The sequence below is a fragment of the Schistocerca gregaria genome, unplaced genomic scaffold (genome assembly GCF_023897955.1).
Source record: "Schistocerca gregaria isolate iqSchGreg1 unplaced genomic scaffold, iqSchGreg1.2 ptg000317l, whole genome shotgun sequence".
NCBI lineage: Eukaryota > Metazoa > Arthropoda > Insecta > Orthoptera > Acrididae > Schistocerca > Schistocerca gregaria.
The window spans coordinates 3,174,878-3,246,966 of record NW_026061795.1 but is presented as its reverse complement, the minus strand read 5'-3'; positions in this window follow the sequence as shown (position 1 = coordinate 3,246,966).

Here is a 72,089-nt window from a genome sequence, read left to right as displayed (position 1 = left end):
TTTACAATTTCTTGTGTTGTAATAGTCCGATTTGCACTACATTTTTTGTCACTGCCTTCGTAAACGTACGTGAAAAGTATGTGGACAATGTTATACGCATTGGCTATTTGCTCTATTATCAGCTGTCAAAAAGGATACATGTGTTTTGGTAGCATCAACGATTATTTGTTTTGTGTAAAAACAGATTAGAGAATCTTTCTTACATAAAGAGTATGGAATTTTAGAAAAGTTAAATATTCCTTTTGGCGAGCCTGTTACGAGTAAAACTGGAGTTTTTTGTTTCACGACAATTTGTAGTTTCCGTAATGTCGGCACTATTTTTTGGTTTAGGTAAAAGTCGTCCATCGTTTGTGGAAGGATCGATTTTATGAAATTGTCTACGACGACGGGTTTCCTCCCAAAATTACTAGTTTTCCTTCGTGGCGATCCCTGTAAACCACGCGTTCCTTAGGCGTGACAGACGTTTGCATAAATTGGAGCCCTTTGCTTGGAACGGGTAACAGTTCTTTTCGTGTCACCTCCTTAACACACGCTGTAACGTAACAGACGATCGAACGCTCGTTACATCTACATCTACATCCATTATCTGCAAGCTACCTGACGGTGTGTGGCGGAGGGTACCTTGAGAATCTCTATCAGTTGTCCCTTCTATTCCAGTCTCGTATTGTTCGTGGAAAGAAGGATTGTCGGTATGCCTCTGTGTGACCTCTAATCTCTCTGATTTTATCCTCATGTCTCTTCGCGAGACATACGTAGGAGGGAGCAATATACTGCTTGACTCCTCGGTGAAGGTATGTTCTCGAAACTTCAACAGAAGCCCATACAGAGCTACTGAGCGTCTCTCCTGCAGAGTCTTCGAGTTTATCTGTCATCTCTGTAACGCTTTCGCGATTACTAAATCGTCCTGTAACGAAGCGCGCGGCTCTCCGTTGGATCATCTCTATCTCTTCTATGAACCCTATCTGGTGCGGATCCCACACTGCTGAGCAGTATTGAAGCAGTGGGCGAAAAAGGGTACTGTAACCTACTTCCTTTGTTGTCGGATTGCATTTCCTTAGGATTCTTCCAATGAATCTCAGTCTGGCATCTGCTTTACCGACGATCAACTTCATATGATCATTCCATTTTAAATCACTCCTAATGCGTTCTCCCAGTTGCTGACCTGCTATATTGTAGCTAAATGATAAGGGATTTATCTTTCTATGTATTCGCAGCACATTACACTTGTCCACATTGAGATTCAATTGCCATTCCCTGCACCATGCGTCAATTCGTTGCAGATCCTCCTGCATTTCGGTACAATTTTCCATTGTTAAAACCTCTGGATATACTACAGCGTCATCCGCAAAAAGCCTCAGTGATCTTCCGATGATATCCACAAGGTCATTTATGTATATTGTCAATAGCAACGGTCCTATTACACTCCCCTGCGGCACACCTGAAATCACTCTTACTTCGGAAGACTTCTCTCCATTGAGAATGACATGCTGCGTTCTGTCATGTATGAACTCTTCAATCCAATCACACAATTGGTCTGCTAGTCCGTATGCTCTTACTTTGTTCATTAAACGATTGTGGGGAACTGTATCGAAAGCCTTGCGGAAGTCAAGAAACACGGCATCTACCTGTGAACCCGTGTCTATGCCCTTCTGAGTCTCATGGACGAATAGCGAGAGCTGGGTATCACACGACCGTCTTTTCCGAAACCCGTGCTGATTCCTACAGAGTAGATTTCTAGTCTCCAGAAAAGTCATTATACTCGAACATAATACGTGTTCCAAAATTCTACAACTGATTGACGTTAGAGATATAGGTCTATAGTTCTGCACATTTGTTTGAAGTCCCTTCTTGAAAACGTGGATGACCTGTGCCCTTTTCCAATCGTTCGGAACGCTACACCGCTTCAAGAAGGGGGCAAGTTCCTTCGCGTACTCTGTGTAAAATCGAACTGGTATCCCATAAGGTCCAGCGGCCTTTCCTCTTTTGAGCGATTTTAATTGTTTCTCTATCCCTCAGCCGTCTCTTGCGACATCTACTATTTTGTCATATGTGCGACAGTGTAGAGAAGGAACTACAGTGCAGTCTTCCTCTGTGAATTAGCCATTTAGTAGTTCGGCCTTCAGTCTGTTTCAGTACCATTTTGGTCACAGAGTGTCTGAACATTTCGTTTTGCTCCACCTACTGCTTTGACATAAGACCAAAATTTCTTAGGGTTTTCTGCCAATCAGTACATAGAGCTTTACTTTTGAATTCATTGAATGCCTCTCGCATAGCCCTCCTCACATTACATTTCGCTTCGCGTAATTTTTGTTTGTCTGCAAGGCTTTGGCTATGTTCATGTTTGCTGTGAAGTTCCCTTTGCTTCCGCAGCAGTTTTCAAACTCGGTTGTTGTACCACGGTGGCTCTTTTCCATTTCTTACGATCTTGCTTGGCACATACTCATCTAACGCATATTGTACGATGGTTTTGAACTTTGTCCACTGATCCTCAACACTATCTGTACTTGAGACAAAACTTTTGTGTTGAGCCGTCAGGTACACTGTAATCTGCTTTTTGTCACTTTTGCTAAACAGAAAAATCTTCCTACCTTCTTTAATATTTCTACTTATGGCTGAAATCAGTGATGCAGTAACCGCTTTATGATCGCTGATTCCGTGTTCTGCGTTAACTGTTTCGGGTCTGTTTGTCGCCAGAAGGTCCAATATGTTATCGCCACGAGTCGGTTCTCTGTTTAACTGCTCAAGGTAGTTTTTCAGATAAAGCACTTTAAAAAAATTTCACTGGATTCTTTGTCCCTGCCACCCGTTATAAACGTTTGAGTCTCCCAGTCTAACGGGTGATCAAAAAGTCAGTATAAATTGGAAAAAGTGATAAACCATGGAATAATGTAGATAGAGAGGTAAAAATTGAGACACATGCTTGGAATGACATGGGGATTTATTAGAAAAAACAAATTCACAAAATGTCTGACAGATCTCTTATGCGCGTCGTTTGGTGATGATCGTGTGCTCAGCCGCCACTTTCGTCACGCTTGGCCTCCTAGGTCCCCAGACCTCAGTCCGTGCTATTATTGGCCTTGGGGTTACCTGAAGTCGCAAGTGTATCGTGATCGAGCGACATCTCTAGGGATGCTGAAAGACAACATCCAACGCCAATGCCTCACCACATACTCCGGACATGCTTTACAGTTCTTTTCACAACATTATTCCTCGATTACAATTACTGTTGAGGAATGATGGTGGACATATTGAGCATTTCCTGTAAAGAACATCATTTTTGCTTTGTCATGCTATTCTGATCTGATGAAGCGCCACCTGTCGGACATTTTTTGAGCTTTTGTATTTTTTTTTTTTTTGTTCTAATCAAATCCCATGTCATTCCAAGCATGTGTGTCAATTTGTACCTTCCTATCTACATTATTCCGTGATTTATTCAGTTTTCACATTTATACTGACTTCTTGGTCACCTGGTGTATCTGGCAACTTAAAATATCCACCCAAAACTAGAACATGGTGGGGAAATGTACTCCGCAAATAGCTCCTCTTCGTCTTCTGCAATTTTCTTGCAATGCGACGCTGTTATCCAGCACTTCCAGATACCGAAGTATGTCAGTGACTGATGCTGGCAACAAGGATCTCACGAACAGAAACGACGTATTGTACACCACTGCACGCCGATCTACGCCGCTAGACAAGTAACAGGCAACTGATTTTGGGTGCCCCTGTAGGCCAGTGGCAGGGTTCTCCCGGAAAAGGCCGCTTCCACCACCAAAAGCGCTGCTCGCTCTTGAGTTTACAGACAGACTATACCTTGAAACCAACACCAACTGAAAGCCAGTATGGTGTATGGCGAGTCTGTACTGAAGAAAGATGGCGTGCATAAGGCGTACAAGGCGTTCTTCCATCTCTTTGGTCAATGTTCGAACACACTTTCAGAATATCTGTCTTGCTTGATATTGCGCTGCACGTTTGGAAAGACTCCCCAGCGTGCGTTTTCCATGCTATGACGATATAAACTCGGCCTTCTCAAAGCTCTACGTTCGAATGAACAGTCCGGGTGCCGATGGCATAACCGACACGTGCCCTTAGCGCCAGGATGTCACCCAGAACAAGTCCGGCCCAAAGCGCCTCCCCTAAACAGCCGCCAGTTCCGCAAACTGGAAGCTGTATCAAAGTTGTTACCGTATCGTCACAGTCCAACACATGTTAGACTGTGTTGAAATTCAAGTTTTTCTGGATATTAATATAATATGAATGTGCTTGAAGGTCTCTCGGGCATGCAGCTGTAGGCAGTATCTATCTTACCCCTGGTGAGACAAGACTCTACATCCTTACATTTGTCCTCTATCCATCCCTGCTTAGCCATTTTGTACTTCCTGTCGATTTCATTTTTGAGACGTTTGTATTCCTTTTTGCCTGCTTCACTTACTGTATTTTCATATTTTCTCCTTTCTTCAGTTAGATTCAATATCTCTTCTGTTACCCAAGGATTTCTACTAGCCCTCGTCTTTTTACCTACTTGATCCTCTGCTGCCTTCACTATTTCATCTCTGAAAGCTACCCATTCTTCTTCTACTGTATTTCTTTCCCCCATTACTGTCAATTGTTCCTTTATGCTCTCACTGAAACTCTGTACAACCTCTTGTTCTTTCTCTTTATCGAGGTCCATCTCCTTAATTTCCCACCTGTTTGCAGTTTTAATCTACAGGACATAACCAATAGATTGTGGTCAGAGTCCACATTTGCCCCTGGAAATGTCTTACAATTTAAAACCTGGTTCCTTAATCTCTGCCTTACCATTATATAATCTATCTGATACCTTTTAGTATCTCCAGGGTTCTTCCATGTATACAACCTCCTTTCATGATTCTGAAACCAAGTGTTAGCTACGATTAAGTTGTGCTGTGTGCAAAATTCTACCAGGCAGCTTCCTCTTTCATTTCTTAACCCCAATCCATTTTCACCTACTACGTTTCCTTCTCTTCCTTTTCCCACTATCGTGTTCCAGTCACGGCGTAGCGTGCCATCATCATCAGATTACTCCTGTTGACTGACGTCCTATGCCGGCGGGCGGTGTGGTATATATACCTGTCGCCTCTCCCCTCCAACGACTCCGCGTATGGACCGAGGGATGTGCAAGCCGCGGTGGTCTTTCAAATTTCAACGCTTTTTTCATCAAAAGTGCAACAATGCTATTTGCTATTAAAGGTTTGAAAGCTACTGGAGTATGGCCCACGGACCAGTCCGTATTCACCGATGCAGATTTCCTGCCGGAAGACAAAACTGACATCGGAATTGAGAGGCCGTCAGATAAAGAGGTTATGGTATCTGGAGCTGAACAGGTAAAAAAGACGACGCCAGCAGGTTGGGTGATCAAGCTGGCAGGTTTCAGCGAATTGTAACTATGAACTGCCGCCCAAGAATGACGAAGTTATTGAGGCTAATTGTTCTAGTCCTGCAACTGTTAGATCGTACATTTATGGGTGCACTTAAGACTCACTACAGCGAGAATATTTGGCAGTGGATGCTCCATGAAAGCAAACTTGTTGGATCCTATGATATAGTGTGTTTCTTTGGCAAGGGAAGGAAATACAGTAGAAGGATGAAGTAGTGAAGGCAGCAGAGGATCAAATAGGTAAAAAGACGAGGGCTATTAGAAATCCTTGGATAACAGAAGAGATATTGAATTTAATTGATGAAGGGAGAAAATATAAAAATGCAATAAATGAAGCAGCCAACAAGGTACACAGACGTCTCAAAAATGAGATCGACAGGAAGCGCAAAATGGCTAAGCAGACATGGATGGCTAGAGGACAAATGTAAGGATGTAGAAGCTTATCTCACTAGGGGGTCTTTGGCAAAGTTCTTTTCCTCTCTTTTCTTTAATAATGACTTCTAACTCTTTTTTGTACAGCAAATCAGTTGAAACAATGGTCTTTCCCCTCATCCATTCTCGGGAATACGAACATCAGGGCAACATAAGAACCTCCTGCACTCAGCAAACAGACGACCATTACTAGAGACCCACACTCAGCAGCAGTCAGAGAACAAATTTGGCGTTTACCTCTGCTTGCAGTATCAGTCTGAACTACACTAAGGCCTGTTTTCTAAACGTTCCATACACGATCTTCTGGATACTTATGTTTCCAGAATTCAGCTTATAGCAAGTCGTAGAATGAGTTAACTCTCTCATGCGAAAAGCGTTTTGCTCGAGCATATGATGTTCCAGTTGGCTTTCTAATTGAAAGCTTATCTTGATGACATCGAAGAAAATGGTCAAGACAAGGCCTTCCAGCAATTTCATTTCTGAAGTTTGTTGCAATTCCATTCCCAACTGCAAGTTGGTAGGCCATTTTTTCTAACATCCATACTAGTAAAAGCATAGAATTTGGCCTCCATATAGTGTATGTAAACCACTAGTTCTCTTTCCAGGGCAGCTGGTTTTCTTCCAAACTTTTTAGTTTCAACATCTGTCAGGTATTAGCCTCATACACATACTGGCACAGAGTTGTTTTTGGGACAGCACAATGTTTGCTTTTTTAACTCCCATGATTTTTACTACAACAGCAGACACTGCCTCTCGCATTTTGTTTTTATCCCACACCTGCCTTTTACGGGTTCATTTAGGTGCCAGATTAGTCCTAGGCATCTGAAAACAGAAATAAAAACATTTTACGGTCTGCTTATAATATGGACCCTGAGGTCCACATTACAGTCACTTACACCTTGTAAACTAGTGTAGACAGCTTAAAAATGCAATAATACCATACTTTTAATCTATTTGAAACTGTTGCCAATACTTAGATGCAACCTACTAAGTATTAACCAATAATGGTATGTTAATACACTACTAGAGTTCAGCTAAATATTATTAAGATATTAAGGGGGGGGGGTGCATATTACCACCACTTACTCTACATGGTAATGCAAAGCAGGTGAAACATTTGGATAAAGGTGTACTTGCATTCACGTTGCTTGTAACAGCAAATCTGTTTGACAGGCTCATTGTCATTGTGAAAGAAAAACTAACAAGCAAAATGAAAACATCCACCATAAGCACGAATCCAGTATTTTGATGAATAAGGACTCAACTAGAAAGGTAGGCAGAGGTTGGAAAGTACCAGCCACAAAATCACTTGAAGTTTACCTTGTGGAAGAAAATATTATCCACTGTAACTCCAAATTAGTGTGCACTGACTGTAAAGTAAGAATTAATAGATATTACTATGCATGTATTGGTTATAGCATTAAGTTAAATACGTGCAAGCATATACATAATGTTTATGAAGTAGAGAGTATAGAAGAAAAACCGTTTGAAATTTCTGAATTACCAGATGTACTACTTATGAATGTTGGAGAGGAAAATTCTGAAGCCAGTTTGTTCCTGTGACACAGAGGTACTGGCAGAAATTGTTTCTGGTATTTCAGTTACTGAAGTTTAGCTGGCCAACAAAATGGTAACTTCACTGAAGGCTAGTGTAGGTGCTGTTCATGCCAGTAGTGGCGTCTCTTTCAATAGCCCACAAAGGAGTCACAAGAGAAAACTTGCAGTACAGAGGAGACTGTTTTGAGCAAAGAAAACAAATTCCTCAAGCTGCATACTCATGGCAGTTCCTGATACAGAAGAAACTGTGAACACTTCTGGATGAAGGTTTACACCACATTAGCTAGTGTGTTGATCTCACATTCAGGAACATGATGGCTTTATTCCGTGTCCTGCCATCCAGTTTTAGGTTTTCCATTATTTCCCTAGATCAATCAAGGCAAATTCTGGGATGGTTCCTTTGAAAGGCCAAGGCCAATTTTCTCCCCCATCCTTGAAACAGTCAGAGCTTATGCTCTGTCTCTGACGGCCTCACTGTTGACAGAATGTCAGATGTCGATATTCCTTCCTTCTTCACTGGCCTCTGGTGCGGCAGTTCTGCTGACACATGGGACCACCAGAAACTGCTGCGGCTTGTGCCAGCAGCCTAGAATGCTGGCATCACTGGGTCAGCCCCCTCCCAAGCCATGCTGGGCAGTGATGACTGTGACTGAGGCTCAGCGCACTGCTGGTGATGGCCACACATTTGACAACTGTCCCAACGTGACAACAGAGTGAGTTGCAATCGTCAACTTGTAATATATATTTATTTTTGATCTAGCTAGATGGGTAACACTAGTGCAACTGTTAAACAGATTAAATATTTTCATATTCTAGCAAGGAATACACTAACATCTGATTGTGGACAATCAATTTTCCTGATAATGTAACTCATTTACCAAAAAATAAATAATAATTTCAGTATGAGTACACATGCAGTTGGAATTAGGAATGAGTAATTATGAATTAGCAATATAACCCAACTGAAAGCCTTTCAGGTTCCAATTTGCAGTATAATTTTACTTTTTAAAAAAATTCCCCTTTTTGAAAAGTTATCTGTAACCAAATAACTCATATTCCAGAATTTTCTGTTTTTAGCGGGCCATTATTTCCTAAATTTAAGCATATAATTTTGTAGTTCTAATTTACCAGGGCACAAAAGTGGCTGTTTTTATTTGAAATTATTACTTGTTTCCAAACTTGTCACTAATGCTAGTAACACCCTGACACAGATGCTAAGAGAGCAGATACCAAGTCTCACTGCTTGCCTGCTGGCTGCAGATGTTGATTGATTGTCTGAATGAGGAGAGGAACGAAACAGTGACATCATTTGTCCCAAGATCCAAAGTGGCAGAGACTGTGGGAGCAGCAAACCAACAGCACAATCTATTTGATGGCGAAGCAAAACAGGCAAATGAAGATGGAACACTGGGGTGGCAGGAAGATTAAAGAACTGGAGGGAGGAAGGGGGAGATCATAAGACACCCCAATGGTGCTATGTGTGACATGGTGCTGGAATCACTGCTAACCCACCCCAGTTCGCACTTCATACCATGAGTGCGACACAGTGGGGAAAACACCGTGGCGGCGGAGGGGGGGGGGGGGGTGATAAAACAGCACAAAATGGAGAGGAAAACCTGACCAGCATGAAAGCAATGATGCAGGCCTTCCAAACTGACGGCCTCCAATTGTGGAAGACAATTCAGGTACTTAAATCCATGGAACAAACCACTTTTATGATGAAAACCAAGGACAGATGTAACTATGTAAGGTTGTATGCTACCATCTGTGATAATGGAGAATGGAAGAGTGTGTTTAGTGCAAAAGGCCAAATGGTAGGGGAGTCTCATAAAATGTGGGGGTTACAGATCATTATGGAGTAAGAGGCTTAGATTCAACCTTGTATGACCAATACGAAGTTCGCAGAGGATGGTAGATCCCCAGTGGGCCATGTGGCAAGAGTCCCCTTATCGCAATAAGTTTATTAGGCAGGGGGTTGGCCTCCAAGAGTCAGCTCAAGGCTGAGCAAAAAGGAATTGGACATGAGGCTGCAAACCCAGCACCAGAGAGGTCACACAAAAGGGGCACACCCTCCAGCCACAGGATCAGCAGTTCATTACCTGGGATACCCACATGAGTGGGAACCCAAAGAAAGTCAACTGAACAACCAGCATGGTCAAGATTGGTAAGGTGGTCTTAGATGTCATAGACCAAGAAGAGGGAGGGAAAACCACTGTCTGATAGCCTCAAGGGCAGTTATCGAGTCTGCACATAACGTGGGTGGGAGAGGACTGTTAAACATACTAAAGAACCTGGTGAATGGCCATTAGCTATGCAGTACACATGCTACATGGGGCAGGTAAGAGATGGTGTTACTTGCCAGCAGAAGGCACATTCCTTGAAATTAGCAGATTTAGAGCCTAGAGCCATTCCATTAAAACACAACAGCAGCCTGAAACTCCCATAAAAGCTGGCAGAACAAACAATGAAACACAGACCCCTCTGAATCTGGGATCAAGGAACTAACCAAGGAGGAGGAGGTTTTTGGAGGGAATGGGGAACAGGACAAAGAGGGAAGATAAAAATCATGGCAAAGGACTGCAAGCTAGAGCCCAACTGTTAAACTAACCTGAAGAGCGAGCAATTTCCTGCTGCTAAAGTATAAAATATAAGGGATGTGTGGGGAAAGAGAAGATGGTGATGGCATAGGAAACAAGAAGCTTAGACTGTTGAACCAGAAGGGCAGTGAGTGGGGGACAATCCCAGCTTCAACCAGGAAACAATACGGTTAGTGCAAAAGGTACTGATGATCAGACAGATACCACAATGGTGGACCTGCTCCAAGAGGATCAGTATGGAAGGAGCAACTGAGCCCTAAATTTGGCTACCATGCCACCCCCCCCCTCCCCACACACACACACACACAAGTAAATGTCATAAGACGACCCAAGAAATGGAAGTGGTGGACCACAATCAGAAATTGGGTCTCGAGATAGAGCTCCAGTAGGTATCGTACACAATATGGTGACAGAAATGCACCACCCACAATTTAAGAGGAGAAAACTGTAAACTGTGTGAGAAGGTCCATGCAGAAGCATACCACCCTGGAACTGTCACTTCACAAAAGCCACCAAGTGTTAAATAACTCAGACACAGAAGTCATCCACATGCAGAGCAGGGGTGACCAACAACAGTTTGACGGAGGTCACAAGTCCTTTAATAGTGATGAGGAAAAGGATACTTCACTGAACCCTATGGAATGCCATCCTCCTCAGCAATGGAGTGTCCTCATCCCAGGACTTATGAAAGAGAAGAAGGGACATAAGTAGAGGAGGACACACGCTAGATGCCAGAGAGGTAAGGGGGGAGAGAGGCTTGTGCTAGTTCTATAAAGAGAGACCAGGCAACCTTGGGGATGCTAGAGCTGACGGTTCCATGGCCAATGTGTACCAGCAGACTCTTGGACTGAGAGGAGGCCCTAATGGCAGCAGACACCAGAGAAGAGGCACTTCTCTGGTGGATGAAAGGAGCAACAGTTGGAGGGGAGGAAGATGTAAGTTGAGGGGAGAGGGAGAGAAGAGTGAGGCATCACTGGGATAAGGTGGGGGAAAGGATGTAACAGAGTCAATAGTAGATTTTTGTAGACACAAGGCGAAGCTGATCGTAAACCCCAATATATTCTGTCGTTCTTACAAACCAGCGACAGTTGTGACAATGAATACATGTGGTCAGTAGAACAAAGGCACACCTGGGCATCCTCATTCATTGCATACAGGATTAATACATGTGTACAAATCATAAACACCAAAAACATTTTAGCAGTGGCAGGACATACATCACAGTGCACAGTGATAAGCCATAACCTTGACCTTGTCTTGGGGGTATCCCCTTCAAAGACCAGAATAAAGTGGTCATTATCAGTGTGGTTGTCCTTAGTGCCTTTCTGAATATGATGAACAAAATGAATGCCTTGCCACTCCAGACTGGCCCACGCTTCACCAGTTTGGAAGATGAGGTCTCTATGAAAAAGACACCCTGAAGCATATTCAAAGGCTAGTGAGGAGTAATGGTTTGCCAAACTTGTCTTTGATAGTTTCTACCAAAATAATGGGTTCATGGTGGGAAGGTGTCCTTGTCAGTCTTGATGCAGACCAGGTAATGGGGAAAAGATTTGACCCCAAGCAAGCGAGTCTGACCCTCCTCCCATGAGGGGATAGTTGTAAGTTGAAAAGTCGTTCCTGACTAAAGGTCAGCCAAAGACGGCCGGTTTTTTAAGTCTGATACAAAGTGTAGACCCTAATAGCACCAAAACCAATCAGGGGCTCTCCCCTTGTGCACTACTCAGCCACACCAAGGGCCAATGCCATAGGGGCTGTTGCTGGGAGTTCCAATGCTCCAGAATGACAAGCCACTACTCATAGGCATACACAGGGAGGTAGCAGCTCGTGTATCAGAACTGTCATCCCTGTTTTCAGAGGACTCCATCAAAAGAGTACATAACACCCCAAGCACACGAAATGACTACTGTGCTAGTGGTACAGCACAAAAAGGACAATGGCTTCAGGTAAAAAATGGAAGAGGTGGTAAGCCCACATGCCAAAGACTTCATGTATGGTGTTGTTCCACAGCTGGCTCACACCATGGAGACAAAATTTAGAGTAGTTCAATCCCCAAAGAGGGACCAAAAATTCCAAAAAGGGAATTGTAAAGCAAGAGGAATGATAGTGTAAGGGATAGCAACAAAAAAAAGATAGCCAGGCCAATGTAAGCAAGGGAAAGGATTGAGGACAGGGATGGATGAGCACGGGAAAGTTAATGCAGTTTTGAAAAGTAGAAAGGATCCAATTACTAGCAGACTCATGTGCACAAAATAATTGTTACCCCCCTTCCACTGGGGAATGGGGATGGAGCAGATATAGAAACATGATTCTGTGATGTTAAAGATAAACGAATCTTCATATGTGAGTATTACTGAATTTGCTCCAAGTACCCACTGGCCAACATGCAAACATGTAGGACTGAGGTCAGACTGGCCATCGTGACAGCTCTATTTCTCATGCAGTGAAGTAGACAACACTACCCAGTGCTGTTGGCACTGTTGCAGTCACATGTTGTATTGCCATGCTAGGTGACACGACAACTCACCATAGTGCACACAACTACACACTGCTTACTCTAGAGCCCTGGAAATTAATATTAAACCGACTGAGCATATACAAATTAAGAGATGACTCACAATTCAATAATGTGCATATCAGAGAATCAGTTTCATACCTAGCGTGAAATGAAATGACAGTATGGCATTTCTGGCCGGGAGATCGTATGCAGGAGAAATCGGCTGCCTACTGCAAGTCTACATCAGTTGATACTGCTTATTTTTGCATCTAAAGAAATGGTAAAATGGTGATAAGCACAACACAACACCCAACCTCTGAGAGGATAAATTCTCAAATTGGCCAGGAATTGCACCTGGAGCCCCTGCACAGCTGTTGGTCTCTCTATCCGATAGCCACAGTGATGGACAGAGCTGGCGTCCAGCAGACTCATTTACTGACAGTCCTGTAAGGCATTGTGTATCGGAAGAGGAAAGCAACATTGGGCATATGAATATAGGGATGACTCACAAGGCATTTCAGTATTGTGCTTACACACAATCAGTTGCATATATGGTGTGCTGTTTGGAAGCTCTTGCTGCCATGGTATGCCAAAAGCTTATCCCTCACACCCAGTGACAGGTCCTATAAGTAAACACTAAATCAGAATGCAGGCATTGTGTACTGAAACAGGAAAGTAACATTGAGCATATTTGAATTTATAGACGTCTCACAAGACATTTCAGTATAGTGCATATTACATAATTAATCTCATACCTGGTGTGCTGTGTGGAATCTCCAGCTACCTTTTTTAAGCCAAAAGCTTACCCTTCACGCCCAGTAAGTAAACAAACATTAAAACAGACAGGAAGACAAGATGTCCAGCGAGTGAGATCACAGGTGTTTTCTTCGTCCACTAAAAGAACTTATTTGAGAGGAAATAGTGTCAAATTTAAATTTCCTTTGTTTTGTATATTTGCTGTAGTGTCCATTCTTGTCACAAAACTGAATATTTGCGTCCCCATAGAGATTATTCTTGAAAAAAAAAAAAAAAAAAAAAACTTTGTGTAATCTGAAGTCACGATAATTGTGACATAATGCGAAATTTTGCATTCCAAAACACAAAAAATTGTATTAAAATTTTCTTGATAGCGGAAAATTCGTTTAAGAAAGGCAGCTACTAGTTTCATCAGTGCCTATTGTTACAATAAAAGTATAATTAAAAGTTTTTTAAATTGTATTTAACTAACACATTTCATATTGTTCACTAGTTAGAGGCGATCTAGGCATAAATTTAAAACCTGACCAAACACTAAAGTAAATTCTCTAAAAGCAAAGTAATTACTAATTCACTCTCCTGTCATTGTATCTCTAAATCAGTACAAAAACAACAACAATGGCATGTAAGACCTCCATCTCATTTTTGCATACATATAGCCAATCTCGTGTCCTGGACAAATTTAAAACTTAATTATTCTTTTGAAACTGATCATGAGTGGGAAATGTGGAAGCTGTTATAGCATTGTGAGTAGAGGGATTTGTTGCTAACCTTGTAGGAAATATTTTCACTGGGGGAGGGAGAATCTTGGGAGAACAGAAGAAGCTCTCTCCTGGAACTGCAGAGTATGCAGTAGGAACATTTTGTTTGGGGTACAGGAAAGGAAAATCTGTGCCCTTGGGGCACAGTTGAAGGAAGCAAGGAAGGAACTGATAAGGATCAAGAGAGATAGGGAGGTTGTGAACTGGCAGCTTGTAGGAGGGTAGGAAGAAAGAGAACATGATCTGATGTTTTTGGGGTTGATGATAAAACTGTGTGTCTACCACCGCCAGAGCCTCTGGTAGAACACGGAGCAAGAAATGTGCAGCACACTTCAACTGAGGCCAAGAAGCTTAGAAATATACAAAATGTTAGGAAGAAGAAAGTGCTGCTGCTAGGTATTAGGCATGGGTGAGTTGTAGGCCCCGAGTTACAGGAATGTTTAGGGGCAACATACCAGGCCACCAGTATGTTCCAGCCAAATGCAGGGCAAAGTCATGTCATAGAGGACTTAAGGTCTTTACAAAAGAAGACCATGTAGTGATAGTGGGTGGGGCAGGAAACAGTTTGCACAGGGATAGGGCACATGACATAGGTGGTGACTTGGGCAAGATAGCTTCCCTGACTTGTGGCAGTACACTTTGTTGAGCTGTTCCGGTGTCACGATTGGCCACACCTTGATGGAGATGTGAGGCGAATCAATTTGGGGTTAGGGATTGCTCTGAGGGAAGCCAACTTTGCTCACGTGCCCGTCGGGACTATCGACAGATGGGGTTTCACTGGGTGTGACCTATACCTAAACAGGACTGGCAAAGGAAGATTGGTACAGCTGATTCGTGAAAGTATAGGGAGTGGATCTCGGGCCACACATGGTCAAATACCTGTTGTCATCAGTATGAGAAGTAGGTCTTTTTTAGGATAAATCCAGACAACAGGTTCCCCTGCCTAAAGAGTGTCTCCAGCAGTTTGAATTAACAGGGCTTGATATCACCAAGATATTAATAATTTTGTGTTTGTATGGACCTCCCAGAGATAGTGTGGACACTGTTTTTCAATAAATTAACAGAATTTATATATAAAGTCTCAAGTACAAAGCTCAGCACAATTCTGTGTGGGGACATTAAAATCAACATGAATATCATAAATGAATCCAGCAGCACCTTCATAAATATACTTCAACGTTTTGGCCTCTCCCTATTGGTCAATAGTGCAACAAGGGTTCCTACAATGACTTCATCAGTAATTGACCATGTTGCCACAAATATGGGCAGGGAAAAATGTGATGTAGCTGTAAAAGATCTCGGATTATCAGACCATCTCTGTCAAACAACAACAGTAATATGAGACATGAAATCATCCCATAAACTACAAGCCTACAAATGACATCCATTGGAAATGAAAATAAAAGATTTTTCAAAGGAACTAGCAAAAAAAAACGCTGGGATGAAGTGTATAGGGAAACCAATGTGAATAAGAATCCACATTATGTAAATTGAACTTTGAAAAGGCATTTCCAAAAGTATGCATGTCTGTATCAACGTCACACAAAAGTAGATGGATAACAGCAGGTACTAAGAAGTCCTCCCAAACAATTAAATACCTCACTCCCATGGAAAAGAGTCACAATGATCCATAGGAAGGTGCTGATAGCTGCAACAAAATCGTTTAATGACACAGTAATATATAATGCAGGGAATAAAAGCAAAGCAGTCTGGGATGTTATAAAAACGGGAACGGGAACAGGGAGAGGCAAAGAAAGACAGACAGAATAACATATTCCTAAGGGAGGAGGATAAGGTAATAAATAAGCCACAACACTTATCAAAGTATGTAAATGAGCATTTTTCAAGTATTTTAGGGAAGTTACGGCAAGAATTCCCCAAAACAAATATAACCCCTGTAAAAAATGTTGCACTAAATACAATGATGTTACTTCAAATCACAGATAATGAAGCCAGTAAAACTTTAGTTTTCGAACAAAGTCAGTAGTCTTAAATGAAGTACCAATGCGTGTACTAAAACAATGCATAGAAGTTATACAAGGTCCCTTAACACACATAATAAATGAATCCTTTACACCAGGGACATTTCCACAGCAGTTAAAACAGGCAAGAGTTGTGCCTTCGTTTAGGAAAGGTAATGCAGAAAATTACAAGCTGTCACCATTCTCAAAAATAATAGAAGCAATTATGAAAAACAGATTAATGAATTACCTGCATAAATACAATCTTTTAAGTGAATCACAGTTTTGTTTGTGATGTGGCAAAAATACGGAGTCAGCTGTCGTAGAATGCACAAAAGTACTTGATGCTCTTGATAAAGAAGAGTCTGTCAGAGGGTTCCTTTATGATCTTTCTAAGCCCTTTGATGCAGTCGACCACAAGATTCAATTAAATCAATTAGAAGCATTAGGAGAAAGAGTGGTAGCTAAGGACTGGTTTTGATCATACCTAGCAGATAGGGTACAAAGAATAGTGATAACACATACTTCAAATAGAGCTTAACATTTAGTAAAACACTTACCCGAACAAATGTAAGCACATTACACACATCCATGCTCGAGGCAGGATTTCAACCTGCGACCGTAGCAGTCGTGCAGTTCTGGACTGAACTGCTCGGCCACCACGGCCAGCGAAAAATACATTAATATGGGGTTTCCGCAAGGTATCAAATGAGGACCAATAGTATTCCTGATGTACATCAATGACTTTCCCAGTAGTGTTACTCATGGTGTAAAAATTCTTTTCACTGATGACAGCAATATTATAGTCAGTGAGAAAACAAGAGAACTCCTCTAAGAGAAAGCAAATGAAACTCTCAAGGAAGTCTACAATTGATTGATTTTTATTGTTGTAGACACCTCGGAGATCATCTGAGGCATTACAAAACAGAGAAACTTCTGGTACAAATTGATATTGCATAGTAAATTTAGCCAATTACAGACGTACTCATATATAGAAGCATGTAAAAACTGATCACAAAGTGTGGTCATACCATATTCTTTGCCACCCTTCAAAATTCATCCGTTTCATAAATGTTGAGTTCAAGAAGAAATTCTTTTACTTTTTTTTTTATTGGAAGATCTGTGATATGTTGGGGTATGGCATTAAAAAATTTTATGGGCTTGTATAAAGAGCACTTTTGTGTTTTTTATAGTTACATCAGAAAGAAACTAGGTCTTGCTTGTTTCTTGTGTTATAATTATGCCGCATGTCATACTGTTGACACTTCGGATAGATTTCCTTGGTATGCATTACACACTATGGTATAAATATTGACAGCAGGGTCATAATCTGTAATTTTTTAAAGCTTGGTCTACAGTGAGCTCTGGGTGCCAAGCTACTTATCAGTCTTATTGCCTTATTTTGTAGTTTGAAGACATTAGCTGCCTTGCTTTGATGTCCCCACAGTAAATGTGACTGTGGTTTCTTTTGCTTTAAGTACTGGCACATTTAGACAAAGACACAGCTTCCTTGGAGAAAATATTCCTTTGCTAATGCTGCTTCCCACCTTTTTGAATCAATTGAGATTCCTAGGAAATCAACAGCATTTGAGCTCTGCTCAAGTTCAGTGTTATTATTCCACGATACATACAGGTCTTGATTTTTTTTTTTTTTTTTTTTGACACAAAGGGAATTAGCTTTACACCAGTTTTCAACTTTGACAGTGCACTGGTCTGCTTAATATTTGACCTTCTGTGCTGTTTCTGCAGTTATACAGACTGCAAGATCATCTGCAAATAAGTAACTCCTAGCTGATGGCCCAACTATGTTACATGATAATTCATATATATAAATAATAAATAGAATTGGGCCAAGTACAGAACATGCCCACAAGTAAGTAATCTGATTCTGTACCATTAAAAACCACCTTCTGCACTCTATTACTTAGATAGGATTTTATCAATTCCCGAGCACTTCGTGTAAAGCCATAGAATTGCACTTTGTTCAATAAGATTTCATGAGACACAGTGTCAAAAGCTTTTCATAAATCACAGAGTTTATTATGGACCATGAGCTTGCTTTCTAGTTGCTTCACACACTGTGTTAAAAGTGATAAGGCAGATTTAACAGTTCCTAACCCTGATCTAAAGCCAAATTGTCTATCACTGAAGATATAGTTTCCTTCAAAGTATTTTACTATTTAATATAGCTTCTATCACTTTAGACAAGACTGGCACAATTGAAACAGGCCTAAAATTATCACAACTTTGGAGGCTGCCTTTTTTGTGTTTTCGAGTGACTTTACTGCCCTGGGGAATTGAGCCTCCAAAATACATGTATTTACTACATGTGTTATCAATTCTGGCAGCTGAACTGAATCACATTTAACATGGCTGAACGTAAACCATAAACGTCATTACTAAAACTGTTCTTCATTTTCCTCAGTATATAGGTAACATCCTGTACCTTGACCAATTTAAAGCTAAATGTACTTTCAGGTTTTGTGGTGTTTCTCAGGCAGTATTTATGGTCAGTGACTATATTGTAAGTGCCAATCACCTTCTCAGTGAAGGATGTATTTAACTGTGCAGCATTCAGATTGCTGCCTTCAGCCTGTGAAGTCATTTTCCTGTTGCATTGACTGTTAATGATATTATTTTCTGATGTTAGTATTATATCTTCATTTTTTCATACACCTAGCTTCCTTTAAGGCCTGTCTTAATCTTTCCTTTTACACTGTGAGCATGTCTTTAAATACTTGAGAACCTGTACTTTTGTACAGGTATAATGTTGATCACACTCCCTCTTGATCTCCAACACCTTTTCACCCTTGACCTTATTTACTCTTAGTGCCTTTTTATTAATTGGTACGTTAATGGGAAACGACATCTTAGCATATACAGAAAGAGTAGATATGAGTTCTTCCACCTTTCTACCTATTGCATGTTCTCGATAAACTTGCAACCAATAACTTTTATCAATATTAGACTTAAACATATTTAGATTATCATAATTGACCACACATACACTCTTTCCTGCCATGTGCACTGAGTCAGTGGCCAGATACCCAGGTCTTAATTACGTCTGACTTCAGATGCACTAACTCATTTGATACAAATATATTGTCAATACATGTACCAGTACCTTTATAATGAAGCCTTGTTATTTCAGTGGTTGTAATATAAAGACCAAATGAATTTAATAAATTATTTGCATATGAGTTACAGATAGTGGACAACTGAAAATTCAAATTGAAATCTCCACAGACTGTCAGTATTGCCTAACGTGTTCCAATATTTCTACGGAATCCAAACTGACCTTCCCCAAGGTCGGCTTCAACTAGTTTTTCCATTTGTCTGTAAAGAATTCACATTAGTATTTTGCAGCAGTGACTTATTAAACTGATAGTTTGGTAATTTTCTCATCTGTCAACGCTTGCTCTCTTTGGGATTGGAATTATTTTCTTCTTGAGGTCTGTGGGTATTCCGCCTGTCTCATACACCTTGCTCACCAGATGGTAGAGTTTTGTCAGGACTGGCTCTCCCAAGGCCGTCAGTAGTTCTAATGTAATGTTGTCTACTCCTGGGGCTTTGGTTCGACTCAGGTCTTTCAGTGCTCTGTCAAACTCTTCACACAGTATCATATCTCCCACTTCATTTTCATCTACGTTCTGTTCCATTTCCATAATATTGGCCTTGTATAGACCCTCTATATACTCCTTCCACCTTTCTGCTTTCCCTTCTTTGCTTAGAACTGGGTTTCCATCTGAGCCCTTGATGTTCATACAAGTGGTTCTCTTTTCTTCAAAGGTCTCTCAAATTTTCCTGTAGGCAGTATCTATCTTACCCCTAGTGAGATCAGCCCCTAAAGCCTGACATTTGTCCTCTAGCCATCTTGCACTTCCTGTCAATCACATTTTTGAGACGTTTGTATTCCTTTTTGCCTGCATTTTTATGTTTTTTCCTTTCATCAATTAAATTCAATATTTCTTCTGTTACCCAACGGTTTCTACTAGACCTCTTCTTTTTACATATTTGATCTTCTGCTGCCTTTACTGTTTCATCCCTCAATGCTACCCATTCTTCTTCTACTGTATTTCCTTCCCCCATTGGTTCCCTTATGCTCTCCCTGAAACTCTGTACCACCTCTGGTTCTTTCAGTTTATCCAGGTCCCATCTCCTTAAATTCCCACCTTTTTGCAGTTTCTTCAGTTTTAATCTACAGGTCCTAACCAATAGATTGTGGTCAGAGTCCACATCTGCCCCTGGAAATGTCTTACAATGTTTCCTTTCCTCCCTACCGAATTCCATTCACCCATGACTATTAAATTTTCGTCTCCCTTCACTACCTGAATAATTTCTTTTACCTCATCATACATTTTATCAATTTCTTCATCATGTGCAGAGCTAGTTGGCATATAAACTTGTACTACTGTAGTAGCTTACCCGCATTCCTATTTTCCTATTCATTATTAAACCTTCTCCTGCATTACCCCTATTTGATTTTGTGTTTATAACCCTGTATTCAACTCACCAAAAGTCTTGTTCCTTTTGCCACCGAACTTTACTAATTCTCACTATATCTAACTTTAGCCTATCCATTTCTCTTTTTAAATTTTCTTACATATCTGCCCGATTAAGGGATCTGACATTACACGCTGCGATCCGTAGAATGCCAGTTTTCTTTCTCCTGATAATGACATCCTCGAGTAGGCCCCTCCTGGAGATTATAATGGGGGACTATTTTACCCAAGAAGACACCATCATTTAACCATACAGTAAAGCTGCATGCCCTCAGGAAAAATTATGGCTGTAGTTTCCCCTTGCTTTCAACTGTTCGCAGTACCAAGACAGCAGGGCCATTTTGATTAGTGTTTCAAGGCCAGATCATTCAATCATCCAGACTGTTGCTCCTGCAACTACTGAAAAGGCTGCTGCCCCTCTTCAGGAACCACACGTTTGTCGGGCCTCTCAACAGATACCCCTCCGTTGTGGTTGCTCCTACAGTACGGCTATCTGTATCGCTGAGGCACGCAAGCCTCCACACCAATGGCAAGGTCCATGTTTCTTGGGGTGGGGGGTGTACTTTTCATTAATAATCCAAATTATTAGCATTGAGATTGTTGTGTCTTAACGTATTATTATAATACATTATTAATGTTAGTGTTATTATTATTTCGTTTTCTGTGTAATATTGTTCCTGGTCATGTGTAAGTTAGCGCCTGAAGCATCTAATCTAGTCAGGGTAAATAAGCCATAAATAAATAAGTTTGGGAATTTTGTTGCAAAAACTACAACAGTTAACTGATAAAATTTGTCAAAGTTTCTTCACTCTGAATGCTGTCTGATTTTGTTATCTGTATGTCAACTGCTTTGTGTTCATCAGAGTATCTCAGACTACCATGTAGGCTAAAAACCACCATGTGCACCCCGCAAGTACTTACCTAACTGAGTAGCTGCTTCCTTTGTGTAGTGTACCCTGACCTGTCTAGGAGAGTCCTACAATTATCCACCCAATAATGGAGGTCCAGCCAAGACTGTCAGACTCAACAAAGCCTCTGGCCGAGATTGTCCACTCGGCTCCAGACCTTAGGACCCCAGTCAACTCTGGAAACTGTGCTGCAAATCGTGAGCTGTTCTTGCACTCCATATGAGAGGCCAGCAGCCTCCACCAGTCATCTGAATGAACTGAGGATGACCTCGGAAACCTCGCAAAAGGCACTGTCGCCACTCCTCGGAGATGACTGCACCCTGCAAGCTCAATAGCCACAGGCAAAGATGCCCCATCTCGGATGAGGCTCCCTGACAGACCTACTGAGTGCATATTGGCTATCTTTCTGGCTCTGAACAATATTTCCCTAATGTGTCCAACACTTGTGAACCCCTCCTCCGGTGAGCTCACTCAGATGCCGTCGGAGGAGTGACACACAGACGAGTGGGCGTGGCTGGACAGCCAGCCTCCACATGCCTAACCTAGCAGTGTAGTTAGTCGTTCAAGAGAAATGACGACTGTGCTACACACTGCCTGAATTTCCACTTTAAAGTTACAAGAATGTGAGACTTCTTGTATTTAAGAGGTGTAAACTCATGGAATTTAAGAATTAATCTATGAAGAAAACAGAAAAATCTAAAGACATAACTAGCTGTTGTCCACATCTGGAACCAGTGTGTAACTCAGCTTTACTTGTTTCTTGTCAAGACAAGATTTAAAAAAGATTGTGCTCTGGGTTGACCTATATTTATTTTTGTCGTTATGAAATTCTGAACTTTATTTACAAGCCAGTCAGTGCCCCATTGTGAATTTACGGAAAAGCTGAATAATACAGCAATACTGAGCATTAGCTGAAGTTTAGATATATTAGGAACCTGTGCATACTGTCAGTCTTTTAGCCTCATTCTTTTAGAGAGTCTTTGTACATATGATGGGCTACAAGCACACTTTTATAACAACAGCTTAATAATCATATATTGTACTCTTCCATAAAAAAAATTTAAATAACAATCAGTACTTTTCAGCCATGACTAGAACCCAAAAAAAAAAAAAAAAGATCTATGCGAAGAGGCATCGGACGTCTCAACAGTGATGACTGACAACTGTGTCATCCTCAGCTAACCAAATTAATTGGAGGGGCACGTGGTCAGCACACCTCTGTCCCGGACCTTGCCAGTTTTTGGCAACGGCGATGCTACTTCTCAGTCGAGTAGCTCCTCAGTTGGCCTTACAAGGACTGCATGCACCCTTATTGAACCTTGCCCACACAGCACAGTACAGAGAGCTTCACTCACAATGTTTCATCGAGATGTGCGTCGGTTAAAATCACACGTGGTTTCTTACAGGGCTCAGAATTTTGCTGCCAAGCTGGATAACAGACATGTCTAATCCCACAACCATAGTTTTTTATTACAGTCCCAATGTATTTGACTACATTGCTCGCTAACAAATGAATACTTCACTTACCAACATTTACAGGCTTTGTGAAAATTGGCTACATCTTTCAACAGAACTTTGCCCACTTCATCATAGCTTGATGTGAGGAGTAAGAATATCGTGGTCAAAATTTTGTGTTTGCTTCCAATAACAGTATGCTATTAATCACTTAACTTAAACCATATGCTAGTACATTTGTATGTCATCCTGATACCAGGTTCCCACCATATATTTCATTCCCTTGAGAATCAGCTAGCAAATCTCCTTACACTCTATTCGTGCATGGTACGACGTATGACCAGCTGTCTGCTATCCTGAATGGACTCTTCCAAACTGTGACCAACAACCACCTAAACTGACTCGTGTGATGGAATGGGGCATTTACACAACATTTTAAAATATTTCACATTCCAAGCTAAAATTTCAATTGAAACAGGAACTTTCTTTCTGTGGCCATAAAATGATGTAGACCTAACTATGAAGCTATTATAATCGTTACAGGACAACTTTTCAACACTGTCATACAACATACACAAGTTCTTGTGAGTTCATAGTAGAGGTCCACCTTGAGCCGTGCAATTAATTACGAATGAAGCACGGTATTGATATTAAATGTCTGAGTGATAGTCAGTTTAGAGAGTAATTTAAAACAGATTTGTACAATAGCTGGGAATAAGGGGATCTGGCTGAACTCGTCTGGAAAGCGGCGGTGAGGGGAAACTTTCACTGTGGCAGCCTGGCCCAGTAAGTATCTTTGTGATCCCTAATGGCACCACCATGTGGATGGACAAGAGTCAAGACATTCTGCATTGTTCACTCACACAAATATTTTACGTGTTGGAGTGAGAAGTAATGTTTGTGAAAGATGCAATTGACTGCCAAATGCAGAAAATCTGGCTTTGGGATGTGTGCCAGAGATTGCTGTCTTACACGTGAACTCCCAGCTAGGCCTTTTAAATGCCACCAAACACATAACTCTTACAAAAATTTTGTTTAGGGATTTAAGACCTTTGGACAGTGGTTCATCTTGATGTTTTTCAGAGTGACAGAGAGCTAAAAGGAAGCTGCCTCACTGACACGGGAGAGAGATACGAATAGTGAGGCATGACTTTTTCCAAGGGGTGTAGCAGAAATGGAAGCAATGGTTGCCCGAGTAAAACATAGCCCAGGGAAGGGGAGTTGTGCTCTCTGAGGAGCATTTTTCCCAGTCAGAGCTTGGAAGATCCAGAGCACAGCCAGTAAAATTAAGCACATATAGAAAAATTTGGCAATTTGAGGTTTCTCTCCTCACAGTTGCTACACTGATGTGTAAGGAGACTTGTCAAATATTTGGCCAGCCACAGAAGTGGTCTGCTGCTACTGAATGGTATCAAGGGAACTTCAAGTCATCTTGTAAATACAATCTCAGAGATTCATTCGGAATATTTGTATTGCAAAGTCGTTAACACTCTGCTTCTAAAATCCACAAAAAGTGTGACAAATTACCTCCAATAACTCATTAGTTTCAGTAGTTCTATTCTGTGCTCATAAACCAACTAATCACAATACATGTTCCACAGTCGTAAAACACTCCTTCCCACCCAAACACACAACCTCTCAAAGCTTCCAGAATGAAATTTTCTCTCTGCAGTAAAGTGTACACAGATTTTAAACTATGTGCTGTACTGAGACTCTATCTCAGTACCTTTGCCTTCTGTGGGAAAGTGCTCTACCAACTGAGCCACCTAAGCATGACTCATGACCCATCCTCACAGCTTTACTTCCTCCAGTACCTCATCTCCTACCATCCAAACTTCAGAGAAGCTGTCCTGCAATGCTGGAAGAAAGGATATAACAAAGACATGGCTTGTCACAGCGTGGGGGATGTTTACAGAATGAAATTTTCACTCTGCAGTGGAATGTGTGCTGATGTGAAACTTCCTGGCAGATTAAAACTGAGACTCGAACTCAGATCCTTTGCCTTTAGCAGGCAAGTGCTCTCAAAGCTTGTCACAGTTTGGAGCTACCATGTACACAAAGCCATTGCTGCTAATTTTGGCTAACAATAAAAGACAAGCTGCTCCATTACACTCAGTCCAATACATTATTGATAGAGTAGTTTGTATTAGGAAACCTGCAATAAAGTTCTATGCATGCACACGGATTAGCATTTTACTTAAGTGTCAGTGTACACCATTTTCCCAAAACTGCGAAAAAGAGAATAATGTATCATGTAATAAAATGTACTGTAGCCTGTTTGATGCATCAGTCCATTTGTCACAAGCAACTGGAGTTGAGTAAAATAGTGTTAAAAGCAGAATAAGTGCTAAGTGTGAAATGGTATATTGAAACTTACTTAACATACTTGTAGACAGAGTGTCAGGGACACAGATTATTAATAACAACTTTTTCATTTATGGTCTTGTGCTGGTATGAACTACCAATTTTCTTTTGGTTCCAGCTGTATGGAATTGAATTCTCACAAGCTTTTTGTTGAGTACTCGTAAACCGATGTCAGATGGTAGCTGACTCTCATACCAAACACGACCTCATCCACAGCCATGTTGCCAGCACTATCATGAAGATGGCTGCAGTATAATTGGATAAATAAGATGATCTACTCACCACACTGGTGGCAGCAGAAACTATATGCAAAGGATATAGAAATGTGGAAGCTTTCAGAGCCAATGGCTCTTCCTTCTAGCAGAAGATTTGAAGGGAAAGAAAGAAGACTGGCAAGACTTAAGAAAGGGAGAGAGTTATGGAAAAGTTGCCCAAAACCATAGGTCAGAGGAGACTTACCAGACAGGATGAGAAGGAAAGACTGATCCTTGGTGCCTGCGCTGGATGAGATTTGAAAACCTGAGAGCTTAACGATGGAAGATGCGGTAATCAGCAAGACACAATTTACTGGAAAAAAAAGGTCATTTGGAGTCAATATGAGCTGAAAGCTAACTGCATTGTACATGATAGGCATATATGGGGAGGGGGAAGATGGTGGAGATGTGTGTGTGTGTGTGGGGGGGGGGGGGGGGGGGGGGGATAGACGGACTGCAAAATGAAAGGGGAGCAAAGAAAAGGAATAGTTACTGAGAATAAATTCTGACAACACTATGATGCAATTTTACTTTTTTAAGCTGATGTTTCTCATTGATTGTGTAAACAAAACAAACGGATCACATACTTTTGGACATATAAATACAGACTGATTATTGGCTCCAGTGTCCAAGGTTGTTGAATAAGTCAGTTTGCAGTCTGCTTGTTTCTATTAAATCATTGTCCACCCACGTTAGCTGAGTGGTGAGTGTAACATACTGTCGATCTTAAGGGCCCGCATTTGATCCCCAGCTGGATAAGAGATTTTCTCCACTCAGGGACTGGGTGTTGTGTTGTCCAGATAATCACCTATTCATCCCCATCCAAGCACAATTCGCCAAAGTGGTGTGAAATTAATTAGTTTGTTTATTTTCATTCATTTTAGAAAAACATCTGTCTGTCTCTAATTTGATTGTCTTGGCCATGGTTTCTAAATCTGCCTCTACTTGTGTGACACGCCTCGTGATGTCATCATGTGCTACTTAAAGGTTTGACATTGATTTCATTATGTTTTGCTAAAACTGTTAGTTTTGAAAACTAGGTGGCCATTTGAGTGATCCTTTTGTTCAAGTCAGTACCAATTTTGGTTAATTTAGCGTCATTACTGTCAAGTTTTTTCTTTATTTCCTGAAATTTTTCCGTAAACAGTTTCTCATTGTTCTGTAAACTTGTATTCATCTGCTGAAATTGTTGCATGACTGCACTGATAAATTGTGAGAAATTTACTGTTTGAACATTATCTGCTCCCGGTAAATCGTGAGAATTTACTGCTTGTGATCCACTTTCCATATCTTGCAACTCTATGTTGCTGTCGGTTCCTACGGCTAGATTATTTAGGTTCTGTATTTCATTTACTGTTTCACTTGTTTGAGCAAGTGTAATTTAATTCTATGCTGCTTCATTGGATATGGAACTTGCAGTAGGCAAACTGTTTATGTTATCCATTCTGTGAGTCATGACCGTATCAATAGTAATAAGATTTTTTTTTAAAACTCGTCTCTACAATGTTTAGCTTGTATGTAATGTTATTCAAACAATGCATAGAGTTGATCTATTATTGACAATGTCTCTACACGCCATGTTGTCTCCACTGAGCTGTGTATCGGCCATTTTGCAGTAATTGTTGTCTTACTTTGAAAAAAACAAAAAATATACACTCAGCAGTAAAAATCACTTCTTAACTTTAGCAAAACTTCGCTATATATCGTGAGTTAATGAAAGATTGTGCCAACAAACAGCCCAAGATGCTATGGGGCAATGTATCACAGGATGGCATTTGGCACCTTTATGTGTCAGAATATACACCTGCATTGCCATCAGAGAGTGGTATGCATTGTAGTGATGTGACAGGACACCCTTCACTGTGACACATGTTCCATTTGACCTGAATTACAGCGATGTCACATCGTATGACCATTTCCTTGAGGGTGTTGCAGTTTCTTCTTTCAGCAGAGTAAATGGTATGCATTTCAGTGTAACCTTTCTAGTTTAGTAAATAAATCACCTTCTTTGACAAGGATCTCAATATCTGTTTATTGTTGTTACTAAGTATATACTACAGGTCAAAATTATTCGATCACCTATGAAAAAAGCTGTGCACTTTATTTTAATAGACAACTACACTCTTCAAACTAAATAGGCTAACAATACAAATATTTTCTCTCTCTCTGTCATTAAGTACCCTTCGTGCTAAGAACAGCTGCGCAGACTGTTGGCATTATGGAGATAATATTTTTGCAGAGATTACAGTCCCATGCATCTGTAATCCATAGATTTTCAACATTAGATGATGCCAGTTCTCTGATCTCTCTGCCATGTTCATCCCAGTGGGTGAGGTGGAGCAGTGGTTAGCACACTGGACTTGCATTCGGGAGGACAACGGTCCAAACCCATGTCCAGCCATCTTGATTTAGGTTTTCTGTGATATCCCTAAATCACTTCAGGCCAATGCCGTGATGGTTCTTGTGAAAGGGCAGAGTGGACTTCCCTAATCCAAGCTTGTGCTCCGTCTCTAATAACCTTGTTTTCAATGGGACATTAGTGTTTAATCTCCCTTCCTCAAGTTCATCCCGTAAGTATTCGATGGGATTTAAGTGAGGCGGCTGACTTCACCAGACCATATTCTTCAGTTTCTCAAATTTCTTTCCTCTATTGACTTACTATTGGCACAATTTAGAAGTCTGTCTGAGATCATTGTCTTGCTGCAGATCAACCCACAACTAATATGCCTCTTGGCAGATTGAACTGAATTGTTGATCAGTACTGACTTCATACGTTCTCCACGATGTCAATGAGTAAACATTCAGTGAAGGCTTACAAATTTAAAACTCGATTAATCCTTGGACCATTGCTGCGCCCATTGCAATCAATTCAACTTCTCTCTATCCATCCATGTAAGTCATGGTCACACAAATGGCATTGCTCTGCTGAGACAAAGGTTGGAGCTTCTCACATGTTGTTTACTTTATTATTAATTATAGGTGCAGGAGGATTCTTCACATTTACTCTGTACACATAGGAACTAATCTTTGCTTTACTGTGTTACTCAGGGTCTTCCAGATTGTCAAACACTTGAGGTGGCACCAGAGCAATGTATACACTACTGTAGGCTTGGTTAGGTCAAATTTTGTTCCTATTGCCTTGCTAGAATAGCCTTTGTGATGCAGAGCTACAATTACAGCACTTTTTTCAATTTCGACCTCCTCCTTCTTCCATCTTATTAGGATGCATTACAGCATGAACTTGAACAAGTATAGAAACTCACTTCTAGGTACACACAGTGTACAAAGGCAGCAAAAGAAATGAGACCTATTTAAATGGAACCCTCTTAGGTAAAGGCCACCAGTGTTGTGGAGACTCACCAGCACCTCTCTGGGTGAAGAATGAGCTTAGTTTTTGCATGTTTTACTATCAAAACAGGTTTATGGTGCAATACTCAAAGTTAAATCCCTGTGTTAACGCAAATCAATAGCTGTGACTGAAAACTTTTCTTCACTTTAGCATCTAAAATTCGCAGACAATGTGTGTGATCATCTGGACCACAGCCCTTGGACACCCAAAAAGATCAAAATGCATCTGACAGCAAGCCATCCGAGTCATTGGCACATCTCAAGGGCCCAAGTAGCATGTACGTGGTTTTATAGTGATCCCAACATAAACTGCTTCCAAACCTCAGAAATGGAATTCTGTGATTGAAATTCAACCTTTGTAAGAGATTAGAATGTATGCCACTTACTACTAGCACAGACATACTGCTATTTTAAGTGTTCTCTCTGTCAAGGTAACTGTAACTGAATTGGCAGAGAAGTGACTAAACACAGGAATGATATTGAGTTGCTACAACAAAATCAGGGATCTTCTCTTTATAACAGTATCTAATTTTGTAATATGTTTCTGCTGTTGAATCGTGTTCCATCTGTGTATTACAGTGCCTATGTAGCACCAAAATGTTCCATCTTCAAAATTTGAATTCAGAATATTTTTATGTGCTTTTGGAAGGTGTGAAATGTCACAACTCGTATCCCTAGAAGTGTTGGTATTATAATTGCCAGCTCAGAGACATGGTTATTCATTACAAATGATGGGGGAAAAAGCCTCCAATTGAATACAAAGCTGATATATAAATGAGTGAGTGAACGTACAATTGCTCATTGGATTACACTGTGTCTGTTATTGTTATATTTCCAATTCTTAATTTTCTGCATTCAGTTACAGTTGTCATTGTACAGCTTGCTACATTGAAGCATGGAAATCACCCCAAGACAGTGAAGATCACATGCAACATGGAATGAGTGTCTGAACTGAAATGATTCCAAGCAAGCTACCCTGGGAATTGATTAATACTAAAAGTGTGTACTGCTTGGAGTATCTGACAAATTGTGCAGGGTCAAAAACACATACATTTTACAGAAAAAGTACAAGATGTGGTGAACATTTTGACTGCAGTCTGGTATATTGAACTGCTATGGGTGAAACAGAGTACAGTACTGCTCAAAGTAGAGGTGCTAGTTCTTGGAGTGCATTTACAGTAACCAGGATGAAATGTTTGTGGCTTTGCTTGCCTGTGTGAGAAGGACTGTTGCTAAAGAAAAAATGCATTTTATTTTGCCAAATGTGTTTAAAAGTAAAAAATAATACATATATTGACTGAATTATAAAGGTAACTAATGATAATGGTGTTTCAGACATTCCAGACTACATCTTGGGTACAGTTACAAGAATTATCAGGTGCTGTGAAAAATGGTATTGGCTGCTAAACATTTAAATGTAATGCTGTGGTAATTTAGGATCAAGAAAGTGCCTTGAAAAAAATGTTTATGTCTCCTTTTTCGTATATTCTTTAAGTTGAAGTGACTGTACATCATGTGGCAATAGCTGAAACAAATTGGCAACAAATTTAAATGAAATGTATACAATTTTTACGGTTCATATAGAAGATAACATGTTTAATAAACAATGCTGTTTTTAACAATAGTATAATGAATACTATGCCTTATCTTACGATAACATTAGAATAATATTTAAATACCTAAATTTGGGAGTTGTTATAGCCAGTAGTGTCTGCAACACATCAAACAGAGCTTTTCGTTAGCTACCATTGTATGTTTCAGCACCATGTTAACAAGCCTGCCACTCCTATCATACTTTATGTACACCCCATATAAAGTCCAGGAACACTTTCAAGTAATTACTGCACAAGAACTAAACATTGTACAGATATCATACATATTGCAATTTGAAGCGAAACTGTAAAAAAACTTCCAAACAAACGGGGCACTGCTTCATCATGTGGTAGAGGCAGTACATACACCAGATCTTTAATGCGTCCCCACAGAAAAAAGTCACATGGAGTGAGATGTGGTGATTGGGGAACCATTTAGTGAAACACCTGTCCTCTTCTGTAGCAAGGCCGATCCATCGATGCAGCAGCTCTGTGTTCAGACACCCACAAACTTCATGATGAAAATGGGTTGGAGCTCCATCCTGCTGAAAAATGAATGAAGGGTCCAGTTGCATTTGAGGTATCAGCCATTGCTGCAACACATCCAAGTAGGAATATCCAGTAACAGTGCTCTCAGTGAAGAAGAATTGCCTGTACTGTTTTTGGTACGACAAGGCACAAAAAACATTTACTTTTGGGGACTCATGCTCAAATTCAATGCATTCGTGTGGATGCTTTGTACCCCCAGATATGACAATTATGCCTGTTCACTTTCCCATTAGTGTGAAAAGTGGCTTCCCTGCTAAATATTATGTAATCAAAGCCATTACCATCCCCATTCAGTTTTTGCAACTCTGAATGCTTCTCTTTGTCATCATCATTGAGTTCCTGCACTAGCTCCAGTTTGAATGATTTCATTGACACCTTCTGTAGCAGGACTTTTCACTATGTCATTGGAGCTATTTTGAGATCATGGGATGCACGACGCACAGATTTTCTCGGACTCCTTATAGATGACTCTCGTATGCACTCCTCATTCACTTCACTCACACTGGGATGTCTGCTTCTCTTTCCCGGGCACAAGCAACCCATCATAACAAATTTGTTGTGCCAGTGGTAAATGGCCTTCCTTGTTGGTGGCTCCTTACCACACTAGTTTTTGTTGGACGCCAACACACCACGTTTGTGACTTTTGGTGACTATCCTCAAGTTACGAAACTACACTGTGGTGGTATACATTAAAAAAAAAACTTTCAGTATCTCTTTGAAATGGCACATGTATGATAGGTGCACACTGTTTGGTTCTTGTGCAATAAATAATTGAAAGTGTTTGTGGTCTTTATGTACGCCTCATATTTTTTTATACATGGCAAAATCATGATATTCTCAACATTAGAAATGTTCATAATGTAACCATATGCATAAATTAATTTGCAAATGAATGTAAAATGACTCATTCCTCATCATTATGATCCATAGAACATGTATCCTACTAACTAAATTGGATTAGATGATGATGCATCACTATTAAATCATTTGCCTGTATTGTCTCTGTCGCCAAAAAGTGTATTATTAAGGGAGATAAGACTATTAGTTTGTTCTTTCAGTTGTCACTTGAAACTGAAAATAACATTGATATGAATGATCATCAAAAAGAAAAGAAACTTTATGGTTCCATGGACCTTTACAAGTCTCAACCAACTATGCAGTATACATGTAGACTGAAGAGATGAATGAAAATTTGAACCCAGATCCTCTGCTCACTGGGCAGATGCACGAACCACTACACCACCCTGGCACAGTGGCTCTGCACTGTTTGCCCCAGCATGCCTCCCTCCTCAGTCCAAAATCCTGTTCACAACTCAGTCCACTTATTTCCCCAAAACACAAAGAGCACCACAGAGGATGTCAAACTGTCATGGAATAGCACCTCAGTTTTGAATGAAATGGGGATTCCTCTCTGGAACCATATAGTTTCATTTAATGAAAGCAGCTATACCTGGGTCTCAGGCAGGACCTCCTGTTTCGTTTGATTCTGAGGTACTATTCCAATACTGTTGGACATGTTCCACACCCAAGAGGATACCCTCTTTTGTGGGTCTGTCGAATAAATAATTAATGTAATCTAGTCTGAGATCCCCTCCTCTTGTGGCAGTTAATTGTATATCACTGGAGCAACAAGGCATTGTGACTAAAAAGGACACACCATTCCCATTTTCTGGAATGGTTGCAAGGCAAATGCACTTACTTGCAGGCCTTTATTATGGGTAACAATCTGTTGAAGCATTAAAGAACACAGTTAACATTTCTGAATTGTGACACACTTTATAGACCAGAATTGTCTTCTCTAGGTCTCAACATGAATTTGATGAAGGGTAATTGCCTGAAACTTTACTGATAAAGGCAAAATAGTTCTCTTAATTCACCTCAAAAGCACGATAACCGACCTCGATATCAGATGGAGCAATAAATGAAATATTCGAAAGTGTCATTCATTGGTTCTCAATAAATGGTCTAGCACATCATTTACAAAGAAAAGGCATCTTATTCAGTTTTGTACAAGGAAAGACAAATCATCACTAATAATGAAGCATTACGGAAAAGAAATATGTGAAGACTGATTGTTAAAAATACTTGGGGGTACATAGTGATGAGAACAAGAATTATAAAACTGAGTGCAGCAACATTTGCTCTAAATTTGATTGCCATAAGTGGCAATGACATCACTAGAAAATTTAACTTCCTTCTTTCATTGATGTCATATTTAGAATGGGGGCCTCTGCCCCCCCTCCCACTACACACACTCAAAAATGCACAGTGCCTATCCTCAAACTTTACATAGATAAAGAAATTAGGTAGCCTCACAACACATACACTCTTACAAAGTTTGTTTTGAAGGATCAGCACAATTTGAAAATAATACTAGCATTCATAAATACAATACTAGGAGGAAAACAGTGGGACTTAATCTTGTTGTAGCACAGAAAGAAGCATATCATGCAGCCATAAAAATATTTGACAACCTCCCTTTAATTAACAAAGTGCTGGCTGATAATGAAAGTTGACAAGTGCTATTCCATAGATGAATTTCTGAGAAGGAAACAACAGGTTAGCCACGAGCACTGATGTGCTGCTTCCTGGACTTCGGTAGGCGGGCCGGCCCCGGACTGAATCAGCCCAGCAGGTTAACAAAGAGGAACGGTGTGCCGGCAAGCCTGAATGTGGTTTTTAGGCAGTTTTCCACATCCCACATAGTAAATACTGCTCTGGTCCCCATGTACCACCTCAGTTACACAACTTGCAGACATCTGAAAAACATTCGCACTATTTCATGGCTTACACTAGACGCAGACAGCTAGGATACATTACTTCTGTCCTGGGGGGTACATGATGGTGACAGGAAGGGCATCGGGCAACAACACTCTGACACTAACGTTGCCAACTCTATAGTAACAGGGTCAGCCCCGTATTGAAGTGGGGCAAAGGCCCAAGCAAAAGGTGAGAAGGTGACATCCAAAAACGAACATATCTACTAAATGCAATTTATCACAGTCAACATGAAACTTATTTTGGGCATACATAAGAATGAAAATAGCATACTGCAGTGTGAATGCCTTTTACTTTTAGGCCAAAAGGCAGTTCATATCTGTAAATCAAATCAAGAATGAAAATATTCCTTTAAAAAGCACATTTAAATATGGACATGTTCTCATTACATGAACCATGAGCGATTTTCAAAACTAAAAATCTTCTTCTTTCTTTCAAAATAACTTACCTCCTATTGTATAATGCTTGTTATACCATATCATTTCACATATATTTATAGTGTAGTATGTGATACCATAGAAAAAACTGTACTTCACAATAATTTGAAATGTTTCAGATCACCATGCCAGAATAAAATGACATAACTGTGGCATTAACTATCTTTAGAAGTATTCTTTGACGTAAGCGTTACATGCAAAAAAGAATAATTTTCTTAACAGTCACAAGCAACATGGAAATATCATCGGTGATGGTTGTGTTCCAACTTAAGTACTAGTGATTTTGGCAGGCTTCTTAAAAAATAGTTTACTGTAAACCATCAACATCTTTTTTCCTATTATCTTAGACTGGATGGCTGAAAAGTACTTGGGCTTTTGTCCAAGGAAAGGGTTTTGTAGTCGTTCATCTGCTCTTTTACATCTAGTTGGGAATTCTAGAATGCATTTGTCTCAACATGAGTATGAGTGTTTCCCATAGCTTTGTACTTGTGTATGGAAATGCATTTTATTTCACACATTTAATGTGAAATCCCTATCTAAGGACCTACAAGATGTACATTGGTGAGCAAGGTTTCTTAGCTGAGTCACTGATTGTAGATCTCATTGTATTCCTCTTTTGTTACAATTGTTGGCCTTTTTCTTAGAAGTTTTCCTATTCTATCAAAAGTGGAGTCAGTGCATAAGTAACTGTGTCCTTTTAATAATAATAAAAAGTAGTGCTATGCAACATATTATGAGGGAGCACGGAAGCACAAACAGTTGCTCTGCATTAGAGAAACAGTGTGACTGGAATGGAAATCACTCGACTGGATGTAATGGATTAGTTATCCTTCACACAAAATGTGTATGTGGACACAGATGTATTTTCCTAGGCTTGTATCTTGGCAAATGTTTGATTTCACTTAAATTGTATGATTATCTAGGTTCTGCTTATCCTGTTTGTTTTGTTCCATTCTGTGTCTCATTTATTTTAAATTCCTGACATGTTTGCTTTTGTGTGTAAGCTCCTCATATAAAATTTTGTTGAGGATTAAGGCAGCAACAAAGTTCAGTAAATAGTCAGCATGAACTAATTCTGTGCAATGGGAACCCCAGAAAAGCAGACGATAAAAGCTCTCAGGTTACAATTGCCTTCCTCAACTTCCAGAAAACACTTGGTGGGGGGGGGGGGGGGGGGGGTAGGGTGCATGGTAAATGCTTGCTATGCCCTCATAACTCTTTATGCTACTTTTGATTTTTGGGTCATGACAAATGTTGACCATCTTGATGAGATCAGTCTCATTGACTGGGTGCACATTTGTCAAACATGGATTTCATGAGCTGGGGACTTGTTAACACGAACAGTGGATTACTACTCTAAGCTCTGGACATGCTTTTGCCTGCCATCCAATGACACAGTAATGGAACATTGTACGCCATAGTGCATGGGATTTTGATCTTATTGGCTGAACTGTGAACATTGTAGGAGAAAAATAATTTTGAAAATGCACCATTTGTCAATAAGGGTTGAGGGGAGTGAAACAATCATTACTGAGTAACTGCTATGGAATATGCTGTACTGGGGCAAGCAGGGTTCTGTTTGGGTGGGCCCCAAATAGGCTTGTGATTATCTCACTGTATAAATTTCCAGAGGGTTATTGGTTGACCCTACCACCCCATCAGCAAACAAACATTTAACAGTAAAAATGTGATAGTAACACAATATCAGGAGAATTATTAAATAATGTTGCACTAGTTACAGAACACAGATTTGAACCGTTGCCTCATGACTCACACACATGAATGTATCTTCTTCTGCTTCTACACAATGAGCACTGATCCAAAGGAATTGCTGAAGAAATGGTCTTGGATGGTTATTGATTCATTCAAGAGACATACTTGAGGTATAGGGACTTCTGAAATTAAGTTACGCAACAGGCACGGCACCCTTTCAGAAGACTGGGCATGTTACCAATTTCCTGAGAGACAATTCTGCTGCAGTACGGACAACAGGTTCATCACATTGTGGGAGTGAAATGGCTCTCCAAAGTTGAGGTACAAGGAACAGTAAGTTTCTTGTTAGCCAAACATACAAATTGCACACAAATTCGCCATGGAATTCTTGCAGTGTATGGTGCAATGCAATGTAGCATCCAGTCGTAGTGAAACAGTGCCAACAATTTGATGAAGACCATTCAGTCTTTCCAGCAAGCTCAGTGGATATTTGACAGGAAAGAGATTTTCCATCAAAGAGGAAATTCACACAGCAATCCTCAAATTGTTCCATGACTGAGGCACACGTTTATATTTTCAAGAAACTGAACAGTTTGTGGGATGTTACAATTGTTGTTTACAGGTTTTAGTGACTGTAGTGAAAAGTAGTATCTGCATCACTTTGAATTGTATTGCAGCATACAGTAAAAGTTACTCAGTCTGCCATAGTAACAGGTAACTTTCTTTCTGAAGTCTCATAGTTTCCTGCTGCTTTCACACCTTTCTTTGACAATCATCAGATGTCAGGTTACTCCTGGATGCATCAGTGAATGGAATCCTACTCTGCTGACTGAGTACCCATTCTGTGTTTTCCCATACCCAACTCCACAGACCAATGCTTTGGGGGGAGGGATGCTAGTGCTATCTGAGGCCACATTGATAATGTGGAGACTTGGATTCTGTCTTGACCATAGTTGCCTGATATCCCAGATATCTGGTTGGAAACCCAACTCCCAACTGTACTTTGTTGGGATAGATAAAATTCCGGGTTACATAAAAATGGACAACATTATATAAAATGATGTGGTCTTCACTTCAAATTGCTCATTTCCAATTTCTAATGAGGGGCAGTCTTGTATGAGTTACTGACTTAAACTCCTCCTTTTATTAACAGTGCTAAGTGGCCATACTTGACTAAATAGCCATTGTTTTCGAGTAGTGCATCAGAGGTCAATCGTGACAGTGCTTTGTAATTCTCTGCTGAAAAAATTGAATAGGGTTGTGCAGTTTCCTTCCACTGTGGCAGCCTTAGTCGTCATGATGATCTTATCAAAACATTCGAAAGAGAAATTGTGACGAAGGAAGCTGGGATAAGTTTTTAATTTTTACTTCCCCCTTGTTTTGCAATATTTCTCCTTCAAATTTGTTTCTTCACTTTCAACTAATTACCATTAACATATGTGAATTGTAATCTGCATTTTCATAAAAGAGAAAGGCAGCCCCCTCAGGCTGAATTTTGTCTGTGTAATTCATTTTCTAATTTATATTGAGTATTCCTAGTTAGTATCTTTTATTATAGGGCAAAATCAGTCATTTTTATGTAACTTTAATTCCGATGTTGACTTATAAATGGGAAGTTGTGCACTGGCCATACATAACTGTGTATTATTGGGAGGATGTGAAAGTAGAAGACTGTGCATCTGTCGGCTACATCATTTACAGTAGACAGTACTGCACACCCCTATGTTTTCAGCCAGTATGTAGACACCGAGGACAACAAAGGAACAAAGTAGGCAAACCACAACAAAATGGCAGTTTACTTGCAGCACAGTCTAAACTATGTTGAAAAATGATTTGACTTTGAAGAAAGTGTCTACAGGACTTTCAAACCATTTTCACTGACAGTGAAACAGAGCTCAGTTTCAGAATATCTAGAAGTTATTTCTTGCAGATGGGGATTTGATGTTTGAAGAATGTGTGCAGTTAAAGAACTTTCTCAAGGATGAAGAGAAGAACTTTTCAAGCTGAAATCTGATTAGTGGAAGGAATTTTTTTTCATTGTTATGAAAACTATGACAACTTCTTAAAACTTTTACGTTTTGTTTCAGATGATGGTGAACACTTGGTGAGCTGAGAGGAACCTTTTCCCAGCAGCAACATTAGAAGCTGAAATAATAATGAAGATGGTTTAGTGATTTACATGTCTCCAGTTTTATTGAGGAAGAAGAGAAGATTCTATGAAGGAGATTGAAAAGTGAGCAAAAATCTCAATAAGGTAAAAAAAAAAAAAACATTGAATTGTAGCCTGTGTGTGTTTAGTCTTGGTTTTTTTAAAAAATATCCCGATTTAGTTCAGAAAAAACTTGGTGTCTGGTCTGTACTAATACAGCTGCCTTCTAAATGGGCAGTGCACAGCTCTTTTGCATTTTCTTGTGGGTGCCTATGAGCCACAACTCTTATGCTCTAAACAGGTTGTCGACTCCAGGCTACCACTGGAAGATGGTTTGTCTCACAGTAGTGGTTCTCTGTTTGAATGATGTCACTGTGGTGTATGACAAATTGACAGGCAACTTATCATGCTGCTATACACTCACAATGTAGATAAGCCTGAAATGATCCTTCAGAGCATGTTTACAGACAACACAGTTGAAGATTTTAATGAATCTGTCTCACAGAGATTTCTGTTCAATAGTAGATTATGATAAACATTCTGGCCAACAAAGTATCTGATTCCATTAAATTTTCAGCTATGTTTTTTCAATAATTGCAAATCTGCTGTTCAAAAATGGAAGCCTTTTGGATTGATATTTTGTTTGAAATTTCTTTCTGTTTCTTTGATGTTTGAGATTATAAATTTCATGTGTTTCAAATTATTTGGTTATGAAAATGCCTCATAGCACTTCTGTGTCAAATAGAAACTGTTATAATTTTTCATAACCACTAGAACAGTTCCTGAAGTTAATATTGTAAAAATGTACCTTTGATGCTTTGCACCCGTGAGTTGAGTTGTGCTATCGTTGTTAACTTTCTCAATAGTTTTAGTGAGGTTACTGAATGAGAGTAGTTGTCTTGGACTTGATGTCACATGGAACCAAGTGCAGTTTTATCTGTTGGACTGAGTAATGTGAACTCAGTGTATATCATGAACTGTAATTTGCTTTTATACTTCTGCAACTTTGAAATCAGTGACTCTTTTTTAGCCAGTTGCCAAAGCTTTAGAAATGTGGTTTAGCTGTTGATTACATTTGGAGAATTGGGCTTATCAAAAGCTACAATGTTGTTTCATCAGCAAGTCAAGATATTAACTGAAACTATATGACCTAGAGCCCACATGAATTGTACTTCTAAATATATTTGGATGGTGAGCTGAGCCACAAAATACTTCAAATCATGTCGATGATTGTTGATACTGTTTTCTAGGTTATGCAACAAATGTCATTGGAACTCTATCCTACAGTGTCATATCCCAACATTACACTTCAGACAGTTCTGACAAACAAGTGTTGCATCGTTTCAATATTTTCTTGTTGTTTGGAGTGAGTAACGGGACTCTTATAATACACAGGAAGAGAGAATAAATAAAGCTCTTGATATCAGAGGCAGGAAGGGTCTTGGAAGATAAGTTGAATGGAATGGAAGGGATAAAAATCAGAAACTTTTGACATTCCTACCTGGAATTTCCGTTGGTTGTTTTAAAAATGCTAAAATTCCACCAACCGACATATTGCCCCCTGCCAGTGGTGTGGTGTGATGTGATGCAACATGGAGGGGCAGCTGGTCAGCACACCTCTGTCCTAGGATTTTTTTTACTGTGAAACCACTACTACTCGGTCAAGCAGCTCCTCACAAGACTGACTGCATTTTGTACCAGTCACAGTCCCCCCCCCCCCGAGGAAAAATCGCTGGCAGTTAGTCGAATGGCACAGCTAAGGAGGCAGACAGTGGAATGGGTAGTGTGTTAAAGAGCAGTTCTAAGATGAACATAAGACAAGAATAATGGAATGTAGTCAAGTTGAATCAGGAGATGCGGAATGAATAACGAGGGATGATCAGCGAGTTTGCATTTGAAAGCTGTACGAGGAGGGGTGAAAAAGCTTCTACCCTAACAAATAAAGAGTGAAAGAAATTTCATAATATAAATTTATTTGTATATATAATACCTGTGTACACCAATACACTTGGAGGCATGCTCAGATAACTTCTGCAAACCATTCAAAGAAAAGATCTTTGATTTCAATTGCAACAAAGCATCAGTCACTGCATCATCATCATCCTTTGAGGTATTTTTTTTTTCGGTTTGGGACAAGGAAAAAGTCTGACCCAGTCAGATCTGGAGAATATGGCAGGTGACACGTTCCACATCATTACGAAAGAATCGTGTTCATGATCCATGGAACAACTAATATAACTAACTAGAATTGGAAGTTTTTCATTGTCCATTATACAAGGTTTGTCCGGAAAATACGTATAAAGGTTGAATAATGTCTTTATGTTACAGGTTGCAGTCACCATCAGGTGAGACTACTGCTGTAATCAATCAAATCAATGCTCAGAGTCAGAGCACTCTGCGTGAAGGTGGGAGTGTGCAGCAGCTTGTGTTCTTAAAGACCGTGGATTGACAGAATGATTGCTGACGAGCTGTCAACCCTCAAAACAATTGTTCACAAAAACTTGAAATGAAGAAATTGTACCGAAGCTCTTGACACCAGAACAGAAAGCAAAGAGGGTTGAGTGCTGTAGGGATTGGTTGGAAGCAGAGGAATGAGGTGACTTTCTCAACCGAGTCATCACTGAAGACGTGTCCTGGTATTAGAAATTCGATGTGGAGCTCAAAGCAAGGAATGGAAACTAGCAGGAGAACCGAGAACAAAAGAGTCGCGAAAATCAAGGTCCAATGTGATGACAGTGTTGATTCTTGGAGCATTGTTCACAAGGAATTTGTCCCTCCCAGCAAGAGAGTGAACGGAAATTTTTACGTTGAAGTTCTGACACGTCTCGGAGCTCTTGTGGCAAGAGTTTGACCCTTCATCACAAGAATGCGGCCGCACACATGTCGCTCGTTGTGTTTTTGGCCCGAAGCTAAATCACCACTGGATTTAATCCCGTGTGAGTTCTTCATGTTCCCAAAAATGCGTAATGGTGTGGCATTGGGAGATGTGGAAACGACATGGCAACTAAACAACATCACAACTGAAGACTTTCAGCAATGTTATCAACAGTGGAAATGGCGTTGGCAGAAGTGTATCACGTCTCAGGGTGAGCACTTTGAAGGAGACCATATTGTAATACCTGAATAATTGTAAAATAAAGTTATTATGCAACTTTTATATGTATTTTTCGGACAAACCTCGCAGATTAGGAAATGAGACACTGAAGATAATAGAAGTGTTTTGTTATTTGGGTAACAAAATAATTGATTTTGGCTGACACAGAGAGGATATAAAATGCAGGCTTCACTGTATATCTGAGAAAGAGGAATATGTTAGGAGTGGATGTAAATGTTACGGAGTCTTTTCTGGAGGTATCTGCGTGAAGTGTAGCCTTGCTCCGAAACGAGATGTGAACAACAAGCAGTTGAAGCTAGAAAAGGATGGTATCTTTAAAAATGTGTTTCTAGGAAGAAATTTTGATGATTTCGTGGATAAAACATAAGGTAAACTCTGTCCATCGGTACTGGCCGACCACCGTGTCATCGTTTACCAATGACGTCCAGCACACCACTATCCTGCCTGTGTCAGTTTTCTTGTCCTCGAGTTCCTCAGTTGGCATCACAAGGGTGAATGTACACTTTCCCAATCCTCTCACCCAGAAAAATCCCTGGCAGTACAGGGAATCTAAACCTGCGTCCTCGCCATGATAGGCAGCAGCAGTGAACACTAAGTTACAGAGGTAGTCAATAAGTGGATAGATGACTACTACTGGCACTCGACACCCTCTGCACTGCACCTAGAGGTGGCTAATGGAATAATTATGCAGTTGCAAATCAAATTACCAGGGACATAGTATTGAAAGAAATTTTCAGCACAACATGAGTAAAAGAAGGAACTGGTTGATAAGACATACGCTGATGCATCGAGGAATCATCAATTTGGTGTTGGTGGGATTTGAGTGAGAGGAGGAAAAACTGTTGAAGGGGAAATACAGTAAGCAGGTTCAAATAGATGTAGGCTTGCATAGAGAGCTGCATCAAACCAGTCTTTGGACTGAAGACCACAACAACAAAAACAGTTGGCTGTGTGTAGGAATTTTCTGTGGTCAGGAAAGCAATGAGAAATGATTTTCTGATTAAGAAAAGTGCAAACACTATACATTAATGTGGTGTAAAATGTTTCTTGAGCTGTTTATGAAGCCAGAGAAATCTTATATTAGTTCTTTTGGCATGATAAACCTGTACACGATGATTAAACTACACCTACCCATGGGTTTTATGCAACTTGCAATGCCTACAAATGTCATGGGCAAGATTTTCATTTCTCTCACCCACTACATGCAAATTACTAGTCCTACATAAAAAAATGAACAGGATCTTTTTGGGAGGGGAGGGGATACATTTTTACTAGAAGCCATAGTTCTTGAATAATTTAACAAAAAGTACAAGACAGGCATTCAAATGCCTTTTTTCTTGAATGCCACAGAAAGTGTGGTGTCCAACAAAGTACAAAATGTAATGTAGTTAATTTTGATACAAAAAGGTTCTGTTCATTGTTTTTGCAGGACTAACAGTGAGCATGTAGGGAGGAGAGAAGATTAAAATCATGGGTGTGGTTCTTGAAGATGTTGCAGGTTCCATAAAACTTTATGGCAGGGGCAGCTGAATAACCCTGTGTATGATCCACAAGATTCAACAACATGCTGATCAAACCTCATGGTCAAACATGGCTGCTGATAGAAAATAGGTGGTTCATATTGGCTTGAGTATCCCCATTATGTGACTGCTGTAAAGAAGAGGATGTGGGGTGTTCTCCGTCAGCTTTTATACCCACACTGGTATGCCAAAAGGCATTAAAATATAAAAGGCATGCCAGAAAAGTAAGTACCATTGTAGGAAAGGACTCATGAAAACATTTCTTCAGACCGTAACAGCCACCACTGTTCAGACATTTGTCATAGCAGTAATCCAACTTTTCTATGCCCTTTTCATAGAAAGATAATACCAGTTAAGACCTCCAATACTGATCACACTTGCTTACATCATCATAGGTGTTCAAGCACCTTCATCCTGACTGATGATGAAGTAAAAGTGGTAGTCCGAAGATGTGAGATCAGCACTGATTGGCAGGTGGTCTCACTGTTCCCAAGTGAATTGTTTAGTAAGGATTTCAGTGCCACCAGCAGAAATGAAGCATCATAATGATTCGATTGAGAGTTTTGCATCTTTTGTTTTGAATAGTGTGATGGAGTTCTCTCGGTGTTTTGCAGTATCATACAGCTTTCATGGTTTCAGCTCTGAGAAGGAACTCAACAAGCAGAATGCCTTGTTGGTCGCAGAATCCATTTCACCTGACTTTTTGCACTTGCAACTTCATTATGATTTCTTTTTTGGGGGTGGTGGAGGATTGTCGGACTGTCAGTTCCTTCACTCCATAGATTGTTGATTTTATTTTGGAGTGTCATAAAGACCCCAAGTTTCATCACCAGTCACGATTCTATTTAAGAACTCATTTTCCTTATCACTGTATTCAGTGCTGAAATGTCAAAACTCTGCCAAGGTACATAATTTTGAAAGCATTTTTCAAACGCAATTCACAAAAATTTAAGCAATTTATGACTGAGTCATGCAAAACAGTTTTTGAAATACATTCTTATTGTGAACCATGTGTTTTCTCACCCATACCATCAGTGACAACAGAAGGCTGTCCAACACATGCTTCGTCATGAGTGTTTCTTCAACTGTCTCATCCACTTTTTCACCGTAAATGTCTACAAGTTGATGAATTTCAGGTGGCTTAATGTTCTGTGTGTTGGAACTAAACATAACAGAGCACACATCACAGTCACTGGGCTCAGAGGTTGTCCTAAAGATTTTGACTGATCACTAACAAATATAAATACCACAAAATTGAGCTGCAGTGTCAAGACAATGAACCAGAGAAATGTGTGAACCTACAACACAAGTGCTGCAGTGGCAGTAGAATGATTTGGCAATTACTTTCAGGATGCACCTCATACTTAGGACTTCAATGGAAGTGCCTGTCGCCTTTTAATGTAAATTTTTGCTTATGATGGTAACTATGTTTAAGCAGTGTGTGTGTGTGGCAAGGGGGTAATTAACAGTTGAACTATCTTTGTTTTGTTTATCTCTCTCTAGTCATGACAGGTAATGTGAATCAAGGACAAAGGTACTTTCTGAGTTACCTTAGTCAAGCTCCAACCCTTCTGTCCTGTACAGCTACTTGCTTTTATCCTGAGGTTGTTACTCTCTGGTCAGCAGGTGCTCCTAAAAAAGTTGCATACATTGTGTACAAAAATCTACATTTACAAAGAATTTGTGGGGCCAGACATGTTAGTAATGCTCAAGATATGGTGTGACTATTGGTATAGGGGCAATTCAGAAAATATCACCTGTCTACATTATGGCACAACTGGAATATGCTTGCTCAAATAGTGACAATGCATTCAGCTGAACTGGTAACCAGTGCTTCATATACCAACATCGTCTCCCCATATAAAAAAAGAAATTTAGAGGCAGTCACATAAAAACAAAGCTTCTTTTCCTCTCCTAAACACTCGAAAATTGTGTGTATGTAGTTTGTTTTCATATACAGGGTGTATTAAAAGAGCTGTCACCATTACCTACACTGCTTGCATGGTGTTAATTTGCACACAGATTTCTGGTTGTTCCACTGGAAAGCTTACCAAGACATTTACAGCATAAAACTGATACCTGCTTGTATTTAAAAAAATGTACACAGCTCAAAGGTAGTGCAACTGCAGCTCTTTAGAATTACCATGCCTTTCATGCAGTACAACATTTTTAACCTCTGGGATTTGCTATGAAGTAATTACTCGATGCCATACGAAAAAACAAAACAGCCTCACTGCTAATATTTCTCACATACGTAATAGGTGATGGGAACAATGGAACCAACAAAATTAAGAAGACCATTAGCATTTTTTTTAAATTCATCTATCTTTTACAGTAAATTTCAACCATAAATGTTTCGTAGGCACATTACAACATTAACAAACACTGCATTATAAATATAATTTGGGACTTCAGTGTGCAACTATATACATGACCATTTTTATTACTTAAGGGTTAATTTTATCAACTTACAGAAACAGTTAGTTTAAGAAACATTTAATCATGCCGATGGTCACCTGTTATCTCACTGCTACATAGTGTTAAACCATAAGCTAGGTGGAAGACTCACTGGACGAAAAATTGTTAGAACTACCTACATACATTGGTAAAAAGCACTTCTGCTGGTCTCAAAATACTTTATTGTGCGCTTCTGTTCCAAATGACAACTTCACAGCTACAGTAATTTCACCAATAAGGTGGGCTACAAATAGGTTGTAATATTCTGACCTGAGTAGCTCTTCAGCAAATAGAGCTACATAATATGTGCTACTGTTTTTACATGACCACTAATGCTAGTCATGTTTACAATAGAAACAATAATTAGGCCCAATACATTTAAAATTGTATGCCTACAGCGAGAATGTACTACTTGTTGGAAATGAAAATTCATCAAAATACTTGTAGTACACACTGAAATACCTTGCATCCATTCTCTCTTGCTGCAATAAAGCTAAATCTCATAGCCAAAGGCAGTTGTACATTGTTGAGGGGAACTAGAACAGCTAGTAAATGTAACTAAATAATATCTGTATTCATTTGAGTTTGTTTCACCAAGATCCAGATTATGTTGTCACTTATGTCCCCTTGTTCTCACATTAACCGATTAGTTTTCAATTTTGGCCAATTGATACAAGACAGACTTATAACTCCTTCAAGTTCATTGTTATTGGCAATAACTTTACTAGCTCTGATAACAATACAAAACTCGATAAACAAGTCAATGCTATCTGTGCCAGCACTTACCTCTTTCAAATTTTGTTTACATTCAGTGCTATTCATTTTGTTCTAAGGCTTGTGTTTAGTATAAATAACCAATGGTGCATCTGTAGGCCATACCAGTTCCAATATTAAAACTGCCTCAATTTGATCCCATAGATTGCCACTTTACTGATGTGGCATTTAATAAATTAAAAACAGCATCTCTCTTGAAATATTTACAAACTGAATACTGCTGAACAAGACGTACATACATTTCGACACAGTTATACAATTGAAAACGTTGACAGATGCTCCAAAAATTTCTTTTGCAACCTGAATACTGAAACATGTTCTAGGAACTACTTTAAAATTCTACACTGGAAGACACTCTGTTTCATTTTTATATTACTGCAGAAGGGCAGGAGCAAGATAAGGTACTTTCAGGTTCCAGTACTGACCATGGTCTTACTGTCATCCAGTTAGAAACATTCACACAATGTTAGTCATAGCAGAAGCACTTCCACTACAATGGTTGTGACAAGTATGCTCCTAAACCCTATTATTCTCATTTACTTTGTTGTGGTTTACATTGTTCACTGATAAACAATGGCATCCTAGCAGACACTGTAGAAATAAACTTCTTTGGACCAAATACATGTTAAATGTTTATTAGTATTTCTGTCACAACAATAGAAGGTAAGTAAGGTTGCTCCACACCAAAATTATAAAATTTTTTACTGCCAACACCAGTTGTTCTGCTCCAAAATCAAACTAAATTTTCACGTCTTCTGTGTGGACTGCAAGTTCCTTTATGTTGGGAGCATATGTTTTACTTAATAGACAAGTTTTCTAGAACTTGTGATTTAGTAGAAAGCAAAGAAAAAACTAAAAGGCGATGAAATGAGAAATTAGAATGTGTGAGAATCACTCCAATTAGGCCAGTGGCTATATAATCTTGGTGGTGCACGGAACTGAGTTCTCAAGGCTGAGAAGAGACAGAAAAATGAAGTGAGATGTTTATGTTCCTTTGAAAGATCTAGAGACACTAGGAAGGATTATGTATGCCAATCAAGGACTATTTAAGACCATGACAGTTGGTCCTCTTGACTAGGGGTGTGACAGAACAAACCACCACAGAAGAAAGGGAAAAATATTGTGAACTGCTATGCCAGATAGACAAATGTGTAAATTCATTAACTGAACACATAACAGGTATTGACTAGTAATAAGTTTCGCCAAAGCCAGTTGTCATTGGTTAGGTCAATACATGCCTAAGATGTCATTTTTCATGAGTAACACTGTGTGAACAAAGAACAGCTCTCAAGCATACTAAACATCAATGACCCGCTGCCTACTGGAATAACAAAGTTTCTTTATGGACCACATTTTGATTACTTGGCAGAAGCAATCTCTAGTTTATAGTGGGCTGTAATGATATCAAGCATAATATCTCACATCACCTCATAACTTTGGCATTCTGCTGTTTTTAGGGCAGTGCTTAACAAATCAAAGAAGTTCGCCAAGATACGGCACCATTTTTTATAATACCTGCCAATCTGCTTGTGTCATGTTAATGGAAACTGACAATCATAGCACCCACAATGGTTCAATTTTCACTTTCACAAAAAGAAAACCAGACTGTCTGTGGGTTTGGTGTTCAGCAGGGGGCAAAACCTTGTTAGTGGTCTCGCTGCGAGACTCAAAAGCATTCTAATGCCCGTGCTTACATCACCGGGTTTTGAGAGAACTGTTGGAAGGCAGCAGTGTTATTCTTGGCAGGTCCTGGCAAAAATTACTATTGGGACAGCAAATGCATTAAATCACTAGAAACTGCTGTCAGGTAGAACCACTGTACTCAATAACAACCAGAATCATTTCTATAAGTATCGCATATGAGTGCAGCTTATGGAAACTATATGGACATGAGTTCAAAATCCCTTTCTTATCTGCAGGAATTTACACTAGATTATCACACAACAGCTGTAGGGACCTAGAATAAGTTTATTCATTGAGAATACAGAAAATTGCGACACTCTCATTTCGTTATTTTCAACAGAACAACCAAAGGAAATGGAAAATCTAGCTGAAGAAATTAATAAATTACACCACAAAATTCAATTCATTTCATGTCACTGTAGGAATGAAACATTAACAAAACTTTTTATATAAAATTCTGAAATTTCCAGGAAGCCAACAATTACCAGGGTTACCATCCATATCAATATAAAAATGTGTTCTTCAGAAGAATGTTTAATCACATGCGTAATGATCCAATGGATACAAGTGAAATATAAAAAGAAACACAAATTGTAAAATCAGCTGCCTCCAGTTATGAATACATTCCCGCTGTAATACATAAATTAAACCAACCACCCACAAACAGGAAGACCATCTTTGTAATAAGCTGACCTTCCTCAAGGAAGATTTCATGCCAACCTCTTCAAGTTGTATGACATAAAAATAAGCTTCTTCACAAGCAACACAATACTGAAAGCACTAAGCAAGAATATCACAAGTCAGGTATGTCCAAACTTCTAGAAGCACAGGGATGCACTCTGTCCTAACATCCAGAACAAATCCGACTTTGCAGAATGAGTTACTGGGCAAGAATTGTGGCAATCAGTGTAGAAAAGAACCAGGCAAGAAATCTGAAATATCTTTCAACACAGATACAGCACCAGTCTACTTGCTCAATGACAAATCTTGCCTTCACAACTATGAAGACTTTCCATTTCAAAAATAATTAAATAAAAAAAACCCTGCCCCCTATCTCTCTTTACATCTTACCTACATTGATATCACTATAAATAATCTTGCATGATATATCTAAGCCTTCTACTCTTGTTTTTAAAAGTAAACTTCATGTACATAGCAAGAGCTGCAAATATTGGAGCTTAACTCTATTATTGGGCATTCATGTTCAGTTTTGATTAAAGTATTTACCCACACACTTTTATTGTCTCTGAGCAAAGTATGTTATATCTTCATAACACGCATCAGTTGTACGGTGCTGGCTAAGTTTAGTAATCGATTGTGCCTCATGGGCATGACTATTGTCTGAAGTAGTGATGGAAGGAATTGACACTGTGAATGCTGCATAGAGGGCTATGTGAGTATCTTTTCTGAGCAGCACATTGCAAATCATACCAGATAAGCTCAATTTTCAAATCTGGGGAGTTTAGTGGCCAGTGGAAGTGTTTAAATTTAGAAGAGTGTTCCAGGAGCCACTTTGTAGCAATTCTGGACCTGCCAACTGTATCATTGTCCTGCTGGAATTGACCGAGTCCATCGGAATTCCCAATGGACAGGATGCTTATGTATGTGTCACCTTTCAGGGTCATACCTAGCCATATACTCCAACTGCATGCCTCCTACATCATTACAGAGCCTCCACCAGCTACAACTGTCCCCTACTGACATGCAGTGTCCATAGATTCAAGAGGTTGTCTCCATGCCTGTACGTGTCCAACTGCACGACACAGTTTGAAATGAGACTTGTCCGACCAGGCAATGCGTTTCCACTCATCAACAGTCAAATATCGGTGTTGATGGACCCAGGTGAGGCATAAAGCTTTGTGTCATTCAGTCAACAAGGGTACACAAGTGGACCTTCCGCTACAAAAGTTCATATCGGTGATGGTTCACACTCTGACACTTGTCCATGGCCCAGCATTGAAATGTGCAGAAGGGTTGCACTTCTGTCACTTTGAATGATTCTCTTCAGTTGTTGGTCCTGTTTTTGCAGGATCTTTCTTCGGCTGCAACAATGTCGGAGATCTTATGTTTTACTAGATTCCGGATATTCACTGAATGCTCGTGAAAATAACCACTTCATTCTTACGTTGGGGATGCTTTGTCCCATTGCTCATATGCCAACTATAACACCACATTCAAATTCACATAAATCTTGATAAGCTGCCATTGTAGCAGCACTAAGCAATCTAGCATCTGTGCCAGAAAAATGTTGTCTTATATAGGCATTGCCGACTGCAGTGCCATAATCTGTATGTTTACAAATCCCTGTATTTGAATACGCATGCCTAAGCCAGTTTTGTTGGCAATTCAAAGTATATACATATCCAGTGAGAAGATAATGATATGTTACCAATCCACATACTGTGATGGAAGAGGTACATGGCAGGGAATGTGTTCTGTTGTTTGGTGGTTGATGGTATTCTGGGACCATTTTATCCTCAGAAAAAAAACCTCTTACCTTGATATGCTCAGGCTGTTACTATGACTGGCTGACTCCCGAGACACAGTCTTTTTCCAGCAATATGGTGCACTGTGGCAGATGTTGCGGACCAGGTGTTACGAGGTATGCTGAAATGGCAGGGGTGGTCCTATTCCCTGGTGTTCTAGGCCAACAGGCATTAGAAACGTGGGCTTCTTTCTGTGAGCACATACCAAGGACAGAGTCTAACAAGCAGCTGTCAACCACATCAAAAATTTAATGAACAAAATCATTTCTGTCCTTGCCACAGGTGATGCAGATATAATGTGCTCAATGTGGATCGATCCTGATAACAGACTGGAAATTGTGCCCACATGTTGAAATTGATTAAACTGCATAAAACTTTGTGACAATACCTTAGGTCAAATTTGTTTGCATGCTGTTACACAACATAAGTGTTCTGTAACTTTTGAGATTCTCTGTTTATCCTCTGCCCATTGCAGGTTAAAAACCTTATTGTGCTGTCAGAGCCCTTGATATGTTCTCAGAAAGAGGCTAAACCACCACACATTTCAAGTCACCTGCTGTCCAGTTTATGTGGTGTTTGCTCCACTGACAACATATACATTTTTATGCCTCAATAGTCTTCTGCAACGGTCCCACTGCATGCAACTTGCCATCACATTATTTGGTTGAAAACTAGTAGACATGGGTCTGCAGTGATTCCTGTTGTGTTTGAGACTGACTGTCAATGGCAACTTACAATGTTCATCTCGATGACTAACTACGAGTTAGGATCTTAATGTGGCCACATTGTGTGGTACAACATTCCTTGTAGACAAGCATTTGGGAGAGAATAATCCCATACGAGGAGGGTTGAGGAAAGAGCATGTAAAAGGCACATTATAAAATATGTGATGAGGGGAGGCAAATAACGTGGAGTAGCATCTATCGACCCACTTCACTGAGTGGTCAGCATATCTGACTGCCATGCAGTTCATTTCCAGTCATGTCGCACCTTCTCTCTGCTCAGGGAGTGCGTGATATTTTGTCCTTATTATTGATTCATCATCGCCAGCATGAAAGTCACCCACCGTGGTGTCAACAGAAAAGACCTGCAACTTACCCAGCAAGTGACTCCCAGGTATCAATGTCCATATGACCACTTCATTCCACCTAGAGCATTAGAAAGGGAAACGTACCAAAGAGGAACAGTGACCAAATATGCTAAATGTGTTGGGCTATAAACAAACAAGGATACTATTTCAAAATTTAAAAGCTTTGTCTACCTTGGTCACCAAAGTCTGAACATTATGGCCTTTCTTCAGAAACATACAGTGATCAGAAGTCCAAAGTAGCGACCGAAAAGATATCTTATCAGTGCACTATCAGATATGAGGCTCCTCTGAAATTGTCTATGGAGGTTTTTTACTTTCTCCTACATAAAGGGTGAGATGAACTCCACTGATAAAATTCAGGTGGTGGTTCAAAGATGTTTTATGAGTATTTTGGTACAATGGACCTTGGTCTCCTGTGGCTCACTGCAAAGTAATAATGTAATTATGATTTATTTAGTTTGTTACCTTCATTTCTTCTGAAAATACACTGTCCAGACACGTTAATGTGACTACCCGTCAAGACCTCGAATAACCTCTTTTTGCAGTGCACACCGTTGCGAGACATGCAGGAGGAGATTCATGGAAATGATCATATGGCATTAATGACTGGCAGACCCCATCCAGGCTCGATCAGTTGCCTACTGCAATTCTTTTCATTTTATGCTGCTTTTGAGACATGCTTGTTGATGACAAGAACAACACAATGCCCACTTTCCAAGGACACAAAAATCCCGTATCAAACTGGGCTCCCCCACGTGGCTGTGAGGTTCTGTATTAACAGGGGTGTGGAGCCATTACTATTTCATTGCCAAGTCCAGGTGTTCTAGGTTTCTCATGTGAGGATCCACGGACAATACACCCTGGCAGGGGGGTTCCCACAGATTCTCAGTTGGTTTATATCCGAGTCTTTGGTGGTTAGAGGCATGTAATAAACTCGTCCTGTTGCTGTTTGAACCACACATGTACACTGCGAGCTGTGTTGCATTGTACTGCTGGTAAATGTCACTACGCTGAATAAAAACAAACTGTGTGTACGGGTGGACACGGCCCTCGAGGACAGACGGATACATCTGTTGATCCTTTGTGCCTCCCAGAATATCATCACCACCCAGGGAATGCCACAGACTCCCTCCCCTGTGTTGCCCCATTCTGACAGTTGTTGCAGTGTGTTTTGCTTTCAGACATTTAACAATGTGCATGCCAATGGCCATCTGTCATTTGAAAAGCCTCTCGGTTCATCTGGGTGGTCAGTTGTTTAACAGATGCACGTCTCTGCAGCTGACACTCACCCCTGTCATCTGTGGCCCATGACTACACAACAGTATCCACGGCACCAATTCTGAATAGCACCATTTTGCTGAGCACAGTATACTTTAACCACACTGACATGCGAACAGTTTACAGACTTACTCATTCCCAAATGCTTCCACCCTTTCCCCAAAAGCCAATGACAGTGCACATTTTGTCTCCTCCTTACAGTGACAACTGCACTATTTTCTCTGGCTCCCAACATGCTTTGTATACCCTTCACTGCTAGTGGTGTTGTCTGTGAGTGATTACTGCATGTCGATTTTGATTGCAGGCAGTGGTCACATTAATATTATGGACCAGACCGTGTATCTACACAATAAAGAAAAAACCCAGTGTAGCATATCAACTGTATTTTGTCAAAAAATATGCAAGTTTTTTCCACAGAAACGAAAATTTCTAAATTCGTTCCCCTGTTGAAAAAGAGTGATAATCTTGAAACAGAAAACTGCAGACCTGTCTCACTTCTCCCAACTTTCTCTAAGGTTTTGGCGATACTAATCAAATATAGAGTGACACATTATCTTAATTATGGAATCTGATAAACAGTAATCAGCATGGATTTCTAGCTGGGAGTAGTACCGAAACAGCTTTACTGGAAAAAACCCAAAAGAAATAATTAGTAAATTGGGAGAGGGAAAAAGTGTTGTCAGGATAAATCTAGAGCTGTCAAAAGCCTTTGACACTGTTGACCACAGCATACTTTTGGAAAAGCTTGAAGCTATAGGTATCAGAGGACCGGAACAAAAAGTGGCTTGAGTAGTATCTGGAAAAGAGGATGACGGTGGTTGGAATTACAGCACCAAAAGAAGTGTATTAGGCCCCTTGCTGTTCCCCATTTACATTAATTATATTCATGTGCCAGAGAGAAAAGCTAGAATCAAGTTGTTTTGCTGAAGATACTAGTTTAATTGTTTGTTTTATGAAGCAGTCATTGCACACTATTGTGGACCATGTCCTACAAGATACACAAAAATGGCTCTGTGCCAACAAGCTAACACTGAATGCAAAAAAAAAACTAATTATGTGCAATATGTAAGAATAAGTGAACATGACGACCTACATCTCACTATGGAGGGAAACAACTTGAAAGAGTTCAGTGAGCAAAATTCCTGGGTATGCACATTGATGAGAAGATAAACTGGAAGGACCATGTGGTGAGCTTAGCACTAAAACCCAATTCAGCATGTTTGTACTTGGAATAATTTCAAGAGTTTGTAGTAATGACTGTACCAGATTAGTATATTTTGGCTATTTCCAGTCAATTGAGGCCTATGGGATAGTATCCTTGAGGAAAAACAAATTGTTGTTTAAATGAGATTTTCAAATTACAAAAACACCCTATTCAGATAACGACCCAGAGCCCACATCAAACACGTTGTAGGCCCCTTTTTAAAGCATTGGAAATTTTAGCAATTCCATCATTATACATTCTGAAATGTCTGTCGGTGATCAAACAAAATCGCGACAAAATGAAAAACCAATACAGGTTACCATACACGGCAATGTAAAAATCTCCACTTACAGGCTGTAATAAGGACCCAAAGTCAGAAACATGTATGTAATCAAGGCATCAAACTTTTTAATGCACTACCAAAACATATCAAAGAGCTGGAAAATTAGGATAAATTTAAAACTCTTATAAAGAACAACATGCTTGACAAATGTTATTACAGCATAAGTGAATAGCTGTGCACAAATGTATAAGGATTTAATTTCATGTGATGAACAAAATTTCATCAGTGAATGTGTCTTGCAAGCCCATAAGAAGATCAATAACCACATGCTTAACAAATGTCACTAAAGTATAAGTGAATAGCTCTGCTCAACTGTAGAAAAATATATGATGTGGCAAATGAAATCACAACTTCAAGGAATAGGTCTGTCCAGCACATAATTTCTTGTGTCATAAAAACAGTTATTTGTTGCATATTGTATTAAAAATGAGATAAATTAATATGAATACAGCACAAATTTGATCATTGGGATGTTGTGGTCTTAAGTCCTGATACTGGTTTGATGCAGCTCTCCATGCTACTCTATCCTGTGCAAGCTGCTTCCTCTCCCAGTACCTACTGCAACCTACATCCTTCTGAATCTGTTTACTGTATTCCTCTCTTGGTCTTCCTCTACGTTTTTACCTTCCCTGCTGCCCTCCAATACTAAATTGGTGATGTCTGAGAACATGTCCTACCAACGGATCCCTTCTTCTACTCAAGTTGTGCCACAAACTCGCCTTCTCCCGAATCGTATCCAATACCTCCTCATTAGTTATATGATCTACCCATCTAATCTTCAGCATTCTTCTGTAGCACCACATTTCGAAAGCTTCTATTCTCTTATTGTCCATGTTTCACTTCCATACCAGGCTACACTCCATACAAATACTTTCAGAAACGACTTCCTGACACATAAATCTATACTCGATGTGAACAAATTTCTCTTCTTCAGAAACGCTTTCCTTGCCAGTCTACATTTTATATCCTCTCTACTTCTCATCAGTTATTTTGCTCCCCAAATAGCAAAACTCATTTACTACTTTAAGTGTCTCATTTCCTAATATAATTCCCTCAGTATCACCTGACTTAATTCGACTACATTCCATTATCCTTGTTTTGCTTTTGTTGATGTTCACCTTATATCCTCCTTTCAAGACACTATTCATTCCGTTCAACTGCTCTTCTAGGTCCTTTGCTGTCTCTGACAGAATTACCACGTCACTGGTGAACCTCAAAGTTTTTATTTCTTCTCCGTGGATTTTAATACCTACTCCGAACTTTTCTTTTACTGCTTGCACAATATACAGACTGAATAACATCGGGGAGAGGCTACAATCCTGTCTCATTCCCTTCCCAACCACTGCTTCCCTTTCATGTCCCTTGACTCTTATAACTGCCATCTTGTTTCTGTACAAACTGTAAATAGCCTTTTGCTCACTGTATTTTACCCCTGCCACCTTTACAATTTGAAAGAGAGTATTCCAGTCAACATTGTCAAAAGCTTTCTCTAAGTCTACAAATGCTAGAAACGTATGTTTGCCTTTCCTTAGTCTAGCTTCTTAGATAAGTCGTAGGGTCAGTATTGCCTCATGTGTTCCAATATTTCTACGGAATCCAAACTGATCTTCCCCGAGGTTGACTTCTAGTTTTTCCATTCATCTGTAAAGAATTTCCGTTAGTACTTTGCAGCTGTGACTTATTAAACTTATAGTTTGGTAATTTTCTCATCTGTCAACGCTTGCTCTCTTTGGGATTGGAATTATTATACTCTTCTTGAGGTCTGAGGGTATTTCGCCTGTCCCATACACCTTGCTCACCAGATGGTAGAGTTTTGTCAGGACTGGCTCTCCCAAGGCTGTCAGTAGTTCTAATGTAAGGTTTTCGACTCAGGTCTTTCACTGCTCTGTCAAACTCTTCATGCAGTATCATATCTCCCATTTCATCTTCATCTACATCCTCTTCCATTTCCACAATATTGTCCTCAAGTACATCACCCTTGTATAGACCCTCTATATACTCCTTCCAACTTTCAGCTTTCCCTTCTTTGCTTAGAACTGAGTTTCCATCTGAGCTCTTGATATTCATACAAGTGGTTCTCTTTAATTTTCCTGTAGGCAGTATCTATATTACCCCTGGTGAGACAAGCCTCTACATCCTTACATTTGTCCTCTACCCATCTCTGCTTAGCCATTTTGCACATCCTGTCGATCTCATTTTTGAGACATTTGTATACCTTTTTGCCTTCTTCATTTACTGCATTTTTATATTTTCTCCTTTCATCAGTTAGGTTCAATAACTCTTCTGTTACCCAAGGATTTCTAGCAGCCCTCATCTTTTTTTCCTACTTTATCCTCTGCTGCCTTCACCACGTCGTTCCTCAAAGCTACCCATTCTTCTTCTACTGTATTACTTTCCCCCATTCCTGTCATTTGTTCCCTTATGGTCTCGTTGAAGCTCTGTACAACCACTGGTTCTTTCAGTTTATCCAGGTCCCACCTTTTTGCAGTTTCTTCAGTTTTAATCTACAGGTCATAACCAATAGATTGTGGCCAGAGTCCACATTTGCCCCTGGAAATGTCTTACAATTTAAAACCTGTTTCCTAAATCTCTGTCTTACCATTATATAATGTGAAATATTGCAGTATCTCCAGGTCTCTTCCACATATACAACCTTCTTTCATGATTCTTGAACCCAGTGTTAATCATAGCTAAGTTATGATCCGTGCAAAATTCTACCAGATGGCTTCCTCTTTCATTTCTTCCCCCCCCAATCCATATTCACCTACCACGTTTCCTTATTTCCCTTTTCCTGCTACCGAATTGCAGTCACCAATGACTATTAAATTTTCGTCTCCTTTCACTATCTGAATAATTTCTTTTACTTCATCATACATTTCTTCGTCATCTGCAGAGCTAGTTGGCATATAAAGTTCTACTACTGTGGTAGGCGTGGGCTTCGTGTCTATCTTGGCCACAATAATGCGTTTACTATGCTGTTTGTAGTAGCTTACCCACACTCCTATTTTTTTTATTCATTATTTAACCTACTCCTGGTTACCCCTCATTGATTTTGTGTTTATAACCCTGTAGTCACCTGACCAAAAGTCTTGTTCCTCCTGCCACCGAACTTCACCAATTCCCGCTATATCTTACTTTAACTTATCCATTTCCCTTTTTAAATTTTCTAACCTACCTGCCCGATTAAGGGATCTGAAATTCCACGCTCCGTTCCGTAGAACGTCAGTTTTCTTTCTCCTGATAACGACATCCTACTGAGTAGAGCTCGCCCAGTGATCCGAATGGGGGATTATTTTACCCCCGAAATGTTTTACCGAAGAGTACGCCATCATCATTTAACCATACAGTAAATGTGCATGCCCTCGGGAAAAATTTCTGCCATAGTTTCCCCTCGCTTTCAGCCATTCGCAGTACCAGCACAGCAGGGCCGTTTCGGTTCGTGTTACAAGGGCAGATCAGTCAATCATCCATAATGTTGCCCTGCAACTACTAAAAAGGCTGCTGCCCCTCTTTAGGAATCACACCTTTGTCTGGCCTCTCAACAGATACTCCTCCGTTTTGGTTGCCCTATGGTACGTCTATCTGTATCACTGAGGCAAGCAAGCCTCCCCACCAACGGCAAGGTCCATGGTTCATGGTTCATTGGGATGATGATAAATAAAAGTGGCGAGTGGATGAGTGTGTTATGCATTGCAAGGCAAAACAGCCAACTGGGCACGGTATAGCAAGAGCCAACGCTGCAGCACACTACTGGAACAGAAACCTTTCATCATTTTCCACTATGGAAGTGTTTAGAGAACGTGAGCTTAAGTCCTAAACGAACATAGTGTGGATGTGTAAGCCCTCAGCCTTCGTGCACTAAATTCTTCTCATCTCAGTACCACAGCCTTCGCCATCGGCGTAACCGTGGAATGCAGTAAGGGGTTGGCTGTTCGACCACAAGAAGCAGCAGCCTGCCTTGAGTTACAAGGGGCTAGCGGAAATTCGCGGGGATTGTCAGCTGCACTGTTTTGCTGCTTTACCTACAACTCAGACTATTGTGGTCGTGACATTTCTTATACCTATTAAGTGTTGCAACAATGTATTTGTATGATTTCAGCTGTTACAACTGCGACTCTTTGGCATCACGGTAATAGGGTACGGCATTTTTTCGCCTGTTTAACTGCACAGTTTTATTTTTCGCTATCGATTTGCTGTAGTACCTTAGAACATATTCTGAGGTCAAACAGAACGACCTCAACGCGAGCCAGCATGAATTTCGAGAATATAGATCATGCAAAACCCAATTCACTTAAAAAGCACAGTTGTCCTGGTGAGTGAAATGCGTTTCGGAAATCAGTAAACACCGTTTTCCCCCGTCTGCCTTTATCTCTGGTTTTCAGACTGTCGTTCGAGTCGGGTTGCACGTAGTCGATGTTTTCGGAATTCATGCTGCTTAGCAGGGGGAGCTCATTCAGTCTGAGGTACCTCGTTACGCCTGAGTTCAGAATTATAAATTTTCTGCTTGACCAAGATTTCGTGCCACCGTGAAGACCAGCCTAGACTTCAGGGTGGCTCTAATGCCACTCTTGATTCCTTGTGGATAGCTTGGAAGTTAATGCTGATAATCTCTGAGAACTGTACACAGTCGTATGCGTGAATACAAGGTGCGCTGATAAAAAGTAAAACATTTATTAACTGTCGGCTGCTACTTGGTAATCAGCACGTGATTACCGACGCAAAAGGTAATACACAGTTTGACAGTAGGCGTACAAAAAATATCTCGTGACCAAAGACGTAAGCGTAGTTATGGCGATTCGCTTCTTAAAAGTTTACACAAGTACAGATGGAAATTTTGCTCGAATATCTGATACAAATAAAGCAATATACTGATGTGAGTTGGGCGTTTTACTGCTCTGTAACTGGCAACAGGATCGCCTTTACGTGTATGTTATCTGGGCATCACAACCAATTAAAATAAATCCTCCCCCCCCCCCCCCCCCATAAGCATAAAAAAGCAAATGTCGGGCTTGGTAGTCTAGCGGTAATGAGCGTGCAGGAACAGTAGAAGTCGCGAGTTCGAATCTCGGTGCCTTCTTTTTTGTATTTTTAAGTGCAGTGTGCCATGTTTTTGGCTAAATATACCACTTAATCTTTTACCCTTGTTTTCGTCTGTCTGTTGCAGATCCTTTGCTTCGGGAACGGCGAGATGTATCAAGTTGAAATTTTTTTCACATACAGAGGTCGTGTTCCCTTCACGGTGTAAAATATACAGACCTAGAGGGCACTTTCTGTTGACCTACACTAATGAAAATTAGCAAGGAGCAAGGTTTTACAGTACACGTAAAGGAAAAATCCGAAAACTGGCAATTTGTTATTATATCACACGGAAATTGTTATCCAACATCGAACTTCAAATTACAACATCAGTAGTTCTGCGTTCATGTTGACTGGGTCCCAATACTAAACGTCAAATATCGCGCAAGGAATGGCAGTATTGTGTTTCGGAATGTAGCCGTCATCAGATATCCATATGCGATTACTGCATGTGCATATGTCGTTCAAAGTTGCATGTGAAGCAAAATTTCGCAGAATAGACGCAGTTAGCCTCAATGCAAAACTTCTAATTACTCTAATAACAGTAATACTTAAATATCTTCAACATTTCGCGGTCCTGTCACCAACTGTATAAACATTAATTTTAATAATGAACAGTCTCAGTTGCACCGTTTATCTAGAATTTACCTGTGTTTCAGTCGGGATAACCCAACCTTCTTCACAATAACATATCTACTGTCTGTCCATAGTGGACATCGCCAAGTTAATACTACTAATTCATAAACTATCGCCAGACTGTAAAACTTATCTGGCACTGCCTCGGCCCCACTTCGCGACCGCGATACGGCAGCCACGAGTGCTGTACTGGATCTCCACTATGAACACACAGTAAACACTGTTATTCTGAAGAAGGTTGAGTTATCCCTACTGAAACCTGGGTAAAGTCTAGGTAAGCGGTGCAACAGAGGCTGTTCATTATTAAAATAATAATACTGGTCGCCTGCTTCCTGCATGACTTCGTCACATTTATACTATTAAAATGAAAACATTCTCGAAAATCTTTTAATCCGTGGGATCGGTATCTTGCCAGGATCAATGTCGATAACGGGTGAAAATAGTCGAGATTCTCTACTCCCGGAACGTATGAACTGTCTACATACATAATTAAGTTTGTATAACATCCTCACCGAGCGAGTCCATTTTTTCGTTTTTTTTTTTTTTTGTATATTATGCAATGTACCTTTTTTCTCTTTTGAAAATGTGTCTTAATGACGTGTAAGATTTGGCAGTTCATGGATGACTTACATGCAATGATTCAAACCCATTACATTCTTATGCCTTGTCTTAAATAACAATGCTGCAATGAGACTGAAAATTGAAACCTATTACAGGGTTGCCACAACTTTCCCCCAAGTGAAAGACCTAAATTGTAAAAAGAAAAGTAATGACCTCTGTGTTTCTGAACGTGTGAACAAAAATCTTAAGTACTAACATCAAAATGTTGTGTAATGAACTGCTTGTAGATGGAGAAAGGAAGCCCAATGGTAGATATGTTTAATTAAGATCACTGATTTTATTTTCATAAAGCGAACCCCATTTGGTGACGAAAATATGCATTTTCTTGGAGTTGCGAGACACATTCCTGAAAGCAGTGATGGTATTTAAAATAATCTCAGAAAAAAAGTAGGCCTCTCGAAATAAATGTACAAGGTGGGGAAGAGGTGTGTCAACCAACACTGTAGGTGACTGCTAATAAAATTATGCTTCTATGTTCGTAATTGTCGGTTATTACTCACTGAGTTATGTCTATTATCTACAGGTATTGTGTGATTCTTTCTCTTTCAATAAATACATGACTTCATAGTGTACAAACTGCCTGCGATTGCCACAAATTTTTTTTTCTTATCGTCCATTCTTTCAAATATATAAACTACTTTCGAAGTGCCAAAATATACTATAATAAATAAATTTTGTATCAAACGCCGCACTGTACAATGTACTTGCTGTGAGACAGTCACGATGCCCGAAATACATCGCCTGGGGCCGAGGAGGGGCACCACAGTCCTAGGTCCATGGTAGTACCCGCACATTAGTGGCAAACTATGGGCTTTGGATCGGCAGGCCCGATCCGTTAGAGAGACCCACAGAAATGGCCTGCAATTTTGGCCCGCCACGAAAGTCCATTCATGTGGCCAGCCATTCACATGTCACAGTCACCACGTCGATGAAATGAGACCGCGGCGATAACACACGCAACGGGTAACTCGAGCAAATACTCTGAGAGTAGTCAGCAACTCACCGTAAGGATGATCGCTCAGGCACATAGAAAAGACCATCAAACTCTATAACTAAATTTTTGGCTATAGCCTTTGTCAGAAAACGAAAGTAGTTGTGACTTTTTTTTACCGCCAGTTCATTCGTCCAGTTGCGGAAGCTGTCAGGCGCTGACGCCACGCTGCAACACACTACTGCCAGGCGGGCTGCATCGGGCACAGCCCCTGTAAATTAGCAACTGCACAGTCCAGCGAGCTAAGAAAGTTGCAACTCGGTCTGCAGAGGTCCTTGGTGCACACGAGACACTAGAACAGGTGGTGCACACAACCGCGACAGTATCACTGCTGCTGCGGACCTTTCGCTGCATCCACCGTGACTCGTGCGGCCACTGGAGTGTAAGTGTGCCTCCCGGGCAGTCCCGTCGTAGCCGACAATTGGTGCCCAGCATCGACTCCGACTGCACGCCGCCTTCGCTTCCTGTCCACAGTGTTAACTATACAGACGGCGCTTCTACGAAATCGGCAAAAAATTATATACACCATTTAAAGAATATTATGTTTTTGAAGAAAACTACACTGTCAAAAATTCCCTTTAACTAACAGCTAAAATTAAAAACTTTTCCATTTCTGATGATGGTAATTCCGTATCCTTTAACGTAGTTAATTTACTTGCTAACATTCACATTTATGAGACTATTAAAATTACTGATGAGAATCTTCTCCAACACAAAAACCTAATGTACAAGAAATTAAAGATGTCATTAGGTTATTACTTCTGATACTCTCCTACAACTATTTCCAGTTTAACGCTGAAATTTTTTTTACGACCTTAAGCCTTTGCCGTGCCCATTTGTATAACAAGTACGCTTGGCAACAGTTTTGTTAAACATCACCAAAGGCAGTACTTTAAGAAATTGGTGTCACCTGAGCAATTTTTCAGTCTTTAGGTACGGATCTTTCTGTGAGCGGTTGTATATAATTACTAAACATGGACCTATTGTATCAGCACACTCAGAGGAAATTGACTGGTATACAATCTGGAACGGAAACCTTGCCTTTAATAAGTGATTTAAGCTGCTTTGCTACACCGAGGATATATGCTTCTCATTTTGGCACTTTCTGTTGACTGGGCTTCGGGAATACTTGCTTCGTATTCTTTGCTGAAGGAGTTTCGGAAAACCACGTTTCTTAACTCTACTTTAGTAGCACTGTCATCAGTGACTCCACCGTTACTTTCGCGCAGTGAAGGTACTGATGGCGTCTTGACACTGGTGTACTTCATGCATGACCAGAATCTCTTTGGGTTTTTCGCCAGATTTCGAAACAGAGTTTTGTTGCGGAAATTATCAAGAGCATCTCGCTGTAGTAACCGCTATATTTAGAACTTCTGCAAAACATTGCTAGTCTTGCGGATTTTGGATTCTTTTAGTTTTGGCATGCTTTTTCGTTACTTCTGCAACAGCGATTTCACCCGTTTTGTCCATGGGGGATCAGTACCATCACTTATTAATCTATGTGGTATATATATCTCTCAATTGCAATCGATACTATTTCTCTGAAATCATTCCACATCTTTTCTACGCTTACATGATCAGATCGGAAGGAGTGGAGGCTGTTTCCTTAAAAATCGTTAAGAGCATTGTCAGCTTTTTTTAAACAGATGTACTTTAAGTTTCTTTTTGATAGTTATAGGTGTTACACTATTCAGTGTACGGGCAACTGACTTGTGGTCGCTAATCCCTGTATTCGTCATGATACTACCTATTCATCCAGGAATATTTGCTGCTATGAGGTCAAGTACGCTTTCGTAACCATTTATGCTTCGAGTGGGCTCACGAACTAATTGTTCAAAATAATTTTTTTAGAAAGCATTCAGTACAATTTCGGCTGACGTTTTATGCGTACCGCCGCCTTTAAAGGTATAAATTTTCCAGCATATCGAGGATAGATCGAAATCAACACCGACTATAATTGTGGGAGTGGGGTACCGATTTGAAATGAGACTCACGTTTTCTTTGAACTGTTCAGCAACTATATCCTCTCAGTCGGGGTCGGTAAAACGATCCAGTTTAGTCCGATTGACAAGTACAGCCTCTACCCAAACTATTTCGCAGGAACTATCTACTTCAGTTTCACTACAAGGTAAACTACTTCTGACAGCAATAAATACTCCAGCACCAACTATGTTTAATCTATCCCTTCTGAACGTTGTTAGGTCGTTTGAAAAAATTTCGGCTTAACATATTTCCGGCTTTAGCCAGGTTTCCGTACCTATAACTGTTTGAGCTTCAGTGCTTTCTATTAGGGCCTGGAGCTCTGGTTCTTTCCCAACACAGCTACGATAATTTACAACACCGATCGTTTCTACAACCACCTTACTGTGTGTTACCTGCCCCCTTTTAAACAGACGCCATTTCTATGTTTTCCTGAGACCCTCTAACCTAAAAATCCGCCCCCACTACCCGTGTAGTGGACTCCTGACCTATTAAGCGGAATCCGGAAACCCACCACACTATGGCTCAAGTCAAGGAATCTGAGGCCTACACAGTCACATAACCGCCTGAGCCTATGATACATACCTTCCACTCGGCTCTGCACCGAAGGACCACAGTCGGTTCTGTCGATGATGGTGCAGATTATGAGCTCCGCCTTAAACTCGCTTAACCATATCCGCTAAACAAAAGGAGAGAGAATCTCCTCCAATCCAAAGCGACACAAGCCATTGGCACCGACTGGGGCCACCACCTGCAGTTGGGTGCACCCTGTACTCTTCATGGCATCCGGAAGCACTCTTTAGAAATCAGGACTGACTCCCCCACCTTGTGCACACTGCCATCCTTCCACACCTTGGCAGCCATGTTACTAAGGGGGCCCAATTACGCGCCTATTATTGGAGTTCCGAACCACCAGCAAACTCACCTTCTGTGAACACCACGAATTTGCGTTCCAAGAAGGTTCCTCTGGAGGCCCTACGATCGGCCCCTCGCAAAGTCTTTCGCTGCCTGCCATACTTTGGAATGATCTCTCACTCGACCACAGGTGAGGGATCAACCTCAGCGCTGCAGACCAACATAAATGTAGGATAATGACATCACTGCTGCTCAAAAATCTGCAGTCAGAGAAGACAACTCCAAATGCAAGGGGAAAAGACACAAGAATGCTATAAGTAAATATCAGAAACTTATCTATTATAAAGAACATTCCTAGATGTTGAAAGCGACCGAAATTGTTAATTTTACTTACGATGTTTTAAAAGAATTAACTTATATGGTAAAATAAACCAAGTCTGCTTTTCTTCATGGTTACGTGACGTTACGTATATATCTGTTTTGTATTTTTATTCGTCCATGCCTTTCGTTTAAGCACTCACTCAAGCTAAACAGGTCTCTGCTGCCAAGTCATTATCAATTGTCATCGATGAAGGGTGAAAACAAAGGAAAGAGTATTCACTTTCTTTTGCCTGATGGCGGATTTAGGGAGTTGGGATGCATGGCAAAAGCGCATTCTTACGCGACTTTTATTTTTACCAAAGTACTTTTATACCGTAACAGCGTTGTGTACGTTGATTATGACTCTACGATCATACTGATATACTAAAAAGGACAACCAAACCAGCATCCACTGCAACGTGGATAGTAGTACGAAAAGATTTGTTTTTACTTTTTAGACATTACTCCTGACTAGAAAATTCGAAGCGCAAGGGACCGTTACAATCGAGTCTGCACAATTCGAAGTTCGAATAATTAATTCTATTTAACTCGACTTTAGATGAAATCAGGAAAAATCGAAATAAAATTTTTATTTTCTTTTTACTAACGTATTTCCAGTTTTCTTACATGTTATTTGCTTTAGTATTTGAAACGGAAGGTACACACAAATGTTCGAAAATACATAAATTCAGCATTTTTCAATGCTGAACCAACTGTCACGAATGATTGCCTTTGGTCAATTAAGTTTCTCATAAAGGACCTTATGTCTTTGGAGCTAGCTTGTCACTTCTTATTTGTATCTGAGACTTCGGTTCCCAGACTAACCGTTAATGATTTAGCGTTCCGTTAAGCTATAACCTCCGACAAATACCTTTTGTACCCTGCATTGAGTAAGGCAATACTATAAACTTTCGTCTCGCCCGGTCTGCTTGCTCCCGCTTTTTAATACTTATGAGCAACATTATCTTTCCGCTCGATGATCGTTTGCAGCTTGGATGGTGGAATCCCAAAACAATTCGTTACCTGCTACTTCTCGTTGCATTCCACAGCGTCGAAACTCGTTTCTGTTTTACGAATGTCGGAAACTTCCTGGAAAATATCCTAAAGTGAAAAACGTCTACTTTCTCCGTGGTCGAAGTTCCTTGTGTGACAAAATGGCGTCAGATTTGAATCACTATTAATTACGAGACTGACAGTGCGCAAACAAAGGTTAAGTCCACGTGGTTGTCACTTATTGCCTGTATTGGCATATGCGGGTCATTGTTAGGAATCATCTTTATGTAAAATTATAAACTGGTGAAGCTGTTAGCTAGGATTCTCATTTGTGTGTCATTGCGATGAACAGCTTAGGGAGCGCCGCTAGGAGTAACAGAAAATAAAAATATTCGCTGGAATATAAACGAAAATCTATATTGAGTTTAAACCTACGACACATAGGAAGAGTTCGTCTCAGGACTTGTAAATATTCTCTAAATTACAGAAAACGTGAGAAAAGCCCTCCCAGAAGCCTAAATAGGGCAGCGCTGAGAGAAGGTGACAGCTCCCTCAGAGTCGGAAAAAAAGGAAGAAATTGCGCAACGCGATAACGTACTCAAAGGCTATATCGTACCCCAGCCACTGAAAAGTCCAAAATTGTGAGTGTGACCACTGTAATAAAGATATTGTTAACTAAATTTCATATTAATATGAAACACATGTTACGATTTTATCCCGACGTTTTCACGAAAACTCTATGGCCCAGACCTGAACTGCACACACAGAAATTTATTTGCAACGGATTAATAATATGCTGTGGTATTTCGTGCACTGTTAAAACAACTGATGAAACAGACAGAATTATCTGGTGTAAGCTAGGCGTTGACTTGTAATTATAGAATGTCTGCGGGTCGTTTTGATATGACAGTCGCCTCGATTAGTGAAGAAGTTGCTTCGGTTTTCTCGAGGCATTTGGGAACAGGTTGAAACAAACGATTAACAACCGTCGACTGCATACAGTCGCAAAGGCTGATTTCAAATGTCTTTGGTAACTGTAAAGCTACTTCACCTGGGTAGGGGGGACAGCTACTAGTCGGAGGTAAACACTTCCCCCTCACAGCGTTCTAATGTTGCCGGCTACACTATGCCACTCAGCGTCCGATGTAAACACAGCCGACAACAGGAAGTGTGACAGGACTACGAGACCGAGTTCAGAGCAGGAAACGGCCGGGGTCCCCGGTGGTCTAGTGGTAAGGGGGTCTGGAACGTTCCAGCGCCTCGGCTGGGGCTATTCGCCCCAGCCGGGCCAGGGTTCAATCCCCGGCCGGCGCTGGAATTTTCAGATTTCCGAACACTAGCCTCCACCTCTGCCCTGGCATGTGGCGCATGCCGGGCACCCCCGTGGGGTCCGTGCTTCGGATCCCACGTGGAGCTCACTCCCTCACTACAAAATATACCTCATTATGCTGCTGCAATCACTTATTTTAAATTTCAATATGCACACTTTCTTCACCAGACCACATCTACATATATTTTCCAGGTACTTTCTACATAAGACATCTCACTGTCGCAAGAAACTGCATAGTATCATGAACATTTGTAGGATTGCAACAATGAAATGAAATCCTCACTAAAAAAACTAATAAGTTTTATTTTCCTTTTTGTGCTAAATGCTGCTAAGATAAATACCAAAACAGCTTTCGTTTTCTTGTAGGTAATTATGAAAGTAAGTTTGGCTATAATACTGAATAAATTATCTCAATGTCAAAGAAATGCAAAATATTATATCAATACCATCACACAAGATATTTTCAGGTGTCTCAGTCTGCCTTTTCTTTTTATTATCCTGATTGATTATACGATAATAAATAAATTCTGTATCAGAAATCGTTTCGTAACCGTTCACACTCAGTGCCATTTATAAGTGTATATTGTCAGCAATTGTAGTTTCAAAACGAACACAGGCCTTTTTTTCAAATTATTCAAGTGTCTAAATGAGATTAAGATAGGATACAGGTCACTAATGAGATAAACTCTTTGTTTGTATGATACAGGATAATTCTCCTGGTCTTATGTCAGCTGAATGCTAAATTAAACAGTTAACATTTAAAAAAAACGAATTTTACTGACAGGTCTACATGTCTCATATAATATTTCTGTTGGTAGTTTCATGACAACCTCTCAGGCTCAGCTTTATATAAAAGTATCTTGCAGGTCAGAAAAGAAATTTTATTACTACCTCTACAGATTCAGTTGGTCTATTGTTGTTGTACTATTGTTGCATTGCGAGAGAGAGACTGCTACTATAGCTGTTTTCTTTTGCTATTAAATTCCGTGCCATATCTCCATTCTAAATGCTAAAAGGCGTGGATAAACTTTTAGCAATACTATTTCCTTTTCACCACATCGCTGCTAGGTGTCGCTACTGGTCCCTCACACAGTCAGTTGTCTGTAGCGCAGGGCTTCGCTACCAGAGGGCTCTAGCGGAGCTGGCGACGACTCACTCTGCCGGGATGTGGTGCTCCACTCCTGAACGAGTACGCCAGCTGAGATACCCGCTAAATCCTCACACTAAACGAGAAGCGTAATAGCACCAATGCTACATAAGGCAAATCGTGATCAGCGAAACCACCACTATTATAACTGCTTGCTGAAAATACTGCTACAAACTATTTAGAGCGGAAGGGAGCACCTTACCGAAGCCGATCTAGAGGAAAATCCATTTGGAGGGAACAGAACCCATATCTATAACATCTTTAGATACAGAAACTTTTGACAATGTTGACCAGAATATGCAGTTTGAATTTAAGATGCAACCAGGAATAAAATATAGCGAGAGAAACATTACTTAGAACTCCACCAGAAATGAGACAGAGGCTGTACAAGTCGAAGGACATAAAAGTAAGGCAATACGTGAGAAGTGAGTGAGACAGCGTTCTAGTCCATTGCCTGATGTTATTCATTCTATATGCAGGGTGTTTCACACTACTCGGGACTGTACAGGCGATTTAACTGATCAAGTTTTACATAGGAATCTACTTCTGAAAACGTCATCTTGCGATGCTACAGAACGTCAAAGTTATAGGAACCGGCATCTACAAAAATAGATGGATCCCACGAAGATGTTACAAACTTTCTAAGATGATGCAGATGGATAAATGCGTACATTTGTGATTATGTCCTTGCACCGGAAAATTATAACAGAAAACCTTTCTGTTACCTCTGACAGCATGTAACGTTATCGTTGTTGCTAGGATGTAGGACAGGAAACTTGCAGAGGCGGTGGTATGGAACGAAAGAAGAAAACAATGTGCAGTACATATAGGCTGTAAGATGCATACATCATGAACCATGAGCACTTGTTCATCATCGCTTGCGTGAAAGCCATCTCCACTATTGAACAAGTGCTTACAGCTCCAGAATTATGCAGTTTAGAGTCCATGTTTACTGCACTTTTTTTCTTGTTTCGGTCTATACTGCCGCCTCTGAACGTTGCCTACCCTACAATCCTAGCAACAACAGTACCAGTACACGTATTCCACTGTCAGAGGCAGGATAACGATTTTCACTTACAACTTTCGACACGTTTGTTTCCGGTACAGGGGCCCTTACCTCAAATCGATACATTTGTCTGTTTCCATCATACTAGGAAGTTTGTAACACAATCACGGATCATCTTGCATATACATACATTTACCGGAGCTGGCGCCTGTGACTTTGATGCTCCACAGCGTCGGTGGGTGACGTTTGCAGGCATGAGTTTCTAAGTAAAACTGCAAGCTCTAGAAGTGTTGTGGCTCAGTGGTCTGAAGAAGATGATTCTTGCGAGGAAGGAAATATATTTGAAGATGCAAGTAGTGAAGAATTAGCCAATGAACCTGCAGATGTGAATATTGAGGCAGATGGCAGTCCTTCCGATAATATTACTTCATCAGAGTCTGAAAATGGAGCACAACCACAAAAAGGTATAGAAGACCACACATACATTAGTCGGAATGGAGCGATTTGGAAATTAGATCTTCCTGCAACTTTTCGTACGCCTGTCCATAACATCGTAAAGAAGGCACCTAGTCCAGCCCTTGGTTTGAATACCTGTAAACCTAAGGATGCCTGGGACTATTTCATCTCCAAGGAAATGATCATCTGCACAAATATTGAAGGCAGAAGAGTGGCTGCTTTACGTGGAAAAACGTTTTGCTTCCTGGAATGGTGGATTTTCTTGGTCTTTTACTGCTTTCTGGTGATGAGAAGACTTGGGATGTCCTTATTAGAGAATTATTCTAGGATGAAAAGGAAAATCCTACATAGAAGGCTACCTTGCCAGTAAATAGATTTGAGGATATAAGGAGAATGATTAGATTTGATGACAGGCGTACCCGTGAAGCTCGATCTGCAGATGACGCAGCAGTTCGCTATGTATGGGAACTATTTCTTGACAAGTGTAGAAATAGAATGAATCCCAATCATTCGCTCACAGTTGACGAACAGCTAGTCCTAATCCGTGGAAGATGCAGCTTCACCCAGTATATGCCCTCTGAACCAGCCAAGTGTGGCATAAAAATATTTTTGTTATGTGATCATATGCTTTAGAGGGAACTGTTTACACGAGAAGGAAGCCCCATGAATTTATTCAGAAAAATCTTGGATTGAATGTAGTGAAAGATCTTGCTAAAAGCATTCAATGATCATCAAAAAATATTACCGTTGACAACTTCTTTACTAGTGTGCTTCAGAAGCAAATTACAGTGGTGGGAACAATCAAACAAAATAAACCAGAAATTCCTAATGAGATGAAACCATCTGTCTCAAGAGCAATTCATTCCTCTTTGTTTGCATTTATAGGTGTCATTACAATGGTGAGTTATCTTCCCAATAAGAAGAAGTCTATAGTTCTCATTAGCACAATGCAATACGACAGAAACATTGATGAAACTCATGCAAAAAAGAAACCAGATGCAATAAACTTCTATAACTCTACGAAGGGTGGAGTAGATAAATGGACCAGAATATTCGTTATTACACTTGCAAGAGACAAACGAGAAGATGTCCATTTGCATTATGGATGAATATGATGGACATCGCAGCAATGACCACTGAAATTTTATTTTCCGCCCAACATCTGACATACCATAGTGGAAGAAGTAATAAAAGGCGTTTGTTCCTAAGAGGTTTAGCAGAGGAAATGGTAAGACCTCTAATGGAACTTCATATTCAGATCCCTAATCTTCCAAAGAAAATCGTTGATGATATGCGAAGATGTCATATTGCCAAACCAACTACATGTTTCAGGAAAAAGAAGAAGATGCAATTATTGTCCATATAAGAAACACAGGAAAAGTGCTATGACATGCATTAAGTGCAAACCCAACTTTTGTAAGGAACATAGTGGCGTTCTTTGTGCTTCTTGTTTGTCACATGTTGAAAACTAAGAAAGATGCAATTTTATGTGAACAATGAATAATAACTTTTTTATAAAAATATTGCCTATACACATAATACTGTGAATAATGAGCATGTTTTAATTGAAGAAATTGGTTGTAATAAGTGTTTTAAAATGTAAACTGCAAGTTATAAATGAATTAATAAAATAATTTGTATATGTTGTTTGTAAAGGAAAGTAACTAATAAAAATTCACTCTTAGAGTTTTATATATAAGAAATGTTAATCAGGCCCACCAGATCCTGTCACTGTATCTTAGGAATCTTGCGATATGACAAAAAATTTGACAGAACGAAATTTAACTCCAAAGAATGAATATGTGGAAAGAGGAAAATTTTAAATTAGGTCAGGGCCTTGGAGGCCCTGCATATGCATTCACGTGTGTTTTCGGCACCATGCATCCTAGCGTTAAGAGAAACAGAATGTTTGCATAAAGGCAAACCGCCGGGCTGTCCCCGAGTGAATGATACAGACGTCGAACGCATCCGCCACAGTTTCACGAGGGGTCCGCAGAAATCCGTTCGCCGTGCAGCTCGACAGCTCAGCACGCCCCCGATGTCCGTCTGGCGTCTATGCGTCGACGTTTCTGCATCAAACAATATTAAATTCAGCTACTGCGAGCTATTCGTGAGGGTGCTAACATCGTGTGAAGTTCCGTAATTTCACTCTTGGCAAGGTGGAGCATGGCTGTTTTCTCCCACAGTTAGTGTTTAGTGACGAGGCAACACTCCATTTACATGGAGAGGTGAACTGTCATAATGTGACAATATGAGGTACGGGACAACCACATGAAGTTGTACAACATAAAATATACTCTCCTAAATTTAATATTTGTCTTATGTATTCCTATTTTTTGTCTGCATCCTAGATATTTATAGGCATCTGATTATTCCAGCGCTTCTATGCAGTCGCTGTGGTTATCCAATATATAATCTTCTTGTTTAGTGTGTTTTCCCTTGTCTATGCTATTTTTCTTACATTTGTCTGTTCCAAAAGCCATATTTATATAATTGCTGAATACTTATGTTATCTTTAGTAATTGGTTGAGTTGTTGATTTGTTGCTGCCAGTAGTTTTAGATCATCCATGTGTGGGTATGTTCCAGTAATATTGTATCCATTATTTGTATTATTTAGCATGTTGGATAGTGGGTTCAGAGCAAGGCAGAACCAGAAAGGACTTAATGAGTCTCCTTAGTATA